The 66,527-nt window shown below is 38.7% G+C and overlaps 1 protein-coding gene and 1 long non-coding RNA gene across 6 annotated transcripts; both read right to left on the bottom strand.

Moving 5' to 3' along the window:
* Positions 1–18,929: 18,929 nt before the first annotated feature.
* On the bottom strand, positions 18,930–26,053 carry LOC129350025 (uncharacterized). 2 transcript variants are annotated; one of them, XR_008603223.1, is made up of 3 exons: positions 25,414–26,040; positions 24,627–24,776; positions 18,930–19,114 (listed from the first exon to the last, which is right to left on the bottom strand). It is a non-coding gene; the product is annotated as an uncharacterized LOC129350025 (long non-coding RNA). The 2 variants fall into 2 exon arrangements; XR_008603222.1 differs by having other exon boundaries at positions 24,627–26,053.
* Positions 26,054–27,132: 1,079 nt separating this feature from the next.
* Positions 27,133–65,999, bottom strand: arhgef7a (Rho guanine nucleotide exchange factor (GEF) 7a). Of its 4 annotated transcripts, XM_055015292.1 has the most exons (22): positions 65,472–65,999; positions 59,409–59,492; positions 53,781–53,865; positions 53,495–53,628; positions 49,987–50,188; positions 46,702–46,790; positions 45,836–45,930; positions 45,580–45,675; positions 44,245–44,367; positions 41,943–42,081; positions 41,799–41,858; positions 41,546–41,692; positions 40,378–40,464; positions 40,194–40,272; positions 39,252–39,391; positions 36,950–37,171; positions 36,229–36,322; positions 35,009–35,098; positions 34,441–34,620; positions 30,261–30,360; positions 28,754–28,808; positions 27,133–28,591 (listed from the first exon to the last, which is right to left on the bottom strand). In XM_055015292.1, exons 1-22 carry the CDS (start codon positions 65,634–65,636, stop codon positions 28,469–28,471), a joined length of 2,589 nt encoding a protein of 862 aa, XP_054871267.1. In that variant the 5' UTR covers positions 65,637–65,999; the 3' UTR covers positions 27,133–28,468. The 4 variants fall into 4 exon arrangements, with proteins under 4 accessions (XP_054871267.1, XP_054871265.1, XP_054871266.1 ...); XM_055015290.1 differs by lacking the exon at positions 34,441–34,620 and having other exon boundaries at positions 65,472–65,998; XM_055015291.1 differs by lacking the exons at positions 34,441–34,620; positions 65,472–65,999 and adding an exon at positions 63,750–65,442.
* Between the last annotated feature and the right edge of the window lie 528 nt (positions 66,000–66,527).

Genomic DNA, 66,527 nt, shown 5'->3' with positions numbered 1-66,527 from the left:
GACAGCGGGCTGAGTAAGATTTGAAAGTCTAAAACTAGGAAGAAGTTAGAATCTGAAAAAAAAATCTTTATTTGTGATTAATTTTTATGCTGCTTTAACAAACAATATACACTTTAAAATCCAAATATTAAAGTCCAAAATTAAACACTGAAGACACTCGATAAACATGAGCTTCATATATTGGATGCAATGAGGCATCCTAAAATTAACCAATAACGAATGTTTTCATAAATGTCTTTGCTTTTAAATTAGAATTAAGAGACCGAATGTTTATGCAAGCAACTTTCAAGTCTCTCAAAGTTAAGTTTTACTGAAATGAAAGAAAACCATTTGATTCAAGCTTTAATTCTTCTATCTTGAATTAGTCAGCGGCTACACACAAATAGACACAAACAGGTGGCAGAGGCACATTGAATTTGTAATCAATGTAATCCTCACCAGGGACACAACTTTCTTTCTGACTCATGAATAATTTTGTCTAGAAAGTCATAAGTCACAAAATACAGAAACATACCTAAAGATGAAATATTAACAAAAATACATTCAGCTTACAGTTACACAAGAACTGAGCAAAGCGCAACATCTTCACAACGGAGCGAGCAAATAATTGGAATTTTTTCCTTTAAAGTGATTTCAACAATTGTTCAGTTGACTTACTAATTTATGAAAGTGTTGATCATATCAGCTTAGCTGCTCACGTTACCGACAAGATTGGCAAGAATCAATCTGTCCGTATTGACACTGACTGAAACACTCAGGTGAATAATCTGTTAAAACATTTTGATGGTCTTTTCACATTTAATAGAGGAGAAAACAACCACAAGATGAAGCAATAATGAAAACAATCAGCTGATTAATTAAAATTTAGTTTAAATTATATGGGAAAAAAGGAAAAAAAAGACAGCTGTGGGGAAAGTGTTACTCAGAACGGAGGCAACACAAAAGTGAAACACCAAGTTCTTGGCACCACAAGGAAACTGGATGTGTCAACACATGATGACCGTTACTGGTCTGATCATACTGTGACACCCATGACAGTAATTAGTGAGCACATGGGACAACACACACACAAACAGACCTAGTGTTGGGTGTACACATCAACATGCATGTGCAATGGACACACACTGGCTCAAACACACACACACACACATCCACACAGCTGCCACTGACAAGGGTAGGGCAACACAGCTCCAACGGTCTATTGGCCTTCACTACCAGATGGTACTTCCCACTGGCTCTCCTGACACACACACACACACACACACACACACACACACACACACACACACACGCACACACAACAGACTCTGGTCACAAGTTTAAAGGCCACATTTCTATGAGAAGATGTGAGATGACACTGTCACTGAGTGTGCAAGTCGTCCTGTACTCGGCTGAAGGACTCGTTGCTTCTTATGTCTCTCTGGCAGGTGCATCGTCATGCTTTACATGCTCTTCAATACAAACTGATCAAAACTCCAAAAAAATGTGACATCCTCGCTTTGTTGAAAAATTACTCGAGCTAAAACAAAAATCTGACAGCATCAGAACTTTACTGACTCGCATTATGCCTCAATAAGGATAGGTCATACATGAATATCCAAAAGCGACCTGCGTTGGGTGCCGAGCATTCAGGAGCAAGGTGAGAAGCTTCCCTGAGGAGAAAAGCTGAAAGAGAAATTGAGAGTACATAGTAAAAGAGAGAAGTGCGGACGGACAATGAAAGACAGATAACAGGTGTATGAAGGGAGGAAAAAAAAGGGACACAATGAATATGGACGTCTCCCAGGCTGCAGGAGCAAAGTCACCCCCTTGGTATCCCCACCGGGGCCTTTAAGGGTCAACTGAGAACTAAGAGGCACATTAGTGTCCACTACATTGCATGTTCAGATGACTGGAGAGACGATGAGAGAGACACAGCTGTGTTTGGTGAATTCTACATACATTCAGCCACACACACAGGTTACTCTACGCTCTCTTATGTCAACCTTTCTTCCTGGTGTTGTGAGCCTCCATCCTATTTGTGCTGACCTGTATGTGTCGGGGTTGACAGAGGTGAGCACACAATCTTGCGACGCCCAAACACAGAGAATTGGATCACCCCTGGGCTGACCTCCTTGGTGCAACGCCTTGCCTATCTGCACCTCGTGCTGTCTGGGGGACCGTTCAGGGCAGACGGTGACCCCTAGTTGGCTCCCGGGTCCAAGGCTCCTCTGCCTCGGCTGCCGGGCAACATGACAGCCTATACAAGTCCCTGTCAAACGCGTGATTGACAAGTCGCCGCCCATTTCCACCGAGATTCACGCCCGCACAGGCAAATTACCCCAAAACCCAGACAGATGACCGTATCTGCGCTTTTCTTGTCGTCTTCCATATGTTGCCTGCGTACAAACACTCCATTCTGTTCTGGATTAACTGTGTCAAATAATATAAAGCTGGCTGATACTGCAGCTCAGAACAGATACTGCATCTAGGTAGCGGGAGCTGAACCAAGGCCATAAGACTGGCTCATTTTAAATAGAAGAACAGGTTACGTGGCGACTGAATCAGAACAAATGCACTGTGTGTTATTTAGTCACTTTTACTTTTTCTGTCCTATTGTGAGTGATTTCGTTAGTGCTGCAGGGCAGTCTGATCACGCACTGCTCTTCATAAACCACAATGTGTCCCATGCCTTTGCTGTACCTGTGGTACACAAACAAATCACAAGCACAGAAACACACACACACACACACACACACACACACACACACACACACACACACACACACACACACACACACACACACACAGAAAAAATAAAAACCCATGCACACAAACACAAAAAAAGGGTCCCTGCTGTGAGAAAAAGAGCTACAGTACTCCCTACATCAACAGTGGCCTAGATAAACACAATACACACAAAAGAGTCACCCCATGAAAATAACCCTCCATCTAAGCATCACTGCACTTATCTACTCATAAACATAGGGATAAATCAATTCAGTGAGAAACACTTTTTTTTCTGTCATTTGAAATTACAGCTGCGGGACCAAAGCTAGCATGATAGCATAGGTCAAATTCACTAACCTCTCCTCTCCATGGCAACAGTCTGCCTCTTACAAAAAACAGGCTCTGTGTGGTTTGCTGAAGTCATTGAGAGATGCTTTTTTTTTCCTCTCATTTTGTGACATGCGAATGTGTGTCATGAGTGTTGGTGCGTCTTTGCGTGCGTTTCACAAGGACACGAGAATGTGTTTTTGCACCAAGGTATATCCGTCTATCTGCGTTTGTGAGACGACAACCCTGTTATCACAGCGTCCGTATTAGCATTGCCGCGTCTCACCGCTTTGTTTTACTCTGACCTGTATAATCAGTGTCACATTAGCAACACAACAAATCAAACGCTGAGATTTTCCCCCCTGCAACCTTTCACTCACACACACACACACACACACACACACACACACACACACACACACACACACACACACACACACACACACACACACACACACACACACACACACACACACACACACACACACACACACACACACACACACACACACACACACACACACACACACACACACACACACACACACACACACACACACACACACACCCTCCTTCATGCTCCCAGCTGGTCACCATACTGTGTCAAACAGATGTTAATTAATATGATAACTAATACCTATTACACAACATACAAAGCTCCAAAACCACTAATTTAATTTCTTCTCATTCAAAAGCAAAAAGATGAAATGGATCAAGAACAACTCTACACTCCATTCGTATGCGAGCGAATACAGTAATTATCTGAGTAGGTGGTTAGATTTAACTATACTTGAAGTTTAACAGTATTACAAACAAGTTAAAACACTGAGGCCATTTTAATTAACGGTGTCCATTATCAATTTTATATTTCTTGTAATACTGAAAGTTTCGTCAAACTAAAGTACTCGTGCTATTTAATGAATAAAACAGTATACACTAGAGCCTGATTGATTAGCTGAGCACCAGTGAAACTATTCAGATTGTTTATTTGTCTTATGGATAGTAGACTGATTATCTTTAGGTTTGGAGCTGCTTGTCAAATAAAACAAGAAATTTAATGATGTCAGTTTGGTCTTTAGTTAACGGTAAAGGGCATTTTCCACAGTTTCCTGATATTTAATATACAAAAGGATTAATCAAGGAACAAAGAAAATCTTCTGATTAATTAATAAAAGGAATGAGTGTACACTCAACTAATACTTTCTGAAAACAAGTGACATTTGATTAATCATAACATAAAAAATATATATTGTTGTCACTTTGCCCAGTTTCATCTGAAGCCAAGGTCTGAAAATTCACTTTGATTCTGGATGCAGCTACAGCTTTTGTTTTTTGTCACAACAGCACACTTTTTCCTCTCACTGTTTTGGCCTAAAACGACAAAATTCAATGGCAAGGTTTCATTTAAACAAGGATGTTGAACAATTAGACAGAGCTTTGGATGGCTGGAAAGTGAAAGTGAGAACACGAGGTACTTTCTTTGTGCTTCTTTCTCTTGTTGAAGATGACTTTTACCAGCAGATGTCAGAAAATGAGAAACATAAAAAGGCGCCTAATCCAGTCCTGATGAAGACTGTAAAAGCTCACAGACAAATTCATATCTGCACACAAGACAATTCTAATAAAGACAAAGTACATATTGCTTTTATGGATCAGCAGCGATACAGAGTCTTGTTCTCCTTTCCTGACGTACGAGCAGGAAAGTCAGCATCCGCTCTGCTACTGTAAACCCTCCAGCATCGAAAAAAAGAGGGGGAAGAAAGTGGAAGAGAGGAAGGAAGAAATTGAGAAGAGGGGAGAAAAACAGAGGAAGAAAAGCAGGGAAGACAGATGGAGACAGATGGGCAAAAAGACAAGTGCGGAAAGACAGACGGGAAGAGAGAGCTGAAAGGAGAAGGAGAAGCAGATAGAGGGATAGATTGAGCAAGGAGAAGGAGGCGTACTGTAGGAGATCCAGCTGACATTAGCGGGTGAGTTTATGAGATGTGATGATTAGCCAAATCCTGCTAATCAATGACACATTCACATGGGTTCCTGCTCTGTTGCTAAACACTAATTGGTCTATTCTGCAGCAAATAGGGAGATGCTGTTTCCCACTTCACTGTAAGCAATGCGAGCTGACATGGGGGCACATATGGACACACACACACACACACACACACACACACACACACACACACACACACACACACACACACACACACACACACACACACACACACACACACACACACACACACACACACACACACACACACACGTGTCAAATGTTACTTGCATGCACATACTGTACATCTGTAGCGGATTCTGGTACATAAAAGGTCAAATTGAGACTGATTCAATTTGAAAGTGGATGAGGAGCAGGAGGATCCTGCTCGACTCCCTCCAACAATAAGGAGAGAATGGGATTCTAGAGCGGGGCCAGTTCAACCAGCAGAATGGGAGGCGGGAGAGGAGAGGGGGGAGGACGGCCTGGAGAAGGAGCCCTAAATTCAATTTCACTTTGTTGAGTATTTAGATAATGTCTTCTAATGTAATGCCGGGCTGTGAGTGGATCCACAGTATAGCTGCAGCAGTCATTAATCACAATGCAGCAGCAGCGCCACCAATGTCCGAGCTCAGGCACTGCAGCGCTGCAAGTCATTACGCCTCCAGGATGGATGCACCTGCAGCTGAGCTGGAAGCAAAATCATCTGAACATTAAGTTTATGCATTTCTTACTAAAGCTATCCACTGAACATTTTATTCATATACGCATCTGCTTGTGCAACATCATGTACACACTATTCATAATTCTCAAATGAAAAAAATTAAGGCTGTAAAAACTGTACATAGGTGTATGAATACACGATAAATACAACACGATGCTGCATGGAAATAAACTATCTAAGCTATATATATATATATGTATTCTAGCACTTTTTGCTCATATTTGCTGTCCTCTAACAGTTTGACCTGTTTACATTTCATGTTGTAGTCCTTTTTTGTGCTACTGTACAGGCGTTTCACCATCTTTTACAAACAGATATTTGTCTTTCCTTATCATTTTGTCTTTATATTGACTGCATGTCAATGCTTGTCTTTCTAAATGTGATTTAAATGCCGGCATAAATGATTTTACAGTAATAATTCGGAAGCATATATTCAAAAAGAACACTGCCCTCATCTGTGTCCCTAACAAATGCAGTTATTTCATTTCACATGTATTTTAGCATTATTAATATTTCAGTGAATCAATTAGTCAGAAAACTATCAAACACTGAGTTCTCTTATCACCTAACAATACCATTTTCTCTGTTTTATTTTCCATTGTGAGCTAAATATCCTTGGGGGTTTTAAACGGTTATTCAGATATAACAAGCAATCCAATGTCAAGATGTCACCTTGAGAACTTTGTGATGGTAATTTGTCACCTTCTCCTGAACAAACAATTCATTCCTTTATCCCAACAAAATAATAGAAGTTAATGAGTGTTAGCTGCAGCAGTAACATGTATATTCACTGCATCTTGGGGGATGATTTTTGCCCTGATATTTTCAGTGCAGCTGAAACGAACAGCACACCGACACCCACAGCAGGAGGAGTGCAGTCAATGCGGGGTGTATTCCTCTCTGAGTGAGTGCCGGCGGTTAACAGTGCTTTGCGTTGAAGAGGAGGACAAGAGGAGGGTTCACTCAAACACATGACTGTTACAACCTAAATATTAGTGCAGGGACTCACCCTCTCTCTGCCTCGGTCTCTCTCCCTCTCTGAGTGCACCTCAATATGTGATAGTGAGTCTCTGTATGTGTGTGCGGATGTAATTATGTGCAGAGGAGAGGCTGTTTGGGGTAAATAGAGTTGCAATTATTCTTTTAACCTGTTAGATTGTCAGCCCCATGAACACAGAGGGCCAGGAGAAGACAGAAAACAGACAGATAAATACTGTATTTAGCGAAAAACAGCGTGGCACACATTTAACTGAAACACTACATTTCTCTATGACATATCAAAAAATGTAGTTTTTCATTTGGAATGAATGAGGTTTAATGATTACACGTCTCCATCAAAACATACACAATTCAATGCAATTTTCCCCCACGTAAACCAACAATAACTGCAGTGTGACCCTGCACGGACTAAAAAGCAACGAGCCGATGGATTATTGTGAACATATATTTCTGTTTTGTCAAAACTCCTTTGGATACACAAGGTGTGTGTGGAGCAGGTGCTAATATTACTGCCATAAGAGATTTGATTGCCGTGTGTCAAGACATGATAACACTGAAATGATTTAATTTGCGATACACTTACTGTTGACAGCTGTTTGACTGAGATGAAGTGTAATGCTCCAGCAGCAGCAAATGGAATAACCCACTCAACACCAATGCTGCCACATTAGAGTCAGGAAGTACATTTTATTTTCCCTCAATACCTCCTAAATGGCCTCATAGCAAAAAAAAAAAAAAAAAAAAAGCCAATGACTAGCCTGCAAAAAGATGTCAGGTGGGAGGAGAGCGCAATTCAGACCTTATTTAGAATATATGTGCTGCATTCAGCACAAATTACGCAGCATTCAGTAAATAAATATTAAAAATGAATTAATCGGATCTTTAAGAATGCACGTATCAGGAAAGGGCCAAAATAAAAGCATGTAAATATGTTTTATCAGCTGCTCAACTGTGGATAAGGCCTCATAATATCAAATACAGCATATAGAAATATTACAGCAGTTTCCCCTCCCACTCTCTCGCTATATTTTGCGCACACTGAAGGCTAATAATGTTATCGGGCTCAGATCAGCAACTCAGCAGATCTCAACCGCATGTCACCTACAATAACTCAACACACACACACACACACACACACACACACACACACACACACACACACACACACACACACACACACAGATGCAGAGTTCTGTGCTCCTTGTCAATAGGACGTTAAGGGTTTTGGCACTAATGACCAGTGTAGAGATAAGAGAGGAGAGGTTAATGTGTTGCTGTGGGTGATCAAGATAAGACCGATCCCTTCAAGCCTGCAGACAATGAGACAGTGAGAAAAGGAGAGAGAGAGAGAGAGAGAGGATACAAAAACCAGGAGAGAGAACAAAAAATAAGAATACAGAAATAAGCAAAAGCGTTCTCGATGTGAGACAACGCACAACTGTTTGAGTGGAAAATACTGCTCTGTTATATCTGATGTACGAACAAATGGAATCATGTAGATTCAGTCCATCTGAGTTGTGCACGTAAATATACGCACAGCAGAGCACTAAACACTGGGAGAAAAAGGGGAAAAAACTCAATAGCCACCAGCAGCCAATCCTGCCTTTCACTGGAATGGGTTATCGGTGCAGCTCAAAAAAGACAAACCAAATTTACGAGCCTGTCTCACGAACAAAAGAGCTTTATTTGGAATCTTTCTTTGTGCAGGTCGGGATCTCCGTGTCTACATGTGAATGCAGCATCTACATCATGTGAGTGTTGGTGTGTTTAATGCATTCTCAGCATCGGGGGTAGATACAGTTTATTGTGATTGCTGCTTGAGAACTTGTTCAGGTTTAGTAGATGCTCAATGCATGCATATATGTATCTACACACACACACACACACACACACACACACACACACACACACACACACACACACACACACACACACACACACACACACACACACACACACACACACACACACACACACACACACACACACACACACACACACACACACACACACACACACACACACACACACCTTCCTCCCTGTGAGTCAAAATAACATAAAATGGCTGGCCCCCCTATCTGTGTGGCCGGCTGGGTCGGCTGACATTTGGACACTTGTCAATCATCTCTTTCAATAGCCAAGCGGCAGGAAAAATGGAGTCGGGGGGTCAGCAACTCAGTGTATCGCCATGGCAACAACTGCACTGAAGTTCATACGCCTGCTGGGCCCGTAGTCCTGAGTGTGTGCGCGTCTGTGTGTGCAAGCGAGCGTGTGTGAGAATGTCCATTTTTGTCTCGGCTTTGGAGTGTGTGTGCGCGCCGCCTTGTGTGTCCAATTGTTCCCATCAGCCAGAGGCAAATACTCCTCCCATTTTAGCTCTTCCACCTCTCACCTTGCAACCTCACATGCAGCTTTAGCCTTTTCTCCCTCCCCAATTTTTTTTAAAACCTCTCCTCTAACCAGCAGGTCAAGGAACTAGGCCCTGCAGGAAGTACGGAATCCAAAAAATAAAAAAAGAGAAGTACTTAACCTTTCACCACCTCAGCCTCTCCCTCTTTTTGCCCCTCTGCCTCTTACCGCTTTCCTCTTCCTTGCCAGTGTGCTTTTCCCTGTGATCCTCCACTTGCGCCCGCTCTAAATCTAATTGTTCTCTCATCTTCTATGGTCGCATATTCATCTATTCGCTTTGGTCTTTGTTGCTGAGTGGGTGAGAAGCATGTATGTGTTATCCCATGTTGAGGTTCACATGTATAAGCAGCCCTGCGTTCAGCCAAAGCACAAGAAAACAGAGTGACTGAGCACGCAAACATCGCCACAACAAACTACGTGGAGTCTGCACCACTGGTGGTCTGTTTATAGGATGAATACAGAGGATAATTTGTGTTCTCAGGCAGGGAAAATAGCTCAGATTGAGCCTCGGAGGACAATCTACTGACCCGTTTACCGAACACTTATCGCAGAGAGGTTCACCGGCACTATTCATCCTTCTGGGGCTCCAACAGCCACGCACACAAGCAAGCAACTAGTCCCTTCTGTCAGACTTTAATGACAGCAGCCACACAGAAATGAGATTAATACAATGCAAGAAAACCTCCGAGAAGAAATATCTCACATGAAAATTTACACTGCGATTGTGGCAGATTTTAGGAATTGCCAAAACACTAAACTGCATTTAAATTTTGTTACTTTTTGGCTCAAGAAAAATGCACACTTAAAGTCAAAAAGCCTTTGCTAGATGTGTTTAATTTCATGTCCTTCCTCTGTACTATAACTAGTGACATTTTATGAGCAAAATCTGCCACTAATAGCTGTTTGATGTGGATTAACATGCTCCATTACCCCAATGTAACAACACTGCCAGAATCATTACAGCCACATACACAGAGAAATACTCGCTCCCTGACACAGACACCAACGCTGCTGCATCCAAATCTCCGCCTGACAATACAAGCACACACTCGCACTTCTTGGTCCAACACTCTCCCTCTTCCCAGTCCCATCAATGGACAAGGCCTGACTGGAATGGCGTAATTCTCGGGGATAATTCATGGATAATTTTGGGATAATCTCCAGCAACCCATTCGAAGCGCTGCCACCCAGTTTGCCCGCAGCCTGATTACCAGGCACCAAATGCCAGCCACTTGTAGTGACCAACACCGCCAGCAACCACTCTGCTGCATGCAAATAAACAAAACAAACAGGGACCTCAAGCAGGGGAAACATCCAGCTCCGCCTGCACACATACTCAACAAAATCTGCAGGGTGTTGAAAGGACTCACACACAAAAGAAAAAGACAAGTTCAAAACACACCATTGTAAAGACATCTTGTTATATGCAAAAGCATGCATGTGCAGCCCCGTCCATGGCCCCAACAGGCACGCACGCACATGCACGCACACGCACACGCACACGCACACGCACACGCACACACACACACACACAGGTTTCCATTATGTGTGATTGCCATCTCGTGGCTGCAGTAACCATATGATTAAGACTAAATACATCACCTTTATTATGACGTGCATTTAAATCAAGTTTATACTCTAATCTACTCTTCACCACAGCAATAACATCTGTTTTTCTTACAATCTGCTGATATGTGAAAGTATAAAGCCTTACCATCAGAAATTGAGCGCCAGTTTATGGTTGCAAAAATTGTCACATTTTTATCTCCACATTCTAAAAAGCTTTAACAATTTGCACAAATACAACAGACAATATCAGCACATATGCCTAGCTGTATGCTGGATTGGGTCTAAACGTTGCTGTAATTTAGCTTTATAGCTTGATAAATACTGACATCTAGTGGCTCAAACCAAAAACTCACATTCTCAGGTGCCCAACAATTACACAGGCTCGGATGTAAGCAAATACCACCACCTCTTGGCGGACACACACACATAACAAAAACAAGGAGGAGGAAGCTAAATACTTTTTTTTAATTGCACAATTTAATGCAATGAAGCAGACAGCTCTAGCAACACTTCTTCTTCAAATGACATTTCTGTATTTCCATAAAAACCATTGGAGCAAAAATGCATTTTGATGTTGCTCCTCTCCACTGAACTTCATTTTCCACATTCAGTAATTCATTCACACTAAGACAGACAGAAGGGTTCACACTCACACACACACACACACACACACACACACACACACACACACACACACACACACACACACACACACACACACACACACACACACACACACACACACACAAAGCTGGATGCAGGTTAAATACCTTAGTACAGGTAAGTAAAATAGACACAACACACAACTGTCAAAAGGTTTGGAAGTATCATCTTATCTTTGGGTTTCCTTCGCAGGTGACAGGTTAGACAATGTGCACAGAAAAACTTACTTCTCACAGATGACATTGTCGCTACACTCTGTGTATAAACAGATCAAGTCTCGCCTGTCAGCACAGATGCATGCAAACACCTCCCTGACCCACTCAGACAGACACACTAACTCAGTTCAAGTCCACCCAGAAAGTGTCATTTCAGATTTACTCACCGTCAGTTAAGAGCTCTTATGTGTTACGCTGAAAAATCAAATCACAGGTGTTTACACTTTCAACTCTGAATTCATGTCCTCAACATCCTCCACTGTCTCAAAACTCTGTCCAGGATGTAACGGAAACCACAAAAATCAGAAAAAGACAATAAAATCAAAGGTTTTCCCAAAGTGTCCAGAGGTGTGAGTTTCTCCAGTCAGTTTGTACGAGGAGTATTTCCTCAATGAAAAGGTAAGAAGCTTAAACGGAAACAGATACAGGAAGCAGAGTCCCTTCAGTCAGCCTGTCCCTCCACAGAGCACTTCAGTCCAGCACTTTTTGGTTTTTTTCCTTTTTGGTCCTGCTCTTCAAGCACCGACAAACTCACTCCTTCATGAACTCAGCTGAAGGTGATCACAGAGGAGCAGCTCTGACCTCTGCAATTACAGACGATGATGGTGAGAGATAATCTGCGCAGACTGATGAATCAAAGTGGCAAAGAGAAGCTCACCTGTTTTTTTTCCCAGCCACCCTCCCGTCTCCTGCCGGTGAGAATCCTCCTGTCAGATTTATACCACCGCAGACTCACTGGTCGTCTCTCCTCAGCTCCCCTCGCCTGCTAGACATTGACTGCTTCTTTTTTTTTGCTCTGCTCCATCTCTGCACTTGACCAATTCACTCCATCAGCTCCACCACTCTCAACTCCACACAGATTTGCACTGTGCAACCTATTCCATTTTTATGATACTTCCACTCACTTGCCTTTCTCCCTCCCTCCCAACACTGCTGCCAAACCAGTCACCTGTAGGCTTAGAGGTACTCAAAACCATTTCCCAATCTGCCGCCCTCCTCGCCTCATTCTTATCTCATCTATCGCTCCTATTTTCACCTCCCTCACTCCCACTCACTTTTCACTCCTGCTTACTTTTGGTCCTTTCACTTCCTCTAATAAATCCTCTGCCTCTACCTAACCATTACCAATTTTCTCTGACCCACTATTTGCTATTAGCCCCTTGTCTTCCTCCTCCCCTTCCTCTTATGCCTCCACTCTCCATCCCTGTCTCTGCCTATCCTCCTTATATATCCTCAGCCTTCGCTTTGCCTTCTCCCCATCTCCAGCGGCATGAATATATTATTATCTACACAATGGGGCCCTGCTTATTGTTTATGAATTACCAGCCTTGCGGCCAAACAAAGCCTATTTTCATAAGAAACCTCCATTTCATTTCAGCTCCAATTAGATTGGGGGCTAAAGAATAGGAGTCCTCAGGCCTCAGCCCCTAAGGATGGCAGGTCCATTCAGCTTCATTCAATGGGGCCTTATTGCTTTCCCATACAAAAGAGCACGTGGACGGGCTTTCAGACTGAAACACCAACCAAAAATGACTGGGAGACAGTACTTTACAATAACAAATCTTTAAAGAAAGGACACTGAGTGCTTATCCACCCATCCATCAATTCATCCCTCACTCTTCGCTTTCTTCTCCTCCACTGTTCGTATATTGTAAGACCTGGACATTAATGACAGACAGTTGAAAGAGAAAGGGAGTGAAAGAAAGAGAAGAAGAAAGAGGCAAAGCAGCTCAGTTTTTCACAATACATGTCAAGTCTAAATGATCACTGGCTGCTGAATAGACAGAGGGAAGGGAAAAGAAATGAGTCGTGTACATGTGTGTGTGTGTGTGTGTGTGTGTGTGTGTGTGTGTGTGTACAGCTGATTGATTCTCTGCTTTGAAAAGAGAGAGAAAAGAGTGAAGGAAAGAGAGAGGAAGACCTTGATGCCTTTTTCTGAGCTTCACAATAGTCGGGGGGTCTGAGTCGTATTGTGGGGCGCCCACAGTGACAAGCTGTCACTCCATCCTGGCTGGAAGAAAGACTCGCAGAGTGTGAAGAGGGGCTGGGGCAGGTCAGAACCTTGATAATACACGTCTGCCTCTTTATTTCACAAGTTTCTCACCCAGCAGACACTTGACAGGAAGAAGAAGGCTCTTAAGTTCAGTGGAAGTAGAAATAAAAGGGAAGCTGGTGGCCAGGTATCGGCTATAATATGTACTGGAAGCTCAGAGATCCAGGTAACCTTCAAGGCTCTCGTCACGCTCCGGTTCATTACTGAAGCAGCTGAGGACCTTCAGAGAGCCGTGACAGCAAGGTCAGAGGATGGTCTGGGTTTATCTGCCCACATCTGCCTCACAGGGTGAATGTGAAATGTGCCTTTGTTACCCATGAAGGAATATTCAACGTGAAACAAAAGGCCACTGTTTTCATTACTAATGAGTGGACAAGGTGAGAGTCACAGTGAAAAGGTTGACATCTGTGCTTATTCATCCAGCAGCTTGTCACGATTAAAAGATTACACAATAGATTTCAATGGGGTGTACACAAACATAAACACAACCATGAGATACATACAACACTATGGGACATTTCCCTGTTTCTCCAGTCAGTCAGCTCATAGGAAACAGCTGTATGACGTGAATGCACAACATGAACAAACTGCAACAGCACAATCAGTCAACACAAGATGAGCAGTTTTATCATATGAATACACACAGAGATATTTGACATCCAAGCCCTAAACTTACAACACATCAAGCACAGCACTACAGACCACAGAGTGACAATAATGATGTCTACTGTAAAAATACAGCACAAGTCAGACAGCAGTCAAGATCTGGACCAGGTACCTAACCTTTGTTCTTAACCTGCAGCATTCACACCATCCATATTCCCCTCAGGACAACAGAGAATCTGATCTCTAAATGAAATGAGGTGAATAAATCCACTTAAGCACAGCAGCAGGATAACACATGGCAGCTATACAGCCAATCACTGAGACCTCACAGACTGTTTTGTTTAACTCTCGCCAAACCTATTGACCTCGTTTAGCAGCGACAGTGGAGCTGTTTTCAGCAAACAAACCAAAATCAACCTGGAATCTTCAGTGAAAAGCAACTGGGCAGCTCTTTTATACCCTTAAGGGCGTTTAATCTCTAATCCAAGAGGAGTAGTTGGTTAGAAGGATCTTTACTTCTAACCAACTGACCTCGGATTGCCATTGCCTGGATGAATGAGAGTCTACACCGACAGATAAACCCACCATGTGTGACTTTCTCAGCATTAAACCAGCAATTAAAAGCTCAATATTTCCCCCACAACTTTGTCACAATCATGAAAACGTTACCTGACGGGTAGCTGTCATACAAATACTTGCAACGCAAAATTTAATTGTCTTTTTCTCTTCATTTCATGTATTTATTTGTTTTGAAATGAGTGGTACTAGAGTTTCTGCTACCTTTGTTACTGCAAATCCAACAAATCTGTTCCCTTAATTTATTGGGCTGTCCTTTACCATTTGGCTAAAAGGCAAAATGTGCCCACAGCAACTAAATCCATGACATTAATGTCAATAGATGCTCCCTAAAATGCAGTGAGTTGAATATTAGAAGATGAATTAGGATGTATTTTATAGTCACAGGTCAGTGGAGTGTCTGTGTACCTGACTAGGGTGTAGATTAACTCAGTGGTTGAGAGTTTGTCACCAGTTAAACAGCTCAAAAACAACAACTGACTAAATCTGAGGCCTTTAAACCAGAAGAGAAATGAGATCTTTCACGTTTTTCTCCAAGCAAAACAAGAAGACCGTTTGCATGCTGCAATTAGATTTTTGTCTGGTGTAGCTTTATGCAGCTCGGTGAATGGAAACAATACTAAAGAATATGAAAAATGACCGTGGTCAGGTCGAACAACTGCAATCAGGAGAAGAGAAAAGAAGAGCAAAGCAGAGGAGGCCTAAAAGTTGAGCGATGACTGAATATAAATCATAACTGGAAACGGTTTACTGACCTAATATGGTGGCAATATGTCAAGGTTCGCCCGGCTGTCCACAAATGCCAAAAAATAAATAAATAAAAGCTACTTTAACTAAAGCAAAGCTGGTATTTTCTCTTGTAATAGCAAGAAGAGCACAAGTGCACCAAATCATTGTCAGTTAGCCATGAGAGTAAAGTTATTCTGCACTGTTTCTGTAATAAATTCCATGCTTTTCATTTCGTTCTTTGTAACTGTGTAAGAATGCTTCTTATGAAAAATTATGCAGAGCTGAAAGACACTTAAAACAACCACCAAAGAAAGCTGGAAACCCAGAAGCTCAGCATCAACTTCAGCTTTTCTGATCTAGACCAGCACAAAAGCAGCAGCAGAGCCAGGACACATTAGAATAAAGTGGACATACCTATGAAGGTGAGCTGGAGCAGATATTCCTGGAGGCTCAGTGTAGATCCTTGTGGGAAAGCTGATGAAGGTCCAGAACGTCCAACAGAGAAGAAACCAACGTGTCCGAGGAGGTTAGAAATAAGGACAAACCGCAATGACAACTCCTAGGATTAACTACAGGTGAGGTGCACACTTTAAGGGTCTAATTCCACAGGTAAGCTTGTTTGTTAAATGTTGTGCAAACAATATCAACGAACTCTGGGCAAGTCAACAGCACGACGTCAACATGGCAAACATTTTAAAGGCGCGGTCGCGTTTTTTTTTTAAAAGGTGCGTTTGTTTCCTGCGTTTCGGAGTTCAATGTGTCACGTGTTAGGAAGTCCGGTCACAGCCATAGACTGGATTTATTCTGCAGTATGGTCACAGAATGCTGCTTAAAACTACACTGTAAAAATAAATGTTTTATTTTTAAAAAAAAAGTTTTAGATGTTATTTTACAGATTCCATTGTTTTGTTAGACTACAGATAATAACTAGTACAGAAACAGGAAATAACAGTCACATCAAAAATCTGTGTTTCCACTAATGGTAATTTGTTCGTTTTCCACTTTGACTGCAAAATTAAACTCTCTTACTATATTCAAATCAGCAAAAAAATAAAAATAAATAAATAAACCAAAAAAATAAATTATAGTGCAGATATTTCCTTTTTTCCTCATTCCCTCATTAAAATAAAAAGCAAGGTAATCAGCACACATGCCGCTGCAAATCCATAAAATGCTGAAGAACTCCTCAACTGAACAGCACGACTAACCACACTTTACGACGAAATGAAGTAACTTCATAAGAACTCTAACCTGTTGGAGGCTTCAATGAGTCCACAGAGCGTTTCCTGGTGGCTTTTGTTTTGTTTGTAATAAATGACTCTATATGTTTGAACTTAATCATCACATTTGACATTAGGGTTGACTGATAAAAAAAAAAAAAAAAAAACAGACAAAGACAGTGTTTTTAGTAAGCAAGAACCAATGTTCCCTTTAATTTTTCATGAGTCTGAGCAAACACACAAACTCCCTGAGCGTCTCTTGGACCACTGTGAGCAACATCAGACATGTGCACTGTGGTCACACCAGCATCACATCCATTCAAGTTACATGGTTCATTAAAAGAATCAAATTACAGCATTTACATTTCTGTTAAAACACTTTGTCAACAGGAGCCAGTTGAAGGCTGCAGTGATTTTAGTGACACTACAATGTATAAGAGTGAAGTTATTGAATATTTGTCTCTCTTTACTGTTGCAGTGGTTTTGCAAATTGCAGACGGACCCTGTTCACTCCATAGACACCAATGTTATTCTGTAGCTTGAAAGACAGCTACTTTTGATAAAACTGGGCTTGTAGCACATTGTCTGCCTTGTAACAATGGGAAAGAGGCACCGTTTATGTTTTGACAGCCTATATCTAATGAGTTATTGATGCTGGAAGTGTGAATCTGTGAATATCTTTCCAACTTTACTGAACTTGGGGCCACTACCACCTAAGGAGTGATATATTTAATTTTGAAAAAAGCATTTAGCCATACTTAAAGCTTTAAGTGCTTTATTAACATGGAACTAAAAATTTTGTATTGTTTTATTATCACAGGTTCTGTCTGAAAAGAGGTGGAATCATTTTAAACAGTGAAATCAAACTAACAAAATGTAATGACCAACCAGTGAGCAATACTGGATTCTGCAAAAACATAAACAACTTTTTTTAAAATCTAAATCTTAACACAGTTAATGTATTAACTTATTTATGTGTGTATGCATGTATTTATTGATTTATTTAGTACTGTTAACATATCAGAGTTCTGAGTGAATTTTTCTTAAGATAGGCAAAGGCCATTTATTGATTACATATAGGCTGTTAAATGTTTATTAAAAACTAAAAAGCATTTTAAAAAAACAACTTAGGCATTTATTGAGTCACTAAAATACTGTAGAGTACAGACCACATCAGCATGATTATAAGCATCCTCTGGTAAATTAACAACCAGATACTGATGTCTCACCATATGGACTTCAGGAGATGATGAGATGATGATAAACTGTGACCTACTGGTTGGGTTCTCTCTGTTCTCATGTTTCTTACATGTTTGTCCCCTGACAGCCGGGTCCTAATGTTTTTTGAACAACACACCACACTATGACGTTTTTACAATGAGGGTTCTACTATGGAACCAGTTTGACATGTTCAGATGTTCTTTGTGTGAAAACTCAGAGATTTCAGGGATCAGAAGGTGGTTTTCAACTTTCTTTGTCAACTTTCTGCTTCAACTTTAAACTAAATTTCCTTCACTAACCCAGCCCTCTGGACTTCCAGTAAGCTGTGTTCCTATTGGCTGTCCAGGTGGCTGCTTGGTATTATCAGGAACACCTGAGCAGCTCAGTGTCTTCCTGCTTTGTTTAGCTGCAGACAAACATTTCCTCTGTTTCTCTTCACCACTGAGCTGGGTTTGGTTCTGTTGCTTAGTTTGTTCTTTAGGCGTTGCCTTGCAGCTTCCAGCAGTAAAATCATCTTTAATGTGTTTCTTGGTGTGTTTTAGGGCTTTGTACTGGATAGTTGTCTTGGTAAATGTGGTTCTTTAGCCACAGTTAGCACATGGTGCCAATGTGTGCAGTGATTAGTGGATTTGGTGCAGGTGAGTTGTGTCTTTATCTTGGCTGTAGTGAGTCTTTAGAGGTTTTTGGTCAGACACATTCTGTATTCTTGTTTATGAACCAACGTTGGTTGTCCAGAAGGTAAGAGTTCCTGTCCTGATTCTCTGTTCTCAGAGGTTCTCTGGTAGGCTGCAGGAGACTTTAGCGTTTGGGTTGTACTAGTTTGGTTTTTGTATGGTTTCATTTGGACGACTATCTTGAGGCCCCTCCCTGTGGTTTAGTGAGGTTTTCTGGAACAGTTCTACAAAGCAACCTGCAGCAGAAGAGACTTTGAGAGTTTTTAGTAAGTTCTGGAGAGCAGACTTTAGAGCAGCAGAAACATTTGTCAGCAGTTTGAGCAGGAGAAGGTGAGCTTCAGAGTAGAAATGAGATGGAAACCTTCTTGACCCGTGTGGTGAGGTCCTGTATCAAGAGTTTGAGCAGGTTCTGAAGAGTCTGTAGTTCTTTGGTCTGAAAGCACAAGAAGAGTCGACTCATTAAAGGAGAAAACAGGAGATATTGTTGCTTCTTCTGTCCCTCTGCAGTTTCCTTAGACTAAATATCAAGTTTATATTTTAAATGATTTCCCATGTGAGCCCAAGAAGACTTCAATAAACTCCCTCCATCCCCTGGACACAACATATTTTATTACCATGTTAAATCTTTTTTTAATGTTTTTGAGTTGTAATCATAGTTTTAGCATAGTTTTTTTCTATTTGCTTGTTTATTTTTGTCATCTGTGTGAAAGGTGCTAAACAAATAAAGTTGAATTGATAAACTGACTAATTGACTAACTCATGATTGTGAAAACAGAAGTATTTTCATTGTGATTTAAGGGTTTGTTTCATTTGTAAGGTTGGGGTTAAAATCTTGACAGAAAAAGAAGATTAAAGAAATAAACTAGACAGAAAAAAGCAACTAAATCAAAGGAAAAAAGCCTTTAATACAATAAAACTTTAAAAAAGTTTTATTATTAAAAAGCATTTTTTACATGTTTAATGTTCTTGTTTAATTGTATTTTTGAAATGTGTAATTATCGAAAATATTTTATCTGTAATTTTTAATATTTGTATTTTAAAATTTTTTTTAATTTCATACTTACATGTATTGTATCTTGTTTAATTATCTAATTCAATATTTTGTCTGTTTAATATAGTTAAACATTCAATACAATTAAATGATATTAAACAGACAAAATATTGAATTAGATAATTAAACAAGATACAATACATGTCATTATGAAATTAAACAAAATTTTTAAAATACAAATATTAAATATTACAGATAAAATATTTTTGATAATTACACATTTAAAAAATACAATTAAACAAGAACATTAAACATTTAAAAAAATACAAAACATTTAATTAGATCATTAACCTTTAAAAAGACAAAACATTTAATTAAAAAATTAAATGTTTAATTAGAAAAAGTCTAAAGTCTACTAGAAGTTGAAGGCATTGATCAAACTAATGTTACCTTCTGATCTCCACAAACTTTACTGTTCAGTGAAGAGAATCAAAGTTTGTTGAGGATTTCTAAAAAACCCACAGGTGAAGGTCTGAGAAGAACTCAGATGGATGGTCTAAATGTGAAATCAAGACTCATGGTCACAAGTTTTAAGGCTTCTGTTAACCAGAAAGTTCAAACTAACAGAGAAGTACTGAGAAACTTTTAAAACTTCAGTCCTCAGACTGTCTGAAGGTTCAAACTAACAGAGAACTACTCAAGAACTTTTAAGATTTCAGTCCTCAGACTGTGGAAAGGTTCAAACTAGCAGAGAACTACTCAGGAACTTAGAAGATATCAGTCCTTGGACTGTCTGAAAGTTCAATCTAACAGAGAACTACTGTGGGACTTAGAAAATTTCAGCCCTCAGACTGTCTGAAGGTTCAAACTAACAGACAACTACTCAGGAACTTCGAAGATATCAGTCCTTGGACTGTCTGAAAGTTCAATCTAACAGAGAACTACTGTAGGACTTAGAAAATTTCAGCCCTCAGACTGTGTGAAAGCTCAGGTCCTGAGGACTCGGGAGGTCTGGAGGCTTTGGAAAGTCTTGGAACTGAGGGTTCAACCCTCCAGCACAAAGGCCGAAGTCCAACCTCCTGAGAAAAATGGTCGAGTCGAGACTCAAGTTAAAATAAAACTCGAAAACAACAAAAAATAGATGATAAATGCGCAAAAAAAAGAAGAATTAGTATCTGAGCAAGTAGCTCAGGGGATAAGAAGAGAGACTACCAATTGGAAGGTCGCAGGTTCAAGACCCGCCACTGGCAATTTTCTTTCTTTGTCTTTGTCAGAATTTTGAGAAAATTTAAGAAGGGTCTGGTCTTGAACCAGCGACCTGCAGCTCCATAGGCAAATCCTTAACTCACTGAGCTACAGATCAGACAAAAAAACATAATTTCGTCGTCCCTTTGTCATCGTAGTTTCCAAGTGACCACACGGGTGGAGCCAAGGCGGAGTCTGGGTGGAGTCAGGGCGGAGAGTAGGCGGGGAGGTGGGTGGAGGCCTCCCCCCTCTACTCCCCCACCTCCCCCCACCACCCACCACACCTTCCCCCGCCCGACGAGTTCCTCGAGTCTCCACGAGTTCTTCGAGTCTCGACAGGTTTCCCCGAGTTTCTGGAGTTTCCACAAGGTCGGAGGCAGAACAAGTTGTCATGAAGAGGTGTTGAAGTCGGCCAGGATGGACTGACTTTTTACAGCGACTAGAAGGAAGACGACTAGAAGAGCAGGTCTTTAACCACCATCCATAAAATCCATGGAGTCGCTCCAGAGAAATGAAGGGAGGTCAACTTTTATCAACCTCCATCCAGATCTTCAACTTGATATCTTTACTTGGAGATTTTTAGCACCACAAACCTTTAGTATCACACTCTATTAACCTTTATTAGGACTTTCATGGAATCCACCAGCAGATTTAGTTTTTGTTGACAAACTTTATTCTTGTCGTCGTGGGACTGCAGTATTTAAAACTCTTCCTTCTATTTGACCTCATGTTTATTAGTTTTAGTGGAGAAAGTTTGAATTGTCAATTAGTCTCTTAAAAACTAAATAATATATTGGATTAGTCAAGAGGTTTAAATTTCTTACTTTGTCATATCTTAAAGATGACAAAAAAATATAAAAATAAAGCATCTTGAGACAATTTGACCTGTAATTGGCATTATATGAATAAAATTGAATTAAAATTGTATGTATCTTGTAATGGAGTAATTCAGCCATATATGTTGGAAAACACATTTTCTTTGTCCATTAATCTGTCGTTTTCTCCAGTAATTCATTTCTTGTTTTGGTTTATAAAATGTCAAGCCCAAATATATTCAGTTTATGGTCATAAAAACCAAAACGATTTACATTCATGATGCAGGAATCAGGCAGTTTTTCACTTTTTATCTTAGTTTAGTCAGAAAGATAGTTGATAATTTGTGAATTGTTGCAGCTTGTGAGCCGTAAAAGGTTTTAATCTTTGGGGCCGAGTGTCAGAAAACATTTAGAAACCAACATCAACAAAGCACTCAACAAAGATTTGAACATCATTAAAGGGAAATCCAACTTTTGCATGACAATGTCTAATTAAAGGACATTAATTTCCAATGTAAATGTGTGATATTCATCCTCTGAAGCTTTCTCTTCACATCGTCTTCCACCTGGACTGGTTTGGTTGGGAGCATGTGCAACAAACATTTGAAAAACTGCACTTTAACATCAATGAATAACACTGAAGTTTAATCTCTACATAAATGAGACTGAGTCTGGATGTGCTGCTCTGTCATTAACTCCTAAGTTTAGGGAAAGTTCAAACAAAAGAGGACAGCTCAGATAAGACTTGAGAATGAGCTTATTTTGAACAAACATCTCAGACTTTCTGAGCTTCAGCACCTCTAGCAAGATATTTTAACAACAAGCAACTCAAGAGATCCAGAAGTTGGAGAGAGTTAGCTTTAGCTGAGCCAAAGAACATGTGGGACGCTAACCTAGCAAACATTTCAGACTTTTCTCTGTGAATTCTGAGAAATAATTTCCTATTTAATGACAGAGCTACACATCTTAACTCAGTCTCATTAAAACAGACTCTAATTCAGTGTCATCCATCCATATTAAAGTGCAGTTACCCAAAATGTTTGTTGCATGAGCTCCAACAAAACCTGTCCAGGTAGAAGGCCACTTTGACAAACAGGAAGTGGAAGATTCCAAGCAGATTTATAGAAGGGGGAACCGGACTGTACTAAGTGTGGTGGGGTATAGAGGGGTGTTTTGTGGGTTTTTAAGGCTGATAATGATTATTAGTGAGACCTTTGGAGTAGATATTCATTTGCAGTAAATGAAAGTATTTAAAATCTTGGACTTAAACTTAGAAGAACACAAACTCTAACAGAAAACTTTGTTGATACATTTTTGTTTTGTTTACAGATGTTAAGTTAAAGGAGTTTTATTCGTGACGTATAACCAATCAAATCACTCCAGAAGACAGAGCAACCACAGGTAGATAAAGGTTCAGAGCCAAAGTAGCACCATTTTTAAATGTATTTATTACCGTAAATTAGTAAAAAATAAAATACTGATAATCAGTAAATCAGTCAGCCCACAGTTACTACAATTCTACAATGTATGTCTCTTTGCTTTGACTTGTTATTTGTACAATATACGATGTATATGATGGTGTTTTTTCATCCCAAAGGCTATACTATGATGTTTTCTAAGAGACATACGATGCTACTCTGTATATTCCGGCCCTGGGCCGCTGCACTCCTCCTCTGTTGTTTTCTGGATTGTACTCAGCTGCATGTCTTCGTCCATCCGGCCTCCGTTGACTCGTCCCGCCTGCCGTCTCTGGAGCTGAAGCTGGATTGGAACAGACCAAAGTACAGTCCAATCACGATGCCAGCTGCCTCTCAAAAGGCTCCTTCATCTGGCAGGTGGCAGCACTTCTTCTGAGGGGAAGCTGAGCTGGCCCAGCAGAACTTTGGAGATGTGTTCCAGTGGCTGGTGGATGTGTGGGGAGATAGAGAGGGACCTTTGAATTGTTCACAAAGGAAAACAGGGAACCCATTGGTAGTTTTAGTTTAGGGTGCTACTGTGGTGTGTTTCTGGGTTTTAAGAGGTGAACAGGAAGAGGACTTTTTCGTATTGATTATCTTTTACTTTGTTCCTGGTTGGAATGCCCATCAATGTCAACATGAAGTTCACTTTTAGTTCTGTTTATTTATTTTTATTTTACTAACACCCATTTGTTTTTAACCCCCTCACATGTTGTGTTGTTGTAAACTTACTCTTTCAAATAAATTCTCGTCTAACCCTCTGGAAACCAGGGTTTGGACTGTTTTTGTGTTGCTCCTCACGTACTTCAGACAGCCGGGACATAACAACGTTTTGTGGACCAAAGGCTAAACTATGACGTTTTTAGAGCGAAGTTCTACACTATGATGTGTGTTGGGCAACATGCTATACTATAGGCTTTTTTAATTGACATATTACTATGACTTTTTTTTTGTTTTACTTTTTTTTTGTTTTTTAGCAACATTTTATAAGAATTTGAACAGTTTTAAAAATTACTATACTTTTACTTGTACAATGAAATATTATTCTATGGTATTTTTAGATGACATATTATATTCTGATGTTTTCTTGAATAACATACTATTTTGACAATATACTGCACTATGACATTTTTTGAACCACATATCATACATGACAATTTTAGGCAACATCCTATCATTTTGCGCTTTTTGAACCACATAATAATCTATGTTTTGTTTTTTTTTCTTGCCGACATGCTATACTATGAACTACAGGCCATACTATGTTATTCTTGAGTAAAGTATACTATACTTTGACATTTTCTGAACTACATCCTATACTATGGTGTTATACACAGAGTGCTTTGGTTACATGTTGATTTATAATCTAGATTTTTTTCTGTTTTGTTTTTTGACGGGATTACCACAGACCTGACTGTGAACACCGTTGACACCCACCTCAGGGAGACGCTGCCTAAGATCTCAAGGCTGCTTGGTCGTGGTCTTTCTGGCACGTACTCTTCCAAGATGAGCCGGGAAGTTTAACACTGATGGAATGACACCAGGTCTAAGCCGACAAACTTCCAATTCCTCCTCAACCCATAGTCTCTGGGAAACCAACATGGAGTAAGAAAAGTAGACAGAGAAGTAATTAAGTCTGTACACAACATATTAAAAAGAAATCATGCTAATAAATTAAGTACAAAGAACCGAATTCGCCAATATACTGGAGACCAGAGCTATTTAATTTGACAAGTATAACCTTGTTTAGTAACATTTCAATTATTTGAGAGCAGTCCTAAAGAACTGCCTGTAATCCCAATCATAAAATGGGTTTGGAGGAAGAACATAGATGGTAATCTGGATATACATGAGTTAGGCTTTATAACTACTATTGGTAGTATTGGTGGTAGTAATAGCAATGTGACTACTACTAGTAGTAGTGGTAGTACTCACTACTGCTGCTGATACTGGCACTGCTACTACAACTTGTAATACTATTACAAATGCTGATACTACTTCTACGACTCTAACAGCTGTTTATACTACTACTGCTGCTTGTACTTTTAGTATTACTACTACTGCTTGTACAACTATACTACAGCTACTATTAATCGTCTGGTATTTGGTTGTCAAGCTGCTAGCTCGCCTTAGTGTTTTGCTAGTGGCTAACTAGTTAGCTCTCATAGACTGGAAGCTCTCAACAAGATTTCATAATGAAAAAAGAGCCAAAAACTATTGTTACCTATGAAAAGTCATTCCAAGTTTCCTTGTCTCAATCGTACGACGTAGTGTGTAACTGTATACAGCACAGTGAGCCGGCATACTTGTTGTTTCCGTTTTCACGCCGTCTACATCAACGGAATGCACTGAAACTTTTCCCCCACTAGCTTAGCCTCGCTGTAGCCGCAGCTCAAAGGGGCGTGTCCTATCTACTCATTCATATCTATGAGAACAACGGTAGCTGCGCATAAGGACGTCTGACGTAGATTAGCTGCGTAAATACCATTATATACAGTCTATGGTAAATACGTATGTGAATCGCATCATTGGCTGCAGCAGCCAGTCACCGGTCACTCACTGACTCACATTGAAAAATAGCACAGAATGAATTGTTACGTGTTTATTTTATTTACAATTTAGGTTGGATTTTTTTTTTGTGCGCAGCGCAGATTTTCTGTGCGCGGAGACCGTGTCAGCAGTGCGCAATTGCGCACGCGCGCAGCTTAGAGGGAACAGTGGCAAGAACTATTACCTGTAGTTGAATTTTTTTTTTTTCATTTATCTAGTGAAACACCTGAGTGCTCCCACCTCCTCTGGATATTACCTACAGTGATGGAAAAGTTTTTGGGGATGCATCAAATCGAGATCTCACACTGTCTACATTTTACAAACAGACTTGATCTAAAATTACACATCGTACTTTGTTAGTTGATTATTCATCTTCAGACTAAACCTGTTAGATAAAAGAAATGTGAAAGTACAATATTTGCCTTGAAAATGGAGTGGAGTACACCTATGAAATGGCATAAAATGCAGAATTGTACCTAAGTACAGTACTTGAGTAAATGTACTTTCATCCCTTTAGAAAAGAAAGAGACAACTATTAACTATGATGCTGAACTACCTGGCCTTATTGTTTAGTTATTGTTTGTAGTTAGTTTTGAGGCACAATGTGAGTAAATAATCAACTCAAATAAAGTAGAAGAGTTTAACCTTCATGTCGTCCTGCGGGTTAAAATTGACCCGGTTGAAAGTTTGACAATGTGGGAAAAAATATATATTTTCACAGTGAAACTTATGATGTCCACATTTTCAACATTTTTGGAAAATATTAGAAGTTTTACTGATATATATGGAAGCACTTTAGATATTTTTAGGACTTTTTGGAAGATTTTTGCTAATTTTTTAAAAGTATTTACAAGAATCTTCTTGCCAAAATTGTGGGATTTTTTAAAAATAAAACTTTTAAGGGAAACTTTCAAGGAATTTTTGGAATTTTCTTCCTGAAGGTTTTGCAAATTTTCAGAAATTTGGGGAAATTTTTTCTCTGATTTTTTTTGGATTTTTTTCAGACAAGGAAACAATATTTTTTGGTGCCCATAAATGAAGACAACAGGAGGATTAATACATCTCAAATTAGGAGGTAACATGAAAGCAAAAATCTAATTTTGAGTGAGAAACTGCTGTTCTTTTTTAGCATGTCTGGCTTATTTTAGGACACCTAAGTTTGACAATCCTGGTAAAATAGAGCTTAAAATAAGTTTTCCAGCTAATTTTAAGATCTCAATATTCTAAATATCTTATTTCAAGAAATCTTACCAAGACATTTTTCACTTGTTCTAGTGGCAGATTTTTTTCACTTATTTCAAGGTAAAAGTTCCTTGAAATAACTGTTTTTTTCCTTGTTTTGAGAGGGGCATTTTTTCCAGTGTGATGTGCACAACACTCCGTAACAACTCAGTCATCCTTGAAACCACACATTTATTTCTCTCTCAAAGGACAAAGGCTCATCTTTTTGCAGTATTTACATCATACAGTACAAGTTAAACATCTGTACAATTCCCTTAGGATACCCAGAAAGTGATCAAACAACAAAGAGCACAAAAAAGATTTTTTTTTTAAAAAAGACACAAAAGACGAGTTTCCTGGCACACGCTTTGCTAACAGGCTAAAAACATCAAGGCTAGTCCGTGTCTGAGAAAAATACCCTGCAAAAAAAAAAATCATCCCATATAAAAATTAAATAACATAAGAGAGGTTATGAAATGGTATTATTCAAGTTCAGACTCATCCAAGGGCCTTTGTGAGCATTAACACCACTGAAGTAGCGTTTCTGTACCGCTGTGTCCTGTGAAATGATTGTAAACAGAAGGAGAGCTGCTCTCTCCGGTCGTCTTCCAGCCTCCTGAACACAGCCAGAGGCAATGATGGTGGATGATGAAGTGATAGAAGTGTGTGATTTGTTCACCTTTTGCTTGGTGTTCAGGGAATGTTACTGTGGAACTGATGGCCGTTGAGCAGTACGTCTCGGTGAATCCTGCCTTAACCCTCGTGTCGTCCTGCGGGTCAAACTGACCCGTTTTAAAGTTTGAAAATGTGGAGAAAAAATATAGTTTCACAGTGAAACTTCTGATGTCCACATTTTCAACATTTTTGGGAAATCTTTGAACATTGTTTGGTGGAAAAAAAGAAATGTTAAAAATGTTTCTTAAGAACATTCACATAAAAATCAAACAAATTCCAGCAAAATTAGCTGGATTTTGGTTGATTTTTATGTGAATGTTCTTAAAGAAAATATTAGAAGTTTTACTGATATATATGGAATCACTTTAGATATTTTTAGGATATTTTTGGAATATTTTTGCTCATTTTTTGAAATTATTTACAAGATTTTTTTTTGCCAAATTTGGGGGATTTTTTTAAAATCAAACTTTTAAGGGAAACTTTTAAGGAATTATTGGAATTTTCTTCCTGAAGGTTTTGCAAATTTTCAGAAATTTGGGGAATGTTTTTTGCAGAATTTTTGGATTTTTTCCAGACAAGGAAACAATATTTTTTGGTGCCTGTAAATGAAGACAACAGGAGGGTTAAAGCAGAGCAGCAGTAGCAACGCTCCTCTTAAAGCTCACACACATCCATCTCCAGCAAGCACAATTACCTGTTTACAGATGCACTCTTGCTCTCACTCACGCAACCTTAAATTATGAATGTCGAGTGTGTGCATTCCACACACACACTGCAAGCAAAGTCCACTCATGGTGATGTTTCTTCCTCAGAGCTTCAGATGGATTTGAGCCTCACAGGTTCGTTTCATCCCACGTCGGGTCATTGATGCTCTTCAGAACCCTCCTGACTACTTTTTCTAGTTCCTTCCGGGCTCTCTGCTCCTCCTCCAGTGACCTCTTCATCTTCTTATTGTCCTGCGATGGTAAACAACCACGGTATTCATGTTGTTGTGACACGCATTAGGTAGAACAATTAGTCACTATGTCCAAACCCAAATAATGGGAATTATCTCACGTTTCAAAGCTCATAAAATCAAAGTAGCTGATCATAGCTTAGGAAACATTCCACACACTCACCTGTTTCAGCTCTTGAACTTCATCCCTGAGGGCGTACACCACATCCACCAGGCTTCTGCGACAAAATAAAATGTACTTTTTCACTGCATCAATCAAAATCTTTAAATTACATGTACGATTGTTGCTTGAAGACACAAAAAACCACATCATAAACCTGAACCAGGAAGCTTACCAATAATGACAACATTACTAACACTACTGAAAGGATAAATCTGGTAATATTCTGTATTTTTTATAGTCAACAAAGCCAATGAAAAGACCACAGCCAGCATACACAATAGGGCCTGACTGATTTATCGGCCGGTCGACTACATGGGCCAATTATAGCCCTTTTCAAGATAATCATCATCGGTCGAAGTTTTTAGAGATTGACTCTTCTTCTAAGGTTCCATAGTTTCCCAGAGGTTTAATGCTTTGCTGCATGTTTTTGTACTACAAAATTCCTCTCTGTTGTAAAGTTAAACAAATACTAAAGGACAAAGTATTGTAAAACACTTAAATGTTCTGCCTGTAATTCACATCGTTGTTGTTGGAAGCATTGAGGGCCCAAACAAGAAGTTATTTTATTCATTATATAAATGTATATTTTTGAAATTAATCGGTTATCAGAATTTTTTTCTGTCAAATATCGGAAATGGCATTGGCCTCAAAATGTAGATATTGGTCAGGCCCTAATACACAATTATTAATCCTACTGATACAGCTTACTTCTGCATGCAGTAGACCTCCATTTTTGCAAAACTATTAACCCTCGTGTTTTTCTGCGGGTCAAACTGACCTGGTTTAAAGTTTTAAAATGTGGGAAAAAAAATATATTTTCACAGTGAAACTTCTGATGTCCACATTTTCAACATTTTGGGGAAATCTTTGAACATTTTTTGGTGGAAAAAAAGAAATGTTAAAAATGTTTCTTAAGAACATTGACAAAAATGTTTTTATGTGAATGTTATTAAAGAAAATATCAGAAGCTTTACTGATATATATGGAATCACTTTAGATATTTTTAGGATTTTTTTGGGAAGATTTTTACTCATTTTTTGAAAATATTTACACGAATTTTCTTGCCAAATTTGGGGGGATTTTTTAAAAATAAAACTTTTAAGGGAAACTTTTAAAGAATTATTGGAATTTTCTTCCTGAAGCTTTTGCAAATTTTCATAAATTTGTGGAATTTTTTTGCTGAATTTTTGGATTTTTTTTCAGACAAGGAAACAGTATTTTTTGGTGCCTGTAAATGAGGACAACAGGAGGGTTAAACAAAACTTTGATAAAGTTGCACATAAAGTAAGCTGCTCCATAAAAACTCACTAGGGCACCATATGTATTAATCCGCAGGTGAAAACAGTCCTAAATAAACGCACCGTTTATCCACATTTAAGCACATTTTCATAAGAATGTGCAGCGCTTTTAGAAGTATTACCTCAATCTATTATTACGTCGTCACTAAAGAACAAATGGTTTTAGTCTTTACACAGGATACGATAAAGAGATTCGTCAGTTCTCTTACTTTTCTTGCACTGCACTCTGCCCGTTGCGACTGGGATCCTCCACAAGGACTTTCTCCTCTCCGGGGATGATCACATGCAGCCCCGTTTCCCTTCGTGGTCCTGTCATAAAATACAACAGTTGAGCTTCACTCAGTCTCACCTCGGGGTACGATGAGTCATCCGAGAGAAGAAAACACACACACAGTTGGTAGTGCTAGAGTGTTAGTCATGCACACGTTTGATATGAGACAAGAGTCAGAGGACAGTGGAAGGAAATTAAGAAGCCGTGGACAAATTTCACAATACATTCATTCAATCATTAACAATACAAATCTCTGTCATTTTTAAATTAATGACAGTTCCACCATCAGATCTGCTGTCCTCCAACAACAAACCACCAGAATGCCGGCGTCTACCAAATGACAGATTTATTCAAAACTCATAATACAGCGTTTGGGACTGGAACACTTCAGCAGTGTAGAACAAATACACTGAAGGCGCTGTTTGCAGATAAGACATGGTCACGTGTGTGAACTGAATACAACATTAGAGCACACAGAGGACACCGCTGGTTAAAGACAGTTAGTCTCTTCACCCTGCCTGTCCCACAGTTTGACTTAAGTTTCTTAAACCACAGAATACACCTGTCACAAAGTATAGCACATGATATAAGGACAGTGAGATTCTTAGCTCAAATACTCATAGAAGGTAGAATGGATTTTTTTTATTTTCTTGCTCTGAGACAACTAGTATTTACAGATAGGGAGACTTTACCGTATGTGCTCTTTATATTTCAATTCCACTCTAACAGTATTCTGAGGCTGAATGAGTAGTTCACATAGAAATGTTCCTGTATAATCGCAGTCTCTCCTTTCTTTCTTTTCTTGTGTTTTTTTTTAACCCCTCAATGCTACCAAAACACTGAAGGTGAGCATTTACACTACGAATGAGCATTTACTTTACAGAAACACTGAATACTTAAGTCTACCTTTAGGATATATCATACACACTCTAGGTAGATGACAAAAAGTACAGAATTTTAACAGATTCTACCCCCGCCCACCCGCTCCCACCCGCTGGCCCCGTTACATGATTGTGCAAAATAATTCCAACACTTCATGTTATAGTTTCAGTGTAAACTTTGATACAGACCAATAAAACATATTTTTAAAAAAAAGAAAATAAATGATTCATCCAGGGATCATTTTGTAAACATTGACGTACAGAATATAATATAAATAAAATAAAAACGCCTGTATACAAAGTAATAAATACAATAAAGAAATCATTTCAGTTCAAACTGTAACGTGGACCAATATATTTCCGTATGTCACTCACATTGCTTACTGTAAGAGGATGTCAGCCTGTACTTTTAATACCAACACTGGAAAAATACTTCTTCATAAAAATAGTCATTAATGCATGATAGTATGGGGAGCCTCGCAAGCCAGACGACAACAAAGGCGGGTCTGGCTCATGAGGCAGAGCATAGGTGCTAGTTTGTTGTGACACAAGGGACGTTTGCAAGTGATATCACGCTAACTGGTTCAAATTATCAGCGCATACGACAATAGTTACACCCTGAGGAAACAGATCATCACGTTGAGAAAGCAGATTTATTCGCTTGCTGTCAGAGAGTTTGACGAGGAGCTTGATATCGCTCTAAAGTCAGCAGTTAGTTGGGTCAATATAGAGCTGAGGGACTTTTGAAGTCTATGGGATATATATGTCTATACATTTTTATTAAAATTAATTTAATACCAACCACCTTCTAATAAGGGAAATTTTGAACATTTTTTGGTGGAAAAATAAGAAATGTTTAAAAAAAAATTTCTTAAGAACATTCACATAAAAATCAACCAAAATCCAGCAAATTTCGCTGGATTTTGGTTGATTTTTATGTGAATGTTCTTAAAGAAAATATTAGAAGTTTTACTAATATATATGGAATCACTTTAGATATTTTTAGGATTTTTTTGGAAGATTTTTACAAATTTTTTTGAAAATATTTACAAGAATTTTCTTGCCAAACTTGGGTTTTTTTTTTTTTTTAAATAAAACTTTTAAGGGAAACTTTTAAGGAATTATTGGAATTTTCTTCCTGAAGGTTTTGCAAATTTTCAGAAATTTGGGGAATTTTGTTGCTGAATTTTGGGATTTCTTTCAGACAAGGAAACAATATTTTTTGGTGCCTGTAAATGAGGACAACAGGAGGGTTAAAGGAGTTTCAATCTAGCCTTCAGTCTTTATGCTAAGCTTCAGGATCATAACGAATGAACAGATATGAGAGTCGTATCGATCTTCGCATCCAACTCTTGGAAAGAAAGCAAGTAAATGTAATTCCCAAAATGACACGATTCCTTTAACTACCAGGAGACACTTCCATACCAAAACAAACGCATCCAGTTTGTATGACAGGACTGTTTTAGTTTCTTAGCGCCTGGCTGGCACACTACGCCTGCTTTTATGTGAATTCCATTAATACAGCAACTTGAGATTTAAAACGGTATAAATGCAACCCTGTGACAGCAACAGCCGCGTCTTACTGGATGGAAGATCAGGCTGATCGAGGATGATGTTTAGGAGACTACACAATAAAGGAAGTTATTAAAATGAATGAGATCAAGGGTCAGTTCACTAAAAACACAAGAATCTGGTATCTAGGTTTCCAGAAAAGGTTGACATTTTAACCCTCGTGTCGTCCTGCAGGTCAAAATTGACCCGTTTTAAAGTTTGAAAATGTGGGAAAAAAACATATTTTCACAGTAAAACTTCTGATGTCCACATTTTCAACATTTTTGGGAAATCTTTGAACATTTTTTGGGGGAAAAAAGAAATGTTAAAAATGTTTCTTAAGAACATTCACATAAAAATCAACCAAAATCCAGTGAATTTCGCTAGATTTTGGTTGATTTTTATGTGAATGTTCTTAAAGAAAATCTTAGAAGTTTTACTGATATATATGGAATCACTTTAGATATTTTTGTAAGATTTTTACTCAGTTTATGAAAATATTTACAAGAATTTTCTTGACCAATTTGGTGGATTTTTTTTTCTTTTTTTATAAATAACACTTTTAAGGGAAACTTGTAAGGAATTATTGGAATTTTCTTCCTGAAGGTTTTGCAAATTTTCAGAAATTTGTGGAATTTTGTTGCTGAATTTTTGGATTTTTTCAGACAAGGAAACAATATTTTTTGGTGCCCGTAAATGAGGACAACAGGAGGGTTAAATCCAAACTATCTGCGTGTTCACAGACTATTAAAGGTTTAAACATGTTCTCTGTAATTTGGGTGAACTGACCCTTAATAGTCACTCTTCTAAGTCCAGTACACTGGCTTCTATCCAGTTTCATGTTGACTAGAGAGTGAAGTGTATGTGATAATCTCCTCTTTCTGTAGCAGCTACGACAAATAACAGAGAACGGACTGAATTTCACAAACTATTAAAAGTTAGCAAGGACTTTAAATGTTCACTAGCTCATTGAATATGTTGGATTTTTTTCCGCTTGAGGGCTGGAAACATGATCAGAACTGCAAATCGTGGCGACAGCGATGATAGAAAACGCTGAGAATTAGGATATTACACTTGCATGCTGCTATGTTGTCAGACAGCGAGGGAATATGTGCGCCTGAACCTGTGTGTGCATGCTTGTGTCGCATCTGTGCTATGTTTGAGCATTCATACTCTTAGAAACACATACTGGAGAGAAGTAGTACACAGTAAATAGAATACACTCGTTCCTGAATTAAATCTGAATATCAGACAGGAAAAGCTCAGTCCCCGTCGCTCCCTCCCACCTGCTCTCCCTCCCCTAGAATCCACTCCAGAGTCCACCACGTTTATGGTCAAACAAGGGGAGCGGTCACATTCAAGATAAATTAACAATTAATTACCAAACACTTACTGCATGACAACTACAGAAAGAGAGGAGGCACATAAAAGGGAAAGTGGCAAAGGCAACAGGGAGATGCTTTAAACATCTTCAAACAAATTGGCCAAAAAAAATAAATAAACCAAATAAGTTAACAAAAAAAATGAACAAATAGAATAGAAAATAAATAGATAAATTAAAAAAATCTCTAGTTTTTGTTTGTAATACATTGAAGGTAAAAGAGGTAAGCGCGCTGTACGTTACATGGCAGCACAGCGTGGCAGGACTGGACGTTCTTTAGTTCTGGTGGGAGATGCAGCTCTTGCGAGGCACCGAGCCCATCCTGTAACTGTGGCTGGTCCAGATGGAGTCATAGTCAGAGTCCTCCGAAAGGTCCGAGGTCAGTTCTGACCGGGACACGCTGCTACGGCGGCCCGGCGAGTCCACACAGGACTGGTCCACGTCTGCAAGCACGTGGTTGTGCATCAGGTCGGTGCCCTGCCAGGCTGGCGGGGCGGCCGGGTTGAAGGTGACGTTACAGATGTGGAGGGAGGAAACGGTGGTCGAAGGAAGAGCAGCGAGGACATAGCAGCAAATGATAAATCATACAACCAAAGACACACACGGGATGAGATGATGGAGGAAATCAGAACACAGGGAGGAAATTATAGCACAGTATGAAGAAAACAAAAAAGAAAAAAAAGGAAGGAACTCAAGGTAAACCAGAGCAATGCCAAAGGAATGGAGGAGAGACGGGAAGAAGAAAAGAATCTGTTAGAAGGGTCATTTCAGAATACCAGCGTTAAAGAAAGGCACTGAGTAAAGACAGCCAGCTCCAGTATGAACCGCTCTTCTTTTGTGCAAATACATGCATGAGTTTTAGTGTTTTCTTACTGGAGTTGAGAGTCTGCCTGGTTTTGGCGCTGGTGCAATACGCCTCGATAACTTTCAGGATCTGAGCGTCTTCTTCCAGAGCCGCTGTACCTGAGAGAGAGAAGGTGCAATGAATTAACACGTTCATGTGTCTTCTCACCGTCACCCGTTTACTATATCCATAAATGTGAGAATCTGCAAACATGAGAAGAATAACTGGACATGTTGAGAAAGAGAGACAGCAGCGGTTCAGTACAAAGCTCAAGTCAGCAGCAGATGGGTCAATATAAAACTGAGGGACTTTTGAAGTCCATAGGATATATCTGCATACATTTTATTAAAAGTAAACAAAATAATGTTTTTATGTTCATTATGATCATGTCTTTACAAATTCCATCATTATTTATTATGATAACAATCACTTGTTAATAAAAATGACTGGATATCACTAAAATGTCAACTAAATAACTGTCTGAATTTAATACCAACCACCTTCTAATGAGCTAAACAATAATAAAATGAGCTGATTCACAAATAGTTTGGATTGTGTTCTTTATTAAGTTGAGATAATCATGACAGATATTTCTTTCTGGCAATATGTCACATTTTATATGGAAAATAACTAATTAACTCCCTTTCCACTAAGTTCCCCGTTACAAAAACACCTCTCCAGGAAGTGTGTTAATTCCAGATCACATGACCTGCTCCACATTTTGTGTCTCATTTTGTCATTTTGTGTGTTTATACTGGAGATGGCTAAATCAGCTACTGTGACTCTAACCAACGTGAAAAAAACTGCCCTGTCGCACCTCTAAACGTCAAGAACGAACAAATTATATCTTGTTCATTAATCTAAACACAAACGCAATTGTTAGTTAGCACGTCTTAATGTTGCTATGTGGACATTAAGACGAGCATTTTGTTGTAAAGTTGAATGTTTGTTGTTGAACATATGCTCTGTTAATAGCAAATAAACAAGAAAAGCAACATAATGTTTAAAAGCAGCAGAGAGCATCCCATTAATTACTCTCTGTCGCTAATCTTTACTTTAATGCATCTTTATAAGCTGCAGTACATAAATACACAATGCTCCCCGTAACTGGATCTGGCATCACCACACTATAGATTCAGATTAATCAACAGAGCAGAATTAATCTTCTCTTGGCAAGATGGAAATTAAGCCCATTTCCCAGAGTGTCAAACTATTTCTGTAATGTGAAAATAAAAGACTCTAAACATACTCTTCCTCAAGGCAAACTCCTCTTCAGACTGCTTCCTCTCAGGTTTGCGCTTCGGTAGGAGTTTCTTCACACTCTTAGGACTTTTACTAAGATCCTGCACATAGAGGACACAAAATGGCACATAATTAAATGTAAAATTCTACATTAAAAAGCAAGCACATACATGTTTAACCCTCCTGTTGTCTTCATTTACAGGCACCAAAAAATATTGTTTCCTTGTCTGAAAAAAATCCAAAAATTTTGCCAAAAAAATCCCCAAATTTCTGAAAATTTGCAAAACCTTCAGGAAGAAAATTCCAATAATTCCTTAAAAGTTTCCCTTAAAAAGTTTTATTTAAAAAAAAAAAATCCCCCAAATTTGGCAAGAAAATTCTTGTAAATATTTTCAAAAAAATTTGTAAAAATCTTCCAAAAAAATCCTAAAAATCTCTAAAGTGATTCCATATATATCAGTAAAACTTCTATTTTCTTGAAGAAAAATATTTTCCAGCGAATTTCGCTGGATTTTGGTTGATTTTTTTATGTGAATGTTCTGAAGAAACATTTTTAACATTTCTTTTTTTTCCACCAAAAAATGTTCAAAGATTTCCCAAAAATGTTGAAATGTGGACATCAGAAGTTTCACTGTGAAATTATTTTTTTCCCACATTTTCAAACTTTAAATCAGGTCAATGTTCGCCCACAGGATGACATGAGGGTTAACCTGCATACGATCCCTCACCTCCTTGTAGCAGAGGGCAGCAGAGGGCCGCAGTGGGGGTGCAGGTCGCAGGCAGCTCAGGCTCCAGGGTTTGGGGGTGTTGGGTGGTTCCAGCGGGCCCCACATCATGGTGCTGAGGGAGGTGCTGTGGGAGGAGGGGTGAGGCAGGGTGTGGTAGGTAGGAGCCACTGTCATGGACCTCCCCTCAGCATGCCGGGACGGGGTGAGGGGGTGAGACGGGAGCTGAGGACACAAAACAACAAGTCCTGTTTGTGGCTCAATGGACGATTCTGCTGCTCTCCCTGAGAACAACGTGTTTGTTGACTGTTTAGTAAAACAGTACTCTGCTCTTCACTTTCCTTCTCAGTACTACTTGGCTCACAAATGATTGGGATTGGTTTTTACGTGTGGATTTACATCACAGAGAGGCAGAAAATTTGTGCAAGAGTTCATTTATAAAGCACTGACAGTGTTGTTGGGGTTTTTAAAATCAGAAATTAATCAAATATTCAATGTGTAGTCATCTATTCAAGTTCACGGCTGCCATGTTTGCTATCCAAATAGAGAATAAATACAGAATCAACGATTTACTAGTGCAAAATTTACAAAACTTGCAGGCCGTGCCAAACGAAGAATAGAAATTAGATTGGATTCAGCATATACATACATGCATATATTATTGTTGTTATTATAATTATTATTACTCCTGTACATATGGTTAGTCCTGCTTTGAAAGATGTCGCTGCTCTAACACTGGAAATTTCCCCTGACATGGAGAGCAATAAAGGTTTATCTTATCTTATATAGAAATAGACAGATACAGAATCATGGAAAAAGATGAGGCTACTTGTTTACTTTGTAAAATGAAACTGTTTTACAGACATTCTAGATATTCATTCGAGTGAAGCAGGGCAGCTAAATACAACAAATGACAAGTCTACGGGGTACTTTAGGGTCCGGCTGCATTTAAATTACGTTCAACAAATTTTGACTTTTATGTATTTCATTTGTATTGGATTCAGTTCTTGGTAAAGCGTCGATTATAAAGCAGAATTCACAATATCACAGAAAATTCTAAATACTGTCATTCAGACACTTCAAACTTTCATCTGAACTGCAGTTTTCAGTAACAAAAAAAACTATTAACCCTCCTGTTGTCCTCATTTACGGGCACCAAAAAATATTGTTTCCTTGTCTGAAAAAAATCCAAAAATTCTGCAAAAAAAATCCACAAATTTCTGAAAATTTGCAAAACCTTCAGGAAGAAAATTCCAATAATTCCTTAAAAGTTTCCCTAAAAGTTAGATTTTTTTTTTTTTTTAAATCCCCCAAATGTGGCAAGAAAATTCTTGTAAATATTTTCAAAAAATGAGTGAAAATCTTCCAAAAAATCCTAAAAATATCTAAAGTGATTAAATATATATCAGTAAAACTTCTAATATTTTGCAAACAAATCAACCAAAATCCAGCGAAATTTGCTGGATTTTGGTTGATTTTTATGTGAATGTTCTTAAGAAACATTTTTAACATTTCTTTTTTTCCACCAAAAATGTTCAAAGATTTCCCAAAAATGTTGAAAATGTAGACATCAGAAGTTTCACTGTGAAAATATATATTTTTTCTTCACATTTTCAAACTTTAAAACGGGTCAATTTTGGCCCACAGGACGACACGAGGGTTAAAGACGGTTCTTTTAACATTATGTTCAGGCAAAAAAGCCCGTTTGGGAGATGTCTCTCTAATGAGCTCAGATGCCCAAAATCCCAGACACATCCTGGGAATCCCAGAGCATTATCCAGCCAGATGGAACTGTGACTCCTCCAGTTTGTCTTGAACATGCTGTGGGATTTACTCCCAGTTGGACATGCCCAAAATCCCCCCACAGATATATTTCCTCCATGTTTCACCTCCTTATTATTAATCAGCCATAGTCGTAGCTTTATATAAGTTCTATATGTGATAGTCACCTCTTTCACAATCCAATCACCGATATACAAAGAAGCCGTTTGTAAATAAAATTATCGTCATTGTTTAAAAGTCAACTCGTCCTATGGATAAATGCTGATTATTATTCCTTTGTATTCATTTCATTAAATGCAATTGTGCTTTACAGCCATTCCAGTGGGAGATATAAACCACTTCACACCGGCTGCAGAGTCACTTAAGATGATTGCCAGACATTAGGTGAGTCAACCTCTCATGGTAAACTGATTTCTAGGGGTCACAGGCAGTGAGAAATCAGCTTATATATTCACAGTGTTTATGTCAAACTGGGCATAAATGACTAGAAAGAAACTGATCAAAAGAATGATTAGCGGCTGACCGTGTGGCAGGGAACGGTGAGGGGTTTGTGGCTCGGCGCTGTGGCTGCAGTGTGTTTGATCTGTCTGCTCAGGTGTTCCACCCAGTCCTGCAGGTCCTGCTGGTTGGTGCACACCACCTGGAGACGCTCAAACATGGTGCCTGCAGAGAAAGTGACAATGTTGTTGATGACATTTACTGTAAATGAAGAGAAAACCAGAGGGCGTCGGTGATGTGGCAGTCTGTTACGGCAGCTTTTTAGTCCACTGTTTTTTAGTTTAGTGTGTTCTTTTCTTGGTGTCAAATATTTTTTACAATTGTTCGCAATTTAACCCTCCTGTTTTCCTCATTTACAGGCACGAAAAAATATTGTTTCCTTGTCTGAAAAACATTCAAAAATTCTGCAAAAAAATCCCCAAATTTCTAAAAATTTGTAAAACCTTGTCCACATTTTCAACATTTTTGGGAAATCTTTGAACATTTTTTGGTGGAAAAAAAGAAATATTAAAAAAATTTCTGAAGAACATTCACAAAAATTTTTTTTGGTGAATGTTCTTAAAGAAAATATTAGAAGTTTTACTGATATATATGTAATCATTTTAGATATTTTTAGTATTTTTTTGGAAGATTTTTACTCATTTTTTGAAAATATTTACTAGAATTTTCTTGCCACATTTGAGGGATTTTTAAGAGAAACTTTTCAGGAATTATTGGAATTTTCTTCCTGAAGGTTTTGCAAATTTTCAGAAATCTGTGGAATATTTTGCTGAATTTTTGGATTTTTTTCAGAGAAGGAAACAATATTTTTTGGTGCCTGTAAATGAAGACAACAGGAGGGTTAACATGCTGCTGTTTCAAATTAATTTCCTATTAAGGATCAATAAAGTATATATTCTGTTCTATTCTTTTCTGTTCTATTCTAAATGAATGAACTCAGCATCTAGCTCCTCTCATGTGACCTCACCGTTGAGCTCAAAGGAGTTTTTATGAGCTTCACAGTCTTCCAGTTTGGTCACTATCATCCCGGCAAGAGGCAGTTTTCCCTGCAGAGAGAAATCGAACCATCAGACACATGACAGGATAGAGAAATTATCTTCTATGTGCTGCAATATGTGCAGGAGTGTTTAGAGAAAAGGAACTTTCCTGACCTGGAATATGAAGCCACTCATCCTGGGACTGGCAGACAACATGAGGAGGACGTGGGGGAAGAGCATGAGGTAACGCTCATTCTTCTCCTGACAAAACAGAAGAACAGTCAAGAAAAAGAGAGAGAGAGAAATGTAGAGGGGTTTGGAGAGAGTAGACGAAGGAGAATAATGAGGCATAAATCATAAATCTGTTATGGAAAAGTATTTATACTTGAGTGCTGAATTAACACAAAGCTACACCCAGGGGTGGACTGGGGCAAAAAGTCAGCCCTGGCATTTTTGGCCCAGACCGGCCCACAACATTATCAGTTCACTGAATCAAGCACTAATTTTTGAATGCAAGGACAAAAACTGGCAGAAAGGTCGGATTTTCAGAACAAAAATTCATCTGTGTAGAGACCTACACAAACTTGCTGACAAGTTGGAAAAAAATTGCAATCAGTAGAGCAGGGGTATCCAACTAAAATTCAGAGAGGTCCAGTCAGAGAAAATGTATTAAAGCAAAAGTCCAGAACATCATAATGCCTAACTGAATTAGTGTGATTTATGCTGATGTAACCCAGTAGTTTTATTAGTGTCTGCCTAGAATCAATAACTGACTGTCAAATCAAATAAATTCAATATGGTTCAGAAACATTTTGACAACATTTATTAATAAATAACTTTTGATATAAGTGTACATCTGAAAATAAAGTGCAGAACTTCAAAAAATAATGACTGAACAACCTGAACCACCTTATATACATCTTTAACAATACCTAAATCTCAAAAAATTTAAACAATTCAACATTTTTACTTTTTTCCTGTCTTATATCACTCCCCTTTTATATACAGAAAAATTATGTGAATGTTCTTAAGAAACATTTTTAACATTTCTTTTTTTACACTGAAAAATGTTGAAAGATTTCCCAAAAATGTTGAAAACGTGGACATCAGAAGTTTCACTGTGAAAATATTTTTTTCTCCACATTTTCAAACTTTAAAATGAGTCGATTTTGACCCGCAGGACGACACGAGCGTTAATGTAACATTTGCAAATTTCAGACCATATATTTGTGACTCTTTGACATGAACTGGCCGATATAATATAACTCTACACTGTGGTTTATGCATGGTGAGACTGACTTTTTGTAGCAGTTAGAGCAGAGTGAAGTGCAGGTGTGGGTACCTCTGACACATGACTCTGGACTAAGACTTGACTCATGTAGATGACGGAACCCAGGGTCTTGATATCGTCTCCTTCCCACAGCCGGATGGACTCGGTGAGAATCTGCAGCTCCAGCTCCTTACGTTTCCGCACCTCCTGGCACTGAGCCTGGAGTGATGGGAACAGACAACTGCTTCAAGGGCTGCTATTATTTCATTTCATCTCGTATTCAGTCTGGTTATGTCTGACTGATGCGGAAGCGTGTTCAACTTACGGAGAGATTTTTGAAAGATGCCATGCACTTCTGGATGTCTGGCCTGTCAGGATGGCTCTCCTGCAAGAACAGAAACATGTTGCATAATAAACACGCAGCTCACAACAACAGCCTTTGACAAGCGTTTAATGCAGGGACACGCACCTCCATGTGCCTCTCCAGCTCTTTGAGTAGAGTCGGGTATTTGTCCAGTCTCATAAAGGGTTTACTGAGGCCTGTGGTCAGGGTGAGGATGCCAGGAGTGACTGCACCACGGCCCTCCATGAACTCCCCCAAAACGTCACTGCAAGACAGGGACAGATAAAAATCCAACATTTCCTCCACATCACACACAGCATCTTCACACGGTTTACAGCAGGGGTGTCCAACATGTGGCCCGTGGGCCAAAAGCGGTCCTCCAGAGGGTCCAATCCGGCCCTCAAAGTGTAAAAACTCCAGAGAAGACATTAACTGCAGATTGTAAATTAGTAAACTATAAATTTAAAGTCATTTCTAGACCATGACAAGTTGTTTTGATCAGAAAGTAAAATACTAGATTGTTCATTGTTCTTTTGTCATTTTATGTCTAACTTTTGTAATATTTTGTCTTGTTTTTTGTCTGACTGTTGTTGTTTTATGTTTCGCTTTAACCGCTGTTTTGTGTATCGTTTGTGTTGTTTTATGTTTTTTTGTCTCGCTTGTGTTGTTTGTATACTTTTTTGTTGTTTTGATTTTCACTCTTGTCATTTTTGGTCTCGTTTTTGTCGTTTGTCCATTTTTTTGTAGATTTGTAACTTTTTTGGTCAAATTTTTTGTCTCTTTTGTTTTGTTTCGTGCCATTTGTCTCATTTCTTGTCATTCTGTGTCTCATTTTTGTAATATTTTGTCTTGTTTTTGTTGTCTTTTGTCTTTCTTTTGTCTGACGTTTGTTGTTTTTGAGTTGTGGTTATTTCTAGGTTATTATGCTGTGGTTTTGCTGGTCTGGCCCACTGGAGATTAAACTGGGCTGAATGTGGAACCTGAACTAAGATGAGTTTGACACCCCTGGTTTACAGCAATCAGCACACCAATCAGACTCTAATACTGGTTTCATAAGACATTGAATGTAACGTAATCCTGATTAGCATTCATACTTTGACAGCTCACCTGTCCTGCTGCTTCTAAAACTCTAAACTGACAGTGGTGGGTTAACAGAAACACTGATATGAAGCAGGAAATTCACTTTCAACAAGTAAACACTGTCACCAAAGCAGCAAGGGAAGTAGTTTTCATCATTGATCATCATTATTTTGGATCAACTGTTGCTTCATATAGTATCAGAATATCAAAATATCAGATGCCAGAAGTGCCGTCTTGTTTTGTCCAAACAACAGTCCAAAAATTAAGAATTAAAATTCATGGTTACATTAAAAAAAGACAAAAGCAACAGCCAGTCTTAGGGAGAGGCTGAAACCAGAGAATGTTGGGTATTTTTGCAAGATAAAGATGATTTAAAGTAAGTTATCACTATGTTTATTGAAAATTTGATTTCGAGATTAATAATTTTAGCTCCATAGGCCATGAACCAAAAGATATCATATACCAAAAACAGAAAAACTGCAGAAAGAACAACCTCAACAACACTGACAGAAAGACACTTTAAAAGATATTTTCTTAATCCCCATATCGTCCTGCGGGTCAAAATTGACCCAGTTTAAAGTTTGAAAATGTGGAAAAAAATATATATTTTCCCAGTGAAACTTCTGATGTCCACATTTTCAACATTTTTGAGAAATCTTTGAACATTTTTGGTGGAAAAAAAGAAATGCTAAAAATGTTTCTTAAGAACATTCACATAAAAATCAACCAAAATCCAGCGAATTTCACTGGATTTTGGTTGATTTTTTGTGAATGTTCTTAAAGAAAATATTAGAAGTTTTATTGATATATATGTAATCACTTTAGATATTTTTAGGATTTTTTTTGAAGATTTTTCTAATTTTTCTCAGAATTTTCTTGCCAAATTTGGGGTCTTTGTTTTTTTAAATAAAACTTTTAAGGGAAACTTTTAAGGAATTAACGGAATTTTCTGAAGTTTTTGCAAATTTTCAGAAATTTGGGGGATTTTTTTTGCTCAATTTTTGTATTTTTTTTCAGACAAGGAAACAATATTTTTTGGTGCCTGTAAATGAGGACAACGGGAGGGTTAACCTTTCTAATGTTATACTTGTAAAATATGGGATGGAAACACAACTATGGTGATCTAGTGTCAACTTTTGGACCATAATCTTCAGTGTGATTTGCAACCACCTCCTGCAAACTCATTTTTCTTTCATTCCGTCTCCTTGGATTGTACTGAATTTACAGCAACATGCCACAACTTCTGCCACAACCAGCAAACAGCAGCTAAACAAGATAAATTCCAACAATATAAGCAGCCTCTGCAGACACGGTAAAATCCCGCTGAATCCAGCTGACGTACACGTACCTGTGCTGGGTGAGAACATTAACTGCAGAGGGATGGTTGGAGCAGTAACCCACATACAGAGCCTTCATCTGGGGCATGAGGTTGAGGAAGAAACCACCCACCCTCTGCTGGCTTTCTGGAAGCCTAAAGAAAACAAAGAGATTATAGATGGACAACATATCTGAATATATATGTAAATCATCCTACAACTACAAAATCATAAGCATCATTTTCACATTTTGCAGTCCAGCATCCTTTACAGCGTTTCTGCAGGGCATTAAAAAGCATTAATAGTCACTAAATTGATTTTGCAAAAATTAAGGCCTTAAATGGCATTAAAATCATTACATTTGATTCATCTTTCTGCAGTTTTCATGAAAATATTTTACAATAATAATATAATAATATATAACTATAGACTGTGATTCTGCGTAAACATGCTGAAGCATTGCGATAGTTGTTCCAGCCGGTTGGGTACAGTTGCCAAAAACTGCATGTTTTTAACCCTTGTGTCGTCCTGCGGGTCAAACTGACCCGTTATAAAGTTAGAAAATGGGGGGAAAAACATTCACAGTGAAACTTCTGATGTCCACATTTTCAACATTTGTTTCTTAAGAACATTCACAAATAATGCTGGATTTTGGTTGATTTTTTTTGTGAATGTTCTTAAAGAAAATATTAGAAGTTTTACTGATATATATACAGAATCATTTTAGATATTTTTGGGATTTTTTTGGAAGATTTTTACTCATTTTTTGAAAATATTTACAAGAATTTTCTTGCCAAATTTGGGGGATTTAAAAAAAAAAACTTCTAAGGGAAACTTTTAAGGAATTTTTGGAATTTTCATCCTAATTGTTTTGCAAATTTTCAGAAATTTGTGGAATTTTTTTGCAGATTTTTTTGGATTTTTTTCAGACAAGAAAACAATATTTTTTGATGTCCATAAATAAAGACAACAGGAGGTTTAAAGTGGCCAGCAGGCTGGACCAGAAGGAGGAGAGCTGAGAAATGGGGAAATGCAAATTCCAGCAAAAATGGCTGGAAAACGTGGAATTCAGAGAATGACTGCAGCCCGTTGGTGGTCAGGAGTGGTTTCCAGATTCAGAAATAGTGAAATGGAGGGACAGTTTTCATATAAAAACCATCTTTTACAAAAAAAAGACAAACCCGTGCAATTTGTTGAGTTCACGGTCGTGGCATTAAAATGGCATTAAGGATCATTAAATCTGACTGGTTGACATCTGCAGGAACCCTGCTGTAGTACATGCATCTCAACGCTAGATGTCGCTGTGCTTATTATGAAACCCTGAGGATGCTGCTGCAGTGGGGCTGTGGGTGCTGGGAGGGACTAACTTGGTGCACTCCTCCAGCGATTGGACGAGCATCTGCTGGAAGGTGCTGATCTCCTCCAGGTTTCCCAGGATCAGAGCCACCTCCGAGCCGCCCAGTCTGCAGGAAAAACGTGAGAAGGGAGAACGACAAATTGAGGGCTCAAGTCCTCTTTGTGGTTGAAGCTTTCTGTAGAAATCTCATTTATAAAGGTAATGATGTAAATTGGGATAAAAATAACCTGTTTCTGATTTGTGCTTTATGTCTAAATGAGTCATACTTGTCAATGTTCTGAAGCGGTCGCAGGTAGTTCGTCAGGAGGCTCTGCAGGTCCTTGGAATATTCTGTTTCCGTTTCTAAAATGTTCTGTAACACCTAAAAGAAAAAAGAAAAACGGCTTAAATTCTAAGAGTTTGTGTCTCCTAGGATTTGGTAAAACAGCTGTGTTCTTTATTACAGTCAGGATTACAGATAGATTTGTTTATTTCATGAGCTAGTGCCAACATTTTTGACTTATAAATCCATAAAAGTGCAGCAAGTCTGGTGTGTATTCCTGATCCAACAAAATACTCGATGAGCTGATCCTGCAGATTGGCTCAAAACACAGCAAATCCTTCAAAAGAATAAGTTTAACTGTGTTGAAATATTCCTTCTAACAAGTTGAAACAACATTGTGTGCCAAATATAAAAAGAAAAACAGGGTTTCATTCCTCATACGGCACCAGCATCATGAAATTACAATGAAGGTTTTTGTATTAAATCCAACAAATCAGAGGTGGGTGTGACCAGTTGGACAACTAAAGGTGTCACAAAACCAGTATCAACAACCCAAATATTGATTCAGTTCCATCAGTTACCCACAATCAGACGGTGTGTGAGACAGAAAATAATTTGACTTTTCTTATCAGGCGACTGTGATCAGAGTTTAGATAACTGAGCAGACAGACTCTCTCTAAGGATGGTTTACAAACGGAAGCAGCACAGGCACAAAAACAGGCACTAACAATAAAAAAAAAGCTCTCAAGGAACAGATAGTATCCTTGAATTTCAACATGATGTCAGTGGGAAAGGAGAGCAACAGGATAGTAAATAACAAAAGCAAAACAAAACTGACAGAAGACGGTTCAGTAAGAATTGTTTCCTCACCAAGTTGTAGTACGTCTTGCTGATTGCAGAGGTGTCGAAGCCTTTGGGTGGGCTCTTTAGGGTGCCAGACTTGGGAGACACTTGTTTGTCTGTATCCAGAAAAATGAAAATGATTTAGAGCACATATTTCTACTTTAGCAAACACTAGTCATGCCTGAAACTGGACCGAGAGGCAATACTCTGGCCTTTGCAGTACCCTCCTACAGTATATCTGACAGCTAGAAATGACTGTATTTTTTTTGAAGTTATTCTTTTGGCCCTTTGTTGGATTTATTAGATAGATTAGTCAAGAAGCAGACAGAAAAGCAGGGAGAAGAATGTGGGGGAGACCTGCAGTAAAGGGCCATGAGCTGGAACTGAACCCAGGCTGCTGTGCTGGGAGCTACAGCCCTGTTCATGGGTCGCCCATTCAACCTGGTGAGCTACCTGGCACCCGACTATGTGTTTTTAAATGTTTCATGACTTTTATTGTTTAAATGGTCCGTGCATGACAGGTAATTTGAACCAGATTGTATAAAAAAAAAACAAATATTTCAGTGATTATTATGCTGAGAAACAAGGGAAAAAAATAATCAGTGACAAATTTTAGAGGGCTGCACAGTGGTTCAGTGGTTAGCTTTGCTGCCTGGCAGCTAGAAGATCCCCGGTTAGACTTTCCTGGGATCTTCCTCATGGAGTCTCCATGTTCTCCTGTACATGTGTGGGTTTTCTCCAGGTTCTCCAGCTTCTTCCTCCAGTCCAAAAACATGCTGAGGTTAATGAGTAACTCTAAATTGTCCGTAGGTGTGAATGTGAGTGTGATTGTTTGTTTCTATGTGTAGCCCTGTGATAGACTGTTACCTGTCCAGGTGAACCTGTGATAGACTGTTACCTGTCCAGGTGAACCTGTGATAGACTGTTACCTGTCCAGGTGTCCCCTACCTTCACCCTGTCAGCTGGGATAACCCTGCAACCCTAATGAGGACTGAGGGGTGTATAGATAATGGATGGAGGTTTAAACACTGGCTGACTTTGAGTGGATGTTTTCTAAGATGTGTGTCTACAATAAATAATAAAATTCAGGTAGAACACAATACTTTGTTTCACCAACGTCAGAGCCACAACATCTCTTCACCACCACCATGTCACAATACCATTCATTTCTTATGGAATTGTGGTACCAATTCATGGCAATGCAAGCAAATGCATTAGGGAGCAATTTATACTTTCATTGAGAAATTAACCCTCCTGTTGTCCTCATTTACAGGCACCAAAAATATCGTTTCCTTGTCTGAACAAAAATTTCTGAAAATTTGCAAAACCTTCAGGAAGAAAATTCCAATAATTCCTTAAAAGTTTCCCTTAAAAGTTTTATTTTAAAAAAATCCCCCAAATTTGGCGAGAAAATTAATGTAAATATTTTCAAAAAATGAGTAAAAATCTTCCAAAAAAATCTGAAAATTATCTAAAGTGATTCCATATATATCAGTAAAACTTCTAATATTTTCTTTAAGAACATTCACAAAAACATTTTTTTAAGAAACATTTTTAACATTTCTTTTTTTCCACCAAAAAATGTTCAAAGATTTCCCAAAAATGTTGAAAATGTGGACATCAGAAGTTTCACTGTGAAAATAGATTTTTTTTCACATTTTCAAACTTTAAACCAGATCAGTTTTGACCCGCAGGAGAACATGAGGGTTCAAGTAAAACAGGATGAGCTAATTAAAAAAACTGTGGCTATAAGGTTTTGTACAGTGCAAACAGAGTCAGAAAAACTCCCAGATGCCCCAAAAATGTCCTAAAGTGACCAGATACTGTAAGTTTCTGAACCATACTTGCAGTGAATTTAAGCCTGAGCAGAGAAAGTACGCGTCATTTTACTCTACATATATTTACAGAGACGCCACATGGCATCTCAACCTGTTGCACACGCAGAGAAAAAACTTCAGGCAAGAGACGTATTTAGAAATATGTGGTTTGAGGGATGCAACTGCTCATTTTGGAGGTTGCATCAAATACTCAAAGGTACTAACATCATGGTATTATAACATGGGAGTCTTTCTACATGCTGTTAGGACACTCTGATATCATAAAGTCGCACTGCAAGAACTCTAAATCTGACCAAGTCTATTTGTCTTATTTTTAGTCAAAATGTCTCATCCCACTTGATTCAAGATAAATTCTCTTAACAAGAGACATTTCAGCAGATGGAGGGACTTGTTTTAAGACAATGCATCTGAAATATCTTGTTAAGTCAAACAATCTGGAAATTATCTTGTTTTGAGTTGAATTTTACAAGAAAACTCAAAATAAGTTTAACCCTCGTGTCGTCCTGCGGGTCAAAATGGACCCGTTTTAAAGTTTAAAAATGTGGAAAAAAAATATTTCACAGTGCAACTTCTGATGTCCACATTTTCAACATATTTGGGAAATAATTAAACATTTTTGGTGGAAAAAAAGAAATGTTAAATATGTTTCTTAGGAACATTCACAACAAAATCAACCAAAATCCAGTGAATTTCGCTGGATTTTGGTTGAAAATATTAGAAGTTTTTTTACTGATATGGATTTAATCACATGGGCTGCACAGTGGTGTAGTGGTTAGCACTTTCACCTTGCAGCTAGAAGATCCCTGGTTCACGTCCCGGCTTTCCCGGGATCTTTCTGCATGGAGTTTGCATGTTCTCCCTGTGCATGCGTGGGTTTTCTCCGGGTACTCCGGCTTCCTCCCACAGTCCAAAAATATGCTGAGGTTAATTGATTACTCTAAATTGCCCGTAGGTGTGAATGTGTGAGTGATTGTTTGTCTCTGTATGTAGCCCTGTGACAGACTGGTGACCTGTCTAGGGTGTCCCCTGCCTTCACCTGAGTCAGCTGGGATAGACTCCACCCCCCATGACCCTAGTGAGGATTAAGCGGTGTATAGATAATGGATGGATGGATGGATTTAATCACTATCAATATTTTTAGGATTTTTTTGGAAGATTTTTACTTATTTTTTGAAAATATTTACAAGAATTTTCTTGTTTCTTTCTTGTTCTTGTAATTTTAAGATCTCAGTATTCTAAATATATCTTATTTCAAGAAATCTTACCAAGCCATTTTTCACTTGTTCTATTGGCAGATTTTTTCACTTATTTCAAGGTACAAGTTCCTTGAAATAAATTTTTTTTCTTGTTTTGAGAGGGGCATTTTTTCCCTTGTGTCCATCTGCATCTTCTTTGCTATTCCCAATCACAGCATCTTTATCATTCGTCATGTTCATATCAGAAAAATGTGCCCACCGGTGGTTGAGGTACTCACCAGAGCCCTTGACCTCGCGCACGTAGTTGCTAGGAAACCAGCCAGTCTTGCCATTGAGCATCCCCTCCCACCAGCCGCCCTCCTCCTGGCGAGTCACGCCGATGATGTCACCCTTGCTAAAGGTGAGCTCATCCTCGTTGGTCTGCTGGAAGTTGAATCGCGCCTTCACCAGCAGCTGCTGTCCGCTGTTTTCCGACATGTCCTGGCGAAGGAGGCGAGGATGTCACCATATGACAGCAAATATTGGGTAACATTTATTATTCATCATCAGGCTCAACGTGTCTGTCTCTCTGACTATTTATGGTGCTGCAAGCAGGAAGCTTTCAGGTAAAATTACACTGCGGTTTGGACAGTTTTCCTGTAATTAATCTTTAGTTCTTGCTTTGATGTGATTGTATTATAATGGGTAGCTGGGTTAAAATAGTTCTAACAGTCAGCAGTTGAGGGAAATCAGTACTGTTGGGCCAAATATGGATTTAACTTTGGACTGTTTCTGTGGTGTAATATTGAAAGTTGCATTATTCTTGATCATTTCCGTTTTAAGCAACTCACCTATTTGTCATTATTCATTTGCCCACAGCATAAAATGTAAGACGAGGGTGATTAGATTGCTGCACCGGTGTCTATATGAAGTTTCAAAATAAAAGGCGTGACTCAAATGATCATTTTGTGGTTGACATGTTCAGCATCATGTTCTTAACCCATGTCCACATACAGAGGCGTTTTTCACTCGTTGTTCCTGACTATATCGCTCTTCAGTGTGCACAAAGTATGTTTTACTTTATGTGTCTTAATCAATAAATACTTAGATTCAACCAAAGCAAACAAAGTATTAATCCTCTGAAAAAAATCACCAAAACAAAGCTATTTACCAGAGCAAGAAACTGTCAAAATAAAAAGAATCAACTGACTTTTCCTTAATCCTCGAGTCATCCTGTGGGTCAAAATTGACCCGTTTTAAAGTTTGAAAATGTGGGAAAGAATATTTTTTCACAGTGAAACTTCTGATGTCCACATTTTCAACATTTTTGGAAAATTTTTGAACATTTTTTGGTGGAAAAAAAGAAATGTTAAAAGTGTTTCTTAAGAACATTCACAAAAAAAAAAAAATCCAGTGAATTTCACTAGATTTTAGTTGATTTTTATGTGAATGTTCTTAAAGAAAATATTAGAAGTTTTACTGATATATATGGAATCACTTTAGATGTTTTTAGGATTTTTTTGGGAAGATTTTTACTCATTTTTTGAAAATATTTACAAGAATTTTCTTGCCAAATTTGGGGGATTTTTTTAAAATAAAACTTTTAAGGGAAACTTTTAAGGAATTATTGGAATTTTCTTCCAGAAGGTTTTGCAAATTTTCTGAAATTTGGGGAATTTTTTTGCTGAATTTTTGGATTTTTTTAAGACAAGGAAACAATATTTTTTGTTGCTCATAAATGAGGACAACAGGAAGGTTAAACTAATCATGTGTGATGTGTGTTTTTGTCTGTTAACTTAATCAAATTTGAGCTTAATGGGATATTATTTTAATCTCACTTCATCCTACAAGTCTCATTTAGAAAGTCATCAAAAAAACCACCAAACTTGGCAGATTTGGCAAAAAAAAGTAAAATTCTGACCTCCAAACCATGAGTGAGAAGAAATGAGTGACTCAGCTATGAACAACAGTAAAATGACAAAAATTCCAAGATTTTTTTAGCTAAACTAGGCTGAACTGCAGGCAGTGTTTACACAGAGCAGATTGGAAACAAGGATGGAAACAAAAAAAAAAACCTGAGTTGTAAAATCACTATATTATGTAGAATCACATATTTTCCAGTATTACTAACACATGGGAGAACTTGGAAAAATGCTGCACATTTCAGGTTTGTTAGAATTTCTATTTAAAAAAAACAAAAAAAGATTCAACTTTATTTTTTCGATTTTTAGGATGCATGCCATTACATCGCTGGTATTTTGCCCAGATTGCATTTTTGAGTTCTCCCTGCTTCTAGCTACGGGTGTGCTGTTTCCATAGAGGTGTTAAAGGGCTGAAAATTAGCATACAGTTCATACAAATGCGACAGGAGAAACAAACACTCAGGAACTGCCTCAGAGGTTCAGATGGTTAATGAGAAGCAAACTGGATGTAACTGCCGGCTCATTAACACCCAGAATCTGGTGCCATCGGGTTGCTCCCTGCACGGCTCTGTCAAATAATCAGCAGAAATAACCGAAAGCACCACGTGTAGGTGTGCAGGGCCTTTAACCATCCGTTTATCACTATGTAGTTATTTGGTGTACAAGCTTGGAAGCAGTAATTAAACATCATATTAAAACACCCACTGGTTTAATGCACTGAACGAGCTGCTATGACTGATTATCCATTCAGCAGCGTTTTGGCACGTGTTCGTCAAAAACTCAACATTAAAAGCATCACAAAGGTAGCACAAACGGCTTTGGATTGAATTATAGATGACAGGTTGTAAAAATGATTGTGTTAAGCGTTTCAGTGACTCAGACCCCTAAACTGTGCCGTTACACTGCAAAAACTCAAACTCTTAGAAAGTCTATCTGTCTTATTTTTAGTCAAAATGTCTCATCACACTTGATTTAAGATAAATTCACTTAACAAGTGACATTTCAGCAGATGGAGGGACTTGTTTTAAGACAATGCATCTGAAATATCTTGTTAAGTCAAACGATCTTGAAATTATCTTGTTTTGAGTTGAATTTTACAAGAAAACTCAAAATAAGTTTACTACATCTCAAATTAGGAGGTTACATTTTGGTGGAAAAAAAGAAATGTTAAAAGTGTTTCTTAAGAACATTCACAAAAAAAACCAAAATCCAGTGAATTTCACTGGATTTTAGTTGATTTTGATATGAATGTTCTTAAAGAAAATATTAGAAGTTTTACTGATATATATGGAATCATTTTAGATATTTTTAGGATTTTTTTGAAGATTTTTACTCATGTTTTGAAAATATTTACTAGAATTTTCTTGCCAAATTTGGGGGATTATTTAAAGTCAAATTTTTAAAGGAATTTTTTAAGGAATTATTGGAATTTTCTTCCTGAAGATTTTGCAAATTTTCAGAAATTTGCAGATTTTTTTTTGCTGATAATTTGGATTTTTTCAGACAAGGAAACAATATTTTTGCTTCCCATAAATGAAGACAAAAGGAGGGTTAAAACATCTCAAATTAGGAGGTTACATAAAAGCAAAAATCTATTTTTGAGTGAACTACTACTATTTTTTTGAGCATATCTGGCTTATTTTAAGACACCTAAGCTTGACAATCCTGGTAAAATAGAGCTTAAAATAAGTTTTCCCAGCTAATTTTAAGATCTCAATATTCTAAATATTATATCTTATTTCAAGAAATCTTACCAAGACATTTTCACTTGTTCTATTGGCAGATTTTTTCACTTATTTCAAGGTAAAAGTTGCTTGAAATAAGTTTTTTTTTTCGTGTTTTGAGAGGAGCATTTTTCCAGTGTACTGGGTGGTAGTGGCCTTACCAGACTGCGAAACTGATTCTGGAGCAGCTTGGAGGATCGGCCCAGTGAAGCCTGAGAGGACAGCGACTCGAACGATTTGATGCGGTGAGCTGAAGAGTGTCGAGCGCACACCGAATCACTGCCCACACCGATATCTGGTAAAATAGGGCAGGGTATAAATAAACCAGACCTGGTATCTGCAGTCAGCACCCACACACTCAGAACTACCTCCCTGTCTTTCATAAAAATAAAATAAAAAAAACACCCCCACATGCACCATGAAACTCACACACATGCCTCTACTAACCTGCAGTCACTTTATTCAGGGCAACCAGACTGCTCAGCACCTTGGAGAAGTTCAGTCCCAGCAGCAGGTCACTGGCCTCGAACGGCTGGAGGTGAGAGAGCGAGAGAGAGGGAAAAATGTGAGCCAGGAAGTCATTGACGGATGAGTTTCCTCTTTAGAAATCACTAATTCCAGCGCAGCAGGAATGTGTCATCAGTTGGCCACAGTGCCAGCGCCGAGCAGTCAATCCATAAACCCTCGTTATCGTTGACAGTAGTGGTGGGCGAAACCCACAAGCTCAGCAGACACGCACGCACGCGCGCACACACACACACACACACACACACACACACACACACACACACACACACACACACACACACACACACACACACACACACACACACACACACACACACACACACACACACACCAGTAACATTCAGTCTTCTTACAAGCTGGGTGAATGATATGCATCACAAAACGATACTGACAGAAGCTGAGCAAGCACAATACTGGAAATATTCAGATTTTAACCCTCCTGTTGTCCTCATTTACGAGCAACAAAAAATAATGTTTCCTTGTTTGAAAAAAATTCAAAAATTCAGTAATGCAGCTTATCACCCCCTCCATCACTCCTTCCAGTTACTGCCATCAGGCAGACGTTACAAAGTCCCACTGGCCCACAAAAACGTCTACAAAAGATCCTTTATTCCCACTGTAATAACCACCCTGAACAAAATAAAATAAGACACTGAGCAACGGTTTTAGGGAAGTGCCTTGGCCTTTTCTCATCAAATGAAACCACATATTATTAACCACTCCTGTCAGATAACCTTGATTTAATCAGGTAATCTCATTGGGATCAAGATCTGTGTTGCAAGACTGATGTTTGAGACAAAGATCAACAAATGTACTGACATAACAAAAAGACGGATTAATAGAACAAACGTAACCAGAAAAACTGAAGATTAACACGAGGAACCACTCACTCTAACACTAACGGGAGCTCTAAAGATAGAAGTCAGAAATTATTCAGAATCTCTTTATGATTTAGGCCTGGAAGACTGTAGGCACTGTCTGTATCGCAACAACTCTCTGGCCTCTCGGTCAGCATGAATGACAGCGATTGTATCTCTGCTGATGACTGTAGTTGTCCTCGCTCTTCCTGCGTAACGGCTTCGAGTGATTGGTTACTCTCGCTTCAGCTGCACTGTGAGATACGAGTCGCTTTCATCTTCTGCTCTGATTGCAGATATGTCCTCAGGGAATATGTGAATGACTGTGTTAAAGAGAGAGAGTGTGTGTTTGGAGTATACATGGAAGTGTTTGCATGTCAAAGCTACAAAACTCTGCGAGCAGTCAAGCACAAGGGCCCTTTTCCTAACATTTAAACTAAAACCCACTGACTTAACCCTCCTGCTGTCCTCATTTATGGGCACCAAAAAAATACTGTTTTCTTGTATGAAAAAAACAAAAAATTCAGCAAAAAAATCCCGCAAATTTCTGAAATTTTGCAAAACCTTCCGGAAGAAAATTCCAATAATTCCTTAAAAGTTTCTCTTAAAAGTTTTATTTTTTAAAAATCCCCCGAATTTGGCAAGAAAATATTTTCAAAAAATGAGTAAAAATCTTCCAAAAAAATCCTAAAAATATCTAAAGTGATTCCATATATATCAATAAAACTTCTAATATTTTCTTTAAGAACATTCACTAAAAAATCTACCAAAATCCAGCGGAATTCACTGAATTTTGGTTGATTTTTTTCTGAAAGTTCTCAAGAAACATTTTTAATATTTCTTGTGGAGAAAAATATATTTTTATATATTATTATATATTTTCAGTGAAAACTTGCACATTTTCAACATTTTTTGGAAGAAAAAAAGAAATGTTAAACAAATGTTTCTTTAAGAACATTCAGAAAAAAAATCAACCAAAATCCAGTGAAATTCACCGGATTTTGGTTGATTTTATTGTGAATGTTCTTAAAGAAAATATTAAAAGTTTTACTGATATATATGTAATCACTTTAGATATTTTTAGGATTTGCTTTGGAAGATTTTTATTAATTTTTAAAAAAATATTTACAATTAAAATTATTTTTATGTTTTAAACTTTTATTTCTTGCCAAATTTGGGGATTTTTTTCTAAAAAATGTTAAGTGAAACTTTCAAGGAATTTTTAGAATTTCTTCCTGAAGATTTTGCAATTTTTTTATAAATTTGGGGAAATTTTTTTGCTGAATTTTTTTCAGACAAAGGAACTATTTTCTGGTGCCCGTAAATGAGGACAACAGGAGGGTTAAGTACATTCACATAAAAATCAACCAAAATCCAGCAAATTTCACCTTCGAATTGAAAATGTGGACATCAGAAGTTTCACTGTGAAAATACTTTTTTTCCCCCCACATTTTCAAACTTTAAAACGGGTCAATTTTGACCCGCAGGACGACACGAGGGTTAACTTTGCTTCTACTGTGATATCAGCAAAGTGTGAGCCCCTTCCTCCATGGTTAAAGCCATTTAAGCAGCTTCTAGGTGACACACGTGATGGATGACGCATATTAAAGATTCATGTGTGGAGATGATGAACATGACAAGCTCCAACTTGTCTGCAGGGCCTCGGCAGCGCAGTCAGGTAACGATCCCTCAGAGCGGGCTGAAACTATAGCGCTACACCCCTCTGTGACTCAGCACGCTACAACACTGCAACAAACTGCTCCCACAGTGTTGTGATTGAGGAAATGAGCATTTATCTGCACGGGGTATTATCACAAACTACTCACAGATACCACAGCTACGGTCACATGAGTGGGGGATTAGTTCAATATCCTGAATATTCCAAAATAAGAGATCTTTTTATTGGGTTGAAGGGTGTTCACATTCACACAGTGCCGTTATTGTCCTTTTAGTTGGTTATTTATGCACAAAAATGGCCCCGTTTTTTAGACAATTCTTGTAAACCTACAGCCAAGCAGTTTTTCTTTCTCTATGGCTACACACTGGAATATTCTTCACCAGCCAAGTCGGTCATCTGACCTCAATCCAGCTGATCATGTGTTTCAGTTCCAAAAGACCACAGTGAAGACAAAAACGCCCTCCAGACAAGCAATAAGTGAAGATTACTGCTTTTTAAAATGTGATTTACAACATCAGTCTAGCATATTTACTGAGCGTGGGCTGGTGACTATGATTGCTGATTTTAAATAAATATGAAACGTACATTTTTTTAAGGCTATTTTACTCACTTTTAGTGCCCTAAAAGTAGGAAGTAGCATCTAAAAATATTATTGGTTAATCTGACGCAGACTGAAGTAGGATTGCAAACACTTTTATTTCAAGTATTTTTCAGTTACCTGTTAATTGGAATATAGAACACCAAGAACCGGTGTCCTTAGGAGTTATGCATACTGATGAAAATGCAAAGAACGCCAATTTACAATAAAGTAAGACCTGAAAAGCCATCAAATATTTGGCATTTTTTCGTAAAGATGATGTAGTAAGTTTTGAAAATAGTTGCAGATTCATTTTTTCTCATTCGACTACTCAATAAGTCATGTAAATACGGTCTTAAACTTGTAGTTTCCAGTTTTTCAGAACACTTAATGCAATTACATTTTGATTTGTGATGTAATTTTCTTCTGTTTCTCCTTCTCTTGAATATTCACTGAACTGTAACAGAGTTAAAACATGTGAAGGAGTGTTAACACGAGACGTTAGCGTGAATATTGTGACTGTCGCACACAGAGGATGGCATGAATTCAAGGAAACATTTACATGATGATGTAAAGCATGATGTATTTCCTAAATTGCAGCCACAGGCATTTGAGATTGACTAATCAATTTGATATCAATTAGTTGTTCAGGTCAACATGTTAGCAGATAAAAATAAAGCTGACAACACTTCTACAGCCAACTAGGGTTGACAAAATCAGGTAAATATTTTCTTGCTCTAGCAACTCTAATGGTGAGATTTGTTGCTGTTTAACTGTGTTTCAATATCAGTTTATATATTTCCTGTTATCTAAAGCCCTGTGATGGTTGGTTTTCTCCATTTTATGGGTCATTTAGAGATTAAACAATTGATTGCTTTGCCTTTTCCTGCTTTCATGTTTGATAGCTGAGGATTTCTTGCATTAGTGGCTACATATGGATCTCTAATAAATCTCAGGGTAGATGCAGAGTAAGGTTATTATTCTCGAGGGACCGCAGGGGTCATGGGAACTCTAATGATCACTTCCTCTGGTCAAAGGCATTAGAGGTGAAGGGTCAGCAACAGCAGCTGCTCAAGTGTCAGATGCATCTAAACCGACTTTAACACCCAAATAAGACATAAAAACAGATCAACGCTGCTGATGTACTCCAACTGCACACACACAAGCAGCAAATCCAGCACCGCCAAATGTCCGGCTTAACTTAGAGGTAGGTCAGGACTGCAACAACAAAAAATGCAGCATCTTTTCTTTCCGTCCGCCACATGAAAAGTTGCCAGTGGCTCTAATCCACTGCCACCGCTACCTGGGGCTGGAGCCAGCAGGGTTCTGGGCTCTGGAGAAGATCCATCCTTTGCTGTACAGATGGTGAAAGGTTGGACCGGCATGCCCTAAATTACTGCAATCCTGCTCTGAGGTCACCCCCTAAATAAAAAGCTGTATGCATCTGATCAATCAGGAATGTTGACGTCCTCCACTGAAGTAACATAAAGATGCAGATGAGACGTTACCAGAAAAATAAAATGCTAATTCGCTGCCACAACCTGTCCCAGTAGTCTGCCAAAACAAACCAGAGGCCTTTCCCAGTGAAACCATGATGCACGTATCTTCCTTCTCTGGAATTTCAGCTGTCTGGAGCTACTAAATGCTTGTTTCACACACTCAATATGACAGCGGACTGTGTCAGCTCCACCTCTTGTTCGGTGGCTCTGTCGGGGAGAAGCGATGCTGGGGAACACTGAGCTGCATTGTCAGGGCATGGTGGGTTCAATGACCCCTCTATGCACTTACTGGCCAACGCACAGCCGCAAACTGGACTTACTTTAGACCGTGGTGGAGCCAGAAGAGCATCACAACCCCGATATTCCTGCATCAGCCTGCATGGGTGAGGTGCCTGATCTGTGGACATGTTTGGACTCATAATGATAACAAGGCTGTCATACCCGTGTTAGAACAAGACCTGCTTACGTAACCGATCAGCAGTAGTGTTCATAGCTGCAGTGGTACTCCTTGTAAAGTGTACACAATGGCCAGTGGTGACAATAAAGCCCCGCATGAGCCTGAGGACAAAGCTTTGCATTAATTAAAGAGCACAGAAACTAACAGGAAGCAACAACAAGCTCCAGAGTGGCGGCAGATGTAAATTAAAGTTTTTAAAGCCGCCAAAAATATTGCATATGTGTCTCCAGTGGAAGGGCTCAAAGCAAATCCCTCAGAGCCCAGCGATGGGTGATGGTTCCCGGCTGCTCATTCACTCCTCCTCCCTCCCTGTCAGTCCACTCCACTCCACGGACGCATTGTCTATTGTCTCCACTGGAACATGCAACAAACGCCACATTTCCACCAGCTCCTCTCTGCAGGATCACAACACTGCCAACCCACATCTGAAAACAATAAAAGCTCACCCTCTCCAAATAAAAAACTGTAGAAGCGCTTACCTCGACGCGGAAAGATGTGCAGCCCTTCAGAAACTCCTTTATGTTGCTCAGACACTCGCCGTCGTTTTTCGGCTCCTGGTAAATCTGCAAAGACGGAAACGCTGGTTAGAGAGAAAAACTTCCCACTTTCTAGCTGCGGGCGTCTCTGTTTGACTTGATCGCCTCTGAAAACGAGTCTCCTTGTGCTGCTTCTTGAAGGCGCATATTCCAGAGTGTTCACTGCGGGCCTCTGACGCTCCGTCCGGGAGGCTGAACTGAAGCCGCCGCAGGAGGAGGAGTGAAGCTGGGCCACGAAGGGAAATGACGCCGGAGACGCTGCTGGGATCCCCGCCGGAGGTGCTGGAGCCTCTAGGTGCTCTGGTCTCTGCACTAGAGCTGCAGCGATTAACCGGTTAGTCGTTAACGAGGAAAATAATCCTCCTGTCGTCCTGCGGGTCAAAATTGACCCGGTTTAAAGTTTGAAAATGTGGAAAAATATATATTTTTTCACAGTGAAACTTCTGATGTCCACATTTTCGGGGAATTTTTAAACATTTTTTGGTGGAAAAAAGAAATGTTAAAAATGTTTCTGAAGAACTTTCACAAAAAAAAATCAACCAAAATCCAGTGAAATTCGCTGGATTTTGGTTGATTTTTATGTGAATGTTCTTAAAGAAAATATTAGAAGTTTTACTGATATATGTGGAATCACTTTAGATATTTTTAGGATTTTTTTGGAATATTTTTACTCACCTTTTGAAAACATTTACTAGAATTTTCTTGCCAATTTTTTTTTTAAATAAAATTTTTAAGAGAAACTTTTAAGGAATCATTGGAATTTTCTTCATGAAGGTTTTGCAAATTTTCAGAAATTTGTGGAAATTTTTTGCAGAATTTTTGGATTTTTTTTTCAGAAAAGGAAACAATACTTTTTGTTGCCTGTAAATGAAGACAACAGGAGGGTTAATGGACAACTATTCTGATCATTGCATTGCCTTTATTTACCTATTTTCCCCCTATTTTTTAAATTCGTTTTTTTATTTATCTTATTTTACTTTATTTCTATTTTTAATCTCTTTTGTACTTTACCCATTTTTTTCTATTTTGTAAAATTATTTTTTATTGTTTATCTTATTTTATTTTACTTTATTTCTGTTAATATATATTTATTCATCTATTTCATACTTGTGTTTCGCATGTTTCTTTACTGTGCATATGACAATAAACCTTGGACCTTGGATCGATTCATTGATTAGCATATTTTTTAAGAAAGTCAAAATTCTCTGATTCCAGCTTCTTGAATTAGAATATTTTCAGATTTCTCCTAGATGACATTAAATTGACTATCATTGGGTTATTTAATAAATCACGTCTTTTTATTTGAGAAAAGTCAAAATCCTCCTGATTACTGCTTCTAAAGTAATATTTTCTGGTTATTAAATGATTTGCCAACTATTCTAACATTAATAAATAAAATAATCTTAATTATTTATTCTACAAAATAAAGCATTACTTCATTCCTGCATCTTAATTTAAAAGAAAAAATAATCTGATATGGTACCTCCCCTGTGACAATAAACTGAATATTATTGCTTTAAGTTAACTGCCAATTGTTTTGAAAAGGATTAATTGGTCAAAGTGATTTTTTAAGAAAAAAAGTCTCAATTGTCTGTTGGCAGCCTCATAATAAAAAATAATTTCTAGTTTCTTTACTTTAAGCTGAATATTTTTGGGTTATTAAATGAATCGTCTGCTCTATGCTTAATCAGGCCTACATTTTCTGATTCCACCTACTTAAATTAGAATATTTGCTGATTTCTTTCTTCCTCGATATAGACAGTCAACTGAATATAATTACTCCGCCAAGGAATGCGGTGGAGATATGTGACGATTGGTGTTGTTTTGTCTGTCTGTTACCAACATTACTCAAAAACAGTCTAATAGATTTGGATGAAATTTTCCGAGAAGGTCAGAAATGAAACAAGGACCAGTTGATTAGATTTTGGCAGTGATGCGGTTTATAGTCTGTATCCACGGATTGGTTATAGATTTCTGTATCATTGCCAGATAGCGGGCGGCGTCACTGTAACCATGACAACAAGTGAACACTACGTCAGCTGATTGTGATCCTGCTACAAATCCACCGCTGAGGACTTATCAGGACTTTATCCTTCAGAAATGATGCAAGGAACAACTGATTAAATTGTGGGGGTGTTTCTGAGTCCCATCAATTCCCACCACCCGCTACATATTTAGGTCACATGATCTGGTACCGTACATATCGTACACATGCAGAACACACGCCTGTGATCAGAGCAAGGTCATTGTGTTTGTGGGTGCATCTATAATAAATGGACACATTCTGTGTCGCCATGATTTCTGATCATCAATAACTAATAAACAAATGCTGCATTTCTGAAAAAAAAGCTGCATTTCTGACAATGCCACATGGGCGAATGAACAGCCATGGCGGAGTACTGCGCTCTTTGAGTGCTTTTCTGGTTTCCTGATGAATACATAGCGTTCTCATGATTCAAATTTAAAGGATGCTTGTCAAAAATGTTTGTTTAAGTTATGCTTTGGGTAGACAGACAAACAGACAGACAAACCAATGCCATCGTCCCATAACTCTGAAAAATAAACTTCTGTTTTTTTCTGGTGGACAAACTATGTAAACTATGTCACGAAGATGCTATTTTTCAAACATATCTTTGGCATTTCTTGTTAGTTGTTTGATAGTATATAGACAAAAACATTCAAAGATTGGAGAAAGGGTATCTAAAGTCTAAAGTTATCTTTAACTGCAGGTTCACATTACATCTTGCACTTGCAGCAGAAACTGCTTTCTTTATATTTTCTATCATGATCCATCACACTGTATACTTTTCATTTTACATTTTTCATTCTTTTAATTTCCCCAAAAATATTTCCCTCACATTCCACCTCAGTTTCCTTACAATATCAGTTTCACTATGTTTCATATCCCCTATGGTCCACATTGCTGTTGTACTGCAGGTATGTCCAGGTCCCAGATGAGTCTAGGAAGTGTGCATGTGACACGGTAGAGGAGGCAAAAGAGTGTGTCACCGATAAAAGGAAGACATTCTTTAGATTAGATAACGATGAATAATACAAGTGCAACTGAGGCTGCACACGCTGTCATATCACAGCTTAGCATCCCCCTCTGGTATTATAATGTGAGAAGGAGGAAACTGAGGAGGAAAGAAGCAATGCAAGGACTCCTGTTTGCATTTTTAGCCTGTAGGGTAACATCTCTGGCATTTATAGCAGCTGTGCTCCACATCTCCCACCTTTTTCTACATCACAGCCTAGACTTACAGAAACTGCTCAGTGAGAATATGGATAGAGGAACTCAGCCAAAACAGAGAGACAGAGATACTTCCGGTTATATAAGCAAGTGAAAGTGGAAACAGAAGAACAAAAGAGGAAGCATAGCATGAGGAGTACATTAATAATAGGAGAACTGTGGGAGTTAGAAGAAATGGATCACATATGTTAATGCATCGTGGGTACATCAGTGTGCAGAGGTGTCTGTGAAGATAACCTCTGCATAATAAAAAGCAACTGGGCTTCTCTTTTAGCTTTTTGAGTACGGTTAACCTTATCCAAGAGGCTAAAACAGACATCCAATTGCTCTTTAATGAAGCTACAGATGTTTTACATTTGGCAGAATGAAGTAACAGTATCTTTGTCGACCAGAGACTATCGACTATCTTATTTTGTAACTACAAATGTTACGCTCAGTACATATGTCAATAATTAGGATTCAAACAATATTGATTTTCCAGGGCCGATGCCAGTTATTGGTAATCAGGAAAAAATGCTATCCGATATTTGGAACCAATATACATTAACATGTTGTATTTTAACAGCTTGTGATAATTGGAAATGTGAATAGGAGTGATGAAGTCAGAGAGTCACAGCATGTTAGGACGCTCTCCTCTGTTTACTCTGAGATCAACAGTAAACAGTTTGTCTTCTGCAGTACTTAAACGAACATTACACTTAAGGTGTATTGGTTCCAAATATCAGTCTTACTTGACAAACAATTATTAGTATCGGTATCAGCTATCCCTGGTTTCAGGATATGGACCTTAGTGAGCAATAAAAGAGAAATACGAAAGTCCATATCCCGAAACTAGGGATAGGGTTTTTCAGGGCCGATACTGATATTAATAATTGTTTGTCAAGTAAGGCTGATATCTGGAAACAATATACATTAAATGTGATGTTTTAACAGCATGTGAAAGCAGGGAATCTGTCATTCATAACTAGACATTTTCATTAATAAGGGTGACTATAACTGAATACGTAAAATAGGAATAGGAATAGGAGTGCGACCTGTCTAGGGTGTCCCCTGCCTTCGCCCGAGTCGGCTGGGATAGACTCCAGACGCTGTTTCAGGCTCATCTGTGGCTGCATTCTAATGAAGACGGTGAAAGCAGCTAATCTCTCATTTGTGGTGACGTCTTGCGGTTCTTGTTCGGTTTTTGCAGGTTGTGTCTCTGGTAGAGAGACATTTCTGGGACAACAGGTGGACTACAGACAAAGTGAGGCAGCTGCATCACACTCAAATTATTATTCAATTTATTGATAACTGGTTAATAAAAATAACAACTGATAATTGGGAAAATGACAAATATCGGCCATGATAATCTGTCTATCCCTACTTGCAAGTCTTTGACAGATACCTCTTTAAAAGGTTTGTTTATGTTATGTGTTTATATAAAAACAAATGTACACAATTGATCAATATGTCATTGTCTGAATTTTGTTGAACTGGCTGAAAAAAATTGAGTATTGACAAGGCAATGTGTTATTTGATCAAATGGTGACATTTGTTGTCATTGTTCTTAAGAGTCATAGAGGCCTGTCTTCAAAAACTGCTGAATAAAAACATTTAAAATCAGTTTTTCCCATATATACATAAGTCATATGTTCACATACATGTAGATATATCAGATTAGTGGTTGTTTCATCATTGCAACAGTTTGATGACATGAAAATAGTGTTCTGGGTCAAAGCAAATTCTTTTAACCCATGACGGTTTCCAAGTTTTGCTAAATCTTCTTAGCAGCTGTCTGTAAAGATGACATATTAAATCCACTATAGCAGCAGATTAAACTGAATTTAGATCAGCAATATGTTGGATGATTTGGGCCACACTGGATCTCACCCAGCATCATGAGGGAGCAGTCGCTTCCCCTGTAAGGACGGAGTATTTTAAAATGTTTTCAACCAACATCTGATGCTGCCATGTGGGCAAAATACTGGAACATAACTCCTGTCACAGTAGGAAAAAACTGTTATTTAACATGCAAATCTCCCAGGCTCGTGTGAAGGTGCGGGTAGCCTCCAGCAGAACTATCTCCCTCTCTTTTCAGGAAAACATTGCCTCCTTTAGGCTGCTGTCTAAACTGGCTGACGCTATACGTTGACAGACACAAACACTGCGCTGTTTCTTTAAAAAGGGAGAGGGTCCATCTCCGTCTGTGCGCCTTTGCAGTCAATGGCGGCCCACTCTTATAGCTGTGTACAGAAGCCACTCATCCCTGTCTGCTGCCCGCTGCGTGGACCAAAATACACGGATGCACATGCCCTGGATTAAAGAGGAACATAAAACTGGCATCGAACGATTACGCACGACTGTTGCTGCACTGAAAGCATAATAATCGAGGCCTTCATTATAAAGATCATAAAACACTAGTGGATCCAGCAGCTCCTGATCCAACTGATCAATCATTTTTCCCTTTAAAGCAACGGTGCCTTATTTAAACCAGATCAATACGCAGTGGAAACAACGGCCTTTCCGTTTTTTGTTACGCGCTCACATGCGTATGTGCAGCCACGGTGCCGTTATCGCAGACAATAACACGGGCTGCCGTGACCTACAAAAGAAATTGCCTCATGGATCAGTGAGCAGAAAGAGAGGCCAGACAACAAACCGCGTCGGTTTTCACGGATCCGGGCAGACACGCTGACGGGGCGGGCGGTTGGGTATGCGGAGAGAGTGCGGTGGTTGTGGAGGGTGGTGGTGATGGTGGGGGGTGTTATTGCCCTTACTTTTTCCGTGGACCCCGGGCTGAGCCGCTCCAGCAGTCTGCACAAGACCACCCCATCTTTCAGGGAGCTCTGCAGAAACGCTTCGGGATCCGAGATGGTCTTCTTCGGCGACTCCAGCACCCCGAGCGTAATCAGCCATGTAACCGTCTGTTCCGCCGAATTCATGTCCAGTCACAGCGGATCCGACTCAACAACAAAAAGCTGCCTCTCTCTCTCTCTCTCTCTCTCTCTCTCTCTCTCTCTCTGTGTGTGTGTGTGTGTGTGTGTTATTCTTTTGGTATCTGGTAACAGCTCACCGCCCTGGTTACGCTGTCATCTGTGCGTTACAACATCATTAATCCCCAGAAATGATGCATGAGGTGAGTGAGATAGAGGCTGCGGGAAACCCTCTACCTCGGGCGGATGCGGATGACGGCTGGCTGATGGAAATTCTGGTTCCCTCCCTTTCAATGGTCTGTTTTTGCCCCCCTCCTTTTTCTCTCGAACCTGGAAAGCTGTCAAGTGCGGTTCGCCGTGATGCGTTCAGGCAGCGGACTGCATACATGCGCACCGCAGCCGCCAGCCGCTCATCTATTGGATGACATCACAGAAAGAGGAAACAAGCCAGTCCAACCAGTTGTTAGGGCACTTCAGCTGGTCATGAATAGGCTTTCACTGCGTGGCTTTGCATATCCTGCTCTTTTATCCGTTTATTAGAACCTCGCCACAGGCTATCTGTTGTTATCTGGACAGGCCTCAGTTCCAAGAAGCAGCTGAGCAGATAAACATAAATCTCTATGGAAAGACACATTATGAAAGAAAGGTAACACATCCTATGTTACAGGCAGCCGGGTTTTCTACCTCTTGGACATGACGATCTGCCAGAACTGCAATTTTATGCAGTGCTTGTCAGATTTCCGCCACATAGAACTGACATTTTGCATAAACACTGAGTAGTTTGGCCTTAGCAAGCCCTAAAACATTCAAATATGCCAATTTAGTGTCATTATCTACACACACATCATGAATATATGCAACTTTTAACCCTCCTGTTGTCCTCATTTATGGGCACTGAAA

This window comes from Amphiprion ocellaris, chromosome 11, assembly GCF_022539595.1.
Source record: "Amphiprion ocellaris isolate individual 3 ecotype Okinawa chromosome 11, ASM2253959v1, whole genome shotgun sequence".
In the NCBI taxonomy this organism is placed as follows: Eukaryota; Metazoa; Chordata; class Actinopteri; family Pomacentridae; genus Amphiprion; species Amphiprion ocellaris.
Note: the sequence above shows the minus strand (reverse complement) of the source record. Positions and strands in the feature narration are given on the sequence as shown.

Coding starts and splice junctions, on each gene's coding strand:
- arhgef7a (XM_055015292.1), bottom strand. CDS start 65,636: ATGAATTCGGCGGAACAGACGGTTACATGGCTGATTACGCTCGGGGTG. Junction 53,629..53,780: donor CCTGAATAAAGTGACTGCAG/GTTAGTAGAGGC, acceptor CTATTTTACCAG/ATATCGGTGTGGGCAGTGAT. Junction 40,465..41,545: donor TCCAGAGTCATGTGTCAGAG/GTACCCACACCT, acceptor CTGTTTTGTCAG/GAGAAGAATGAGCGTTACCT.